Here is a 72,089-nt window from a genome sequence, read left to right on the forward strand (position 1 = left end):
GCTTTTACGAAATCGAAATGATATTTACCACAAACGAAATTATGTGTTCATTGCATAAATGTCGATACAATAGCAATGTATCACGCCAACGTAAAATATAATAAAACATCAGGCGTGAAATGTTGACCATAGCGCCGACCTTATTGCACGCGCAATAAGATTCATTTTCCAGTATAAATGTTACTCTTGATATGCCGTAGATGTACGTCACTGTGATTACGGCCCATATTTCGCAGTAATAAATTGATGTCATTTTATTGTCGATGTTTCAATACAGAATTTATTTCTTTTCACACATTACATTTTATTTTGCTTAAAAGCTATTTTATTAAACTTAATTTACACGCAAACTTTCTCAAGTCTTCACGTAAGGTTACTTTAGTAATTAGTAAGTAAAGATTAATTATAAGTCTTAAGTCTCAGGTGTAAATTAATCCTATACCTACATTTCAAAATGAAGCTCAAGGATGATCGGTCTAAATATTGAATTTCAACTGAGAAGGCTAGAATTAATACTTGAGATGGAATGGTACCTTTTGAGCGCCATTCCAGAATTTGAACCTTAACGGCAGCTACGGTAACGGTATTAAAATAATAGTTTTAGATGTTGTCACTGTCCCTCACGCTTGCATCTCGCTTTGTTTGTGAAGGACGTCAAACATCGAAACTTCGATTTCGATTATTGGTAGTACCCCTCTCTCTTATTCTGTATCAGTTTCCAAAACGATCTCTACATTATTTACGCTTCACGTGCTTATTGATTATTTTATTATAATGAATCAATCGTCGTCGAATCGTCAATAATACCAAATAATACCAGTGGCCTATTATTTAAACTGGTAAACAGATTAAACATCAAACAAGTACTCGAAAATCATTTATTTTATTTACCCGACTTTTGTCATTGCAAACGCAAACTAATTATGAGACCCGCTGCAACGTCAAAGATATGTGAAAACGGTAGGCCCGAAACAAACAGTATTTTTTTTTATCAATTACTGACTAACATTCGTACCCCAAGGGTTCCAAACCCGCAGACACAGGAGCTAGTTTGTGGTAAAATAGACCATTTTGATATTAACCCTAAGCAGAAAATGTTGTTTTGAAGCGTCAGAAACCTTTTTCGATCTGAATGGGGGTGGCCTTTACATGTTCCAGAAAAGTAGAGTATTAAATAGACCCATAAAAGGTCATCATCTGACCATTATCCCTACACGTGTAAACTAGATAATTAGAGAGGGTCTCCTGCATTGAAGACTTATAAACTTTGTGATGACAACCTTTCAAAATAGTTGGTGGTCCTACTACAAATAACTCCAATATTCCCCCGCTGTGATTAAACCTGCGGCTGAAATCATATCAATTGGCGGCTTGTTCATACAAATCCCGGGCGACTGATGATTGATATTAAATTTCATGCGGAACGGAGGGTAAATTGTTATTTATCTGTTTATTGGCGACGAACACACATTTAGATTAAATAAAACTATTTGTTTAATAGCAATTTAACTAACGAGTTTCCTGTAAACAATCCTAAACTGTTATTTCCATCATAAGCTGCTATTTTCAGATCCTGAGTAATAGTAGGATTACTTTATTTTTGTAACTTTCTGTATTACTTTATTATTATTTTTTATCCTAAACAAAACCACAACAATAACTTGAAAAATCAAACTAAGTAACTAAAACGCCTAAGGTGGGAATCGAACCCACGATCATCCAGTGTCTTAATAGCTCAGATAGAAGAGCAGTCGCCCGGCAAGCGAAAGGTCGTGGGTTCGATTCCTATCTTAGGCAGTTCGATTTTTTCAAGTTATTTTAAAAATATTTAGATCGAGAGGCGGCTCTTAACGCCAGAAAAAACTTTGATAACTACTTTTGGTAGTGTTGTCGATCGGGAAGCTCTCGCGATAAGGATTTTATGCGAAGACCGAATTTTAGTCGGGTAAAGCCACATTCAATAGCTAGTCTACCTATCTATTGCATTAAAGTTACGAGCGAGGATTTGCAACCGCAATCCTATATTTATTGTTATATCACTATCAACTCCCGGAACTCTTAAATCAGGGTGTAAACAAACCTTGGTAGAGTAACAAAACATGGCGTTTAAACTAGAGATGCACTGGGTCCTACTTTTGCCGGGTACCCGGCAACCGAGTACCCGGTGCAAGCTTAAAATTATGCCGGGTAGCCGGGTACATTCCACTTCCCTATTTGGGCGCGACAAGCGGTCAAATCATATTATTATAAATTCTTCTGCTGATCCATGTTTAATTAACCGCCTCTGTGGTCTAGTAGTAAGACCACCTGCTTCAGACGCAGAGGTCCCGGGTTCGATTCCCAGTGGGGGCAGATTTTTCTGTTCAGTTTGGTTGGTGGTAGGGCTTGTTCAAAGTCCGCCTGGCTAGCTACCACCATCTTACCTAAGTCTGTCGCCATGTTTTCCGGCAGTTAGAGGTAAGATAGCCAGTTCCTCCGTGGTTGAGGATTCCGAGTGAAGCTCGCTTCCACCTTCGGCCTGATCAGCACTTAAATTACCATCAGTTGAGATACAGGCCAAGAGCTTCCTCGTTGTGGATACAAAAAATTGAAATAAATGTCTGTTCAAAAAAATTTTTAAACTGTATCCTAGACCTAATTATTCGGCAGTGAACCGGATACCGGATGCACTCCGGGTACCGGATCCACACCAGGTACGTGGACCATCTCTAGTTTAAACTGCATTTCTGACAATCGACTGCAATGTAGGTGTCCAGTGGACGACCGTTATCTGCATTACGACTTGCACTTGCATTTTAATGCTTCCAATAAGGAATTGAGATTTGCCATCGTATTTTCAACTTTACGCTCTCAAAATTATATTGGGAACCTATTTGGAAACTATGGCCGCTTATAACCAATATTATTCAGGGAATTCCCCTACTTTCAGTAACTCAATAGGTAAGCATTTAACAAAACCTTATACAAGACTTGAGACAAGTGTTTTCTTACAAAAACTTTATTACTTAAAATGGCAAAGTAATATTGTCTAAACGTCTCTAGAAAATAGATTAAATCTCTTCTCGACTGATTTATTATAATTTAATTAAATTTGTGGTTGCTATACATACTGAGATATAATATTTACTAAGCAAAGAACAACCACTATGGCCAGAAAATAGTATTGGAGAGAATTTCTATTTTGGACCTTGCTACATCGACCTAAAACAATCACAAAAATCCTTTGGCTACGACAGAAGACTGACTAAAAGGTAAACAACATATCAGTGGCGAACGAACAAAGCATCGAAACACTGCTACCAAATCTTACACATAGAGTATATCGAGATCCTACGAATAAATGAGACACAAACTCTCTCATGTAAGCGAATTGGCTTTTGTTGTTTAATTGTATTGCTACACATATGCGAAAACATGTAAATGGTGTATAGTTTCTTAAGCAGTGGTTATTAATCGGTTATTGTTTCTCTGTATGTTTTCCAAACAAAATAAAATAAATAAATAAACAAATAAATTAGACGTCCCAGCATTAAGTACGATGTGTGAACGTTCGTTTCATACTGAATTTTTCACCGAAACACCACGCTCTTTGCTACAAATTTTGTTGCAAAAGCAGCTACTACTTAGGCCTGGTTTCCACCAAGGCAGAGCGGAGCGAAGAAGTGTTTTTATAACCAATCAATTTTAATTATTTCCACATCACTCCGTTCCGCACAGTTCTACTCCGAACCGCGCCGCCGCCGCTGGCAAATTCTATTGAATAAGAATTTGAGTTCGCCCGACACATTTCTTTTCTTCTCCGCTCCACCTTAGTAGAAAACGATTCCTTAGAACCCTTAGATTCCCCAGCATTTAGTCGACGGTGCATCCACATTTGTAACAACAGAGATTTTAACTTAAACATCCCGTTCTCCGCTTTTTCCATTCACCCCTTCCGGGTTGTTTTTTCTAATCGGCTGGGTGCAATAAGCCTTGCCTTTCGCAACTTGAACCCAACCACACAAAGGCAGCGTGGGGACTGTTAGCAGTCCTTTGCCGAATTAGGGGAGGTTTTTGTGTCTTTTTGGTTCCGTAGAGAGCAGATGGTACATCAGTGATGGAAGTTGCAAGTTGCAATACGTTTTTAGAAGAGAAACATTAGATTTGAAAATGAACGCGTGGTCCAGTCTGAAGGTTTTGGATTTGATTCCCAAGATGGACACGTTGTCTTACTTCAGTTTTGTTTCCAAATGTGCTGGATGTAGAACATTTCAGATTGAAATCTATTCCTGAATGTATAATCATACTTGAGTACGTCTGAATCTCGTATTATTACCGTAGGATACGATTTAAACTAATTTAAACTAGTGACCGGTTCAAATATTGGAACTCGGGTTAACGCTGTAATCCAAGCTCAAAACTTGATTCAATCTCAAGGATAGATTGCCTTAAGATTACTTGTCTTTAATTGATTTAATTTAAATATTGACAAATAACAGGGTTGAGTCAACTGTTTAGTTGAGCGCTGTTTAGACTACAATCCCGAACTCACGGTAATAAAACAAAAGTCAGCGAGTTTAATATTCGGCAGCTTCTGCTTCGTGTTGGCAACGAGTTATTCCAACAATGATGTTGTCTTAAACAGCTGAGCTGGCAAATAAACCTTTTCTGTTCATTAAGGTTCCAAACGAGCGTCGAGTTGATGAGTCGCGTTTTTTGAGCCGTAATTATGTGCGTGAAATTCCAGACTTATTTTGCGTTGTCGTTAGCTCATACCGGATTTATGTATGTAACAGATTTGTGAGTGAGAGAAAATAGGTATGATACGAAAACTACTAAGCTTCATTATAGTGAAATATATTATGTACCTTGTAGATCTTTTTAACTGCCCAGTATAATCAAGAAGCACAGCAAATAACGCGTTGGGCGCCAACTTTAGCTAAAGCAGATAAATCTGAACAATCCCAAATCAACCGTTTAAATGTTGTTCAAAACCTTAGCTCACGCTATGTGAATTTGGATATTTAGTATATTAGTAGCGTTCCGTAGTGCAAATAGTATAACTAATAAGTTACTAAAAGTAAAATAACTAACATTTGATTCGTAAATTCCAGAAAATTAATTATCGCTGCGCATATTATTATCCCAAAATGATTAAAATTTTCGGCAAACTATGCACAGTGCCCAAAACAGAGTTCGAAAATTTGCTAGTTTATAGAAATTTTAATAAGCTACGTTATGTGTCAAGAAATCTTTTAAATTCAACTCTATTTTTAAATTGTATAAGCTGCGAATACGCTAACTACCAGAACTATTACAGGCAAGCGCAGCAAAACAACGCGTTGGGCGCCAACTCCAGCTTCCCTTTGGTCAGTCAATTAGGCGCGAGTTTTTGCGCCTCCACTCAAAACTTCGGCCGCCATTTTTAGCCCGAGGCGTTTTGGGCTGACGATAGTTTTAATGGATGGAGTGAGAAAGTTGGGAATAACTCTCAAGAGTCGCTTTTGAAATGAAATGCTAAAAAAATGATTAAAAAATAATTTGTCGAAGAATATTTTTGACTTGAAACATCGAATTCTAAGAACTTGAACCGATGACCTTTCCTTTCATTTGAAAATCAATGTTTGAGATTTTAGCATTCTAAATACAATGTACAAAAATTAAAATAAAACTGATTTTTTTTTGCATAATACTTACTACTCATATTAATTACTCAACTTTTTACAAGTTTCTTCGTTCTCATTAACACGAGAACATTTGTTAAATATTGTAAATACATTCGTTTCAGTCTGTTGCCTTGGTTAATACAGCTTTTATCTATTTTTTATCTCAATCGTAAAATGCTGTAAGTTACTAGTCTGCTTAGCAAATAATAAACGTAGAACATTATTTAAAACCTCCGAGCTAAGTACACATTTATTCATCATTTATGTACCAAAAGAAAACTTAAATAATGTTGCTACAACAGTGAATAGGTAATGATGACAACCCTTCAGTGTCTGAATTCATTTAATAGCTCAATTAGAAAAGGCTTCAAAATACTTATCAAACCGGTCACTTTTCAGTCTATTTTTTCCGTGTCACATTAAAGAATCAAACCCAGAACTCCTGAGTTTTGAGTGCAGCTTTCTAACCACTGACCACGGGTGCGTTTTTTCAGCAAAATTAATATTCGTCATCCGCAGAATACTTAATTAAGAGGCATAATTAGCACCGCGAATATGCTTACTCACATCTCTCAGATATGTAGCAAAAACGCCTAACGAGTAACAAAAACTCAGACGATTTCTTTTGGTTTATATTTCAGCTAAGTACTTAGTAAGAAATAAAACAAACAGCTTGTCAGTTTTTTCCGGAATAAAATAAATTAAAAGATATAAGAAATACCCAACTAGAGATAGAGAAATAGAAGACACTAAGGACTAACCGTTCAATGTATCAACTAGGAATTTTGACAAAAAATCAATAGGATAAATAAGAGTCCAAAAACGATAAACAATAGCATAGAGTTTTAAGTACTTTAGGAACACATAGTTATGTTGATCAAAAGACTCATCTGGACTTTATAAGAGAGTTTGAAAACCATCTGTCCAAATCAAGTTACGATATGTAGGTAGGTACAGTCACCGCGTAATTTTTTCCGCTGTATTAAGGATTAAAATTCAATAAAAATGTATAAGCATATTATATTTTTGCACGTGACCTACTTAGTAACAAATATATTCGTAATTCGCCAAATCGCACCCTAATGATCTTCCTTGATCCAATTGTTCCGAAAATCATTAGCTATTTCCATCCACTTACTTCCGGGCAACACTAATGAGTATTGCTACTAAGAATCCCAATGCATTTTATCAAACAATAACGTCGAACTAAATATCAGCCTTATGAATACAAAGACAAAGTAGAGTTTAGGTTGCACGTGAAAATTGTACTGGGCATAAACGTTTTTGATCCTTGTTCCAAAGAATATAGGAAAGAAGTCCAATTAAATATCAATCTTATGAATACAATTACAAAGTAATGTTTAGGTTGCACATTGCACATGAACATTGTACTGGGCATAAACGTTTTTGATCCTTGTTTCAAACGATATAGAGAAGGATTATAACTTGCGGTTACACAGTCATACTGGTATTTGCACATTAATTTGCATTTCAAGTGCACTTTAGATACAACAAATATTGTATTAAATCTAAGGATGTGAACGTTGAAGGTCGACAACAACTCATCAAGCTATGGTTTTGTTAAAATCGCATCTATTACAAATTACATAAGACAGAACTTTGAAGTGTTTTTACGTGTCTACAAGTTCAAAGCGCTCTAATACAACACACCTCCAGTTTAATTGAAGCTATTTTTAGGAAACTATAAAGTTTATTACCGTTGTAATAAAATAGCTTGAGAAAAAACTTTTAGGCGTTTACTTCTTTTCATAACTCGTATTAACTAAGTAATAAAGATATACCGGATAAGTCAGTGTACTCTATCGTGTTGAGGTAGGCAATTAATGCTAATGTGGTACTTATATTTTTAGGCAAAATGTATGAGTAAACAACTTTTCTCTCTTTTTTTTACTAGGTATATTTTTGGATTCTGCTACTTCTAAATTAGAGTCCGTAACCTTCTATAAAATTATTTTATTCAAGTTAACGCGTATGGTTATTAAATCGTACGACCACAGGTACGACTTAAAAAACCAACATAGATTCACGCTTTAATAATAATAATACAAATTAATGCAATTATTTCATATTTTTTCTGCTTCTCCCTAAGGTTAAATGGCAGGGATACCTTTTGTTATTATAATTTAGCCTTATGTACTTAAGTATAAGGGGCATTAGAGATTAAAAAATTAAATTTACCCATGATAGTCGATGTAGTAACAACTAAATGCAATATAATCCATTTACGTATGTACTTGGGGGAGGCCTTTGTCCAGCAGTGGACGTCATTCGGCTGAAACGAACGAACGAACGTATGTACTAGCGAGACATCGATTAATGCTGATATCGTCCGAACTAGCTGTTATTGTGTGCAAATGCAGAGTTACGTCGTTTTATAATGCCGCATTTAGATTAATATCGAAGATAGTTTAAGTCGTGCTTGGACTTGAATCTTTTGGCAGTTTGGCCGTTTCTACTGTAAAAAAGTTACCTTACTTGTACACCCATAAATGACGACTGCGAAATGACCATGTCAAATATGTTGACTGAGGTGTAGAGTTAGAACCTTAAGACTAGGCGCGCAGATCACCGATTTTTAGTTGGCCGATAGTTGTGCCCAATTTTAAATTGTATGAAGAATCGGCCTAATCGAATCGGTGTAATGTGCGCACTTCCATACATGCCCATGCTGATCAACTGCCCGACTAAACTATCGGCCGACGAAAAATCGATGGTCTGCGCCTAGGAATTGGCTCTACATGAGATGAGTGAGCTTACCATGAGTTCACTTTAGATGTGCTCGCTAGCGAGAGCGTCAAAAAATCCATGAAGATTTTAGTTCTTGAAAGTAGCCTTTAGAGGCGATTTACAATTTGTCATACATTTAATGTCATTTTTTATGTAGTCGCTAACGTAATTATACTCATGGTTAAGTAACACTGATAACTTTTTCACAGTGAGAGCTGATAACTTTCACACAATTCTTCTCCTTTTTGGCAATAATTTTTACTTGAAAATGTTTTAGTGGGATGGAGTGTCCACTAAACGGAAGTAACCTTTACAAGTACTCTTAAATGCATAAAATCCACCAAAATTAAATGTGTTCCGCGGAACAGGTTTATGCAATTGTGAATTTCTATTAACCCTTATTACGTGTCTGCTTTGACAGCCATCTGTTATTACTTATTCTGTGTAACATGGCTCAGTTCTATTAATAGTCCCCAACCGTTATTCATTGTCTGGGCCCTGTCCATAATTTATAGGGCTGGTCCAGCGAGCGGTTAGCACGGAATCCTGAGTTTGATCCCTTACAATAACGTCGTCGACGTTAACCAACATAGGTACAGGCGTAATCAAGCTAAACAATATGGCATCTTATCTCGATGTAATACAGGCTCTTTCACAACAAAAATGTATGTATAATATAGCGTGAAATTTAAATCGTAGGCATCCTTTTAAAATAAGACTCTACTCATGATACATAGCACATTCCCCAAATATGAGACAAATACTATTTAAATATCTGACTTTTTAAAGATCTTTTGCTCATTCATAAGGCTTGTGACTTTATAACCTTGAAAATAACCTTGAACCAATATTGCTGACTTAAAAAGTATTATTTTTGTAAGAATCCTTGAAATAGTTAAGTACTGCCATTTAATAGAAATTATTTCTTCAATATATTTTTTTAAAAGCGTTTGTTCCAGAAAATTTGTAATCTGTAAACAAAAGGTTATTCTTAACTCAAAAGCTTTAAGGCCCAGTTTTTTGATTCATAGTTAAAATAACTAATTGTTAAATTTTGCTACTAATGGTTAAATATTAACAAAATGTAAACAATTAGTTAAAAATGTACTAAAAGTCAAGCTAACCACTGTTCGAAAAACATTTTTTTCTGATATTTAACCACTTGTCATTTGACATCTGTCAAATTTGACCATTGGTTAATTTAACTACGAATCAAAAAACCGGGCCTAAGTGACATCAATTTTTATAATAAAGAAGGTAAATACATAAATCATCCTACGTAAAATAAACTAACTTCATTTGTATTCGATATCCTATGCCTTGATATTTAACCACTAGATCGGAGGTAGCGATGTGATGCAATAGGTCAGAATCGCTTTATTTCAAACCGTTCAGGATCTAGGGCATCTTATTGTCTGTCTAGTCCACCTTATAGATTACATATTACCTGGCGATTATTGCGCCACCAAACAAAGAGTTGTTTAATGTATTGTTATTTTAGTCTAACAATCGAGTCGCCATAAATCTTAGATTAATATAGCCGATTGTCTTCATACTTGACAAACGCTTCGTCTAAAGTGAGGCAAAAATCTTATGTCATCAACTGCCAAACGTCTTAAAAGCCACGAGCGACTAGTAAGCTGTAGCAGACTGAGTGTCTTCTGTGTTGTGAGAAGAACAACATCCACATCTCTAATAGGGTCTTCTCACTAAAGAGCATTCGGAAACCAACATGTCTCTGCTGTCCTGGCACCGAAATCTGAATACATGGTATATCGACTTTGTTATGTATCAAGTTATTTTTCTTAAACTCCTATATTCCATATTGCAATTTGACACCGATAGCTTGCATCCCTTTAAAAATCGGTATTACCTTTTTGCCTTGTGAAATCAGGAAGCATGACTCAATTTTAGACAGGCACTGACCTTAAATTTTTTCAAGAAACTTTTTTTGAGTTGAACTCGAGCCTGTAAAATGTCATAAGTACTTTTTATTGTTATGTTGTTTATTTAGACTTGAAGACACAGAGACAGAGTTTATTTTGGAAATAATGTGCTTTTTTTTCTTTTTAGTTGTGTTACGCTCCTAATAAATACAACAACAGGAAAAAACAAAACAAATGACCACTGACCCAATGCGTCCGTTGGTGAACTCTGGCCTTGAAAGATGTATTTATTATGGCTATCACTTTTAACGATTTAATCATTGCTATTGTTTTTTTTAAGTTGTATCATCGAAGTCTAATCTAAAAGCTATACGCAGTTAGCTTGAATGGCCGTGACTTTTTGGTTTTTGTCAGCGGTTAACCAACTTTTACAAAAAGTATAAAGATGACCAGACCACACGCAAAAACTGGTAAAGATCTAAATAGCGGTTTGAAACTAGACTAATATTGGATAGTCATTGTAAAGTTAAACATCTTTTATTTTTAGGATTCCGTACTCAAATAGCACCTTGCTAATATGCCATCCATCTGTTTGTATCTTATGAACCAAAAGTAATACAAATGCTTTTTTTTGCATCTTCGTTGTTGCCACAATCAAAGTTATGTTCATTTGTTTGAAAGATTTTCAGCACGTGCGTCCAAATTCTCTTATCCATCTCCTTCAAGCATATCGGGATGACAGTATGAGGGACAGAGACAGACCAGAAATTACGAAAACGACATTACGATGGCTCCTACGTATACTGGCGTAAGTGAAAAAAGTAAATTTTACAGGAGAGCCATTTTAGTGGCCAGAACCATATTTTTGGGTCATATCTTCTGACCTACTAAAACGAATTTAATGAAATTTCACATTTAGCCTTAACATGTAATGCTTTTGCTACTGCTGTTATCAATTTTTATATTTTTCTTATATATTTTGAGATTTTACGCATTGCCCTTTTACGTCGGCATATTTCTATAATTTCATGTATATTGTTCAACGTAAAGAGACTTAAATGACAACGTAAATATAATATTTTAAGCGATTACTCTCTTTATTTATGCATGTAATTATTTTAATTGTTATCATGTGCTATATCAATAATAAATCAGTTAGAAAAAGTCGTTTAATGTANTTTATAATTTTCAAATTAGTTTGAGATGCGACTCTTAACGCTAAAAATTAAATAACTATACAATGTGTCATAATTTATAAATAAAACAATTTGCTAAATATTTTCATGGCTTTATTTAAGATTTGGATTATAAAAAATATATGTTTATGTAAGCAACTACTCGTATAGATTGACGAATTGTATGATTGGGCTTTATACGTGGCGTAATTTTGCACATACGCCTATTTGCCTAAAATTTTATTTTGTATCTAATGAAAAAAAAATTTTTTTTTCTTACTGATGTTATAGATTAGAGCAAAGTGAAATCATTGCTTAAATAATTGGAAAAAGGCGTAAGCGGCAGTTTCGCCCTTATACGTAATTTATTCGTAAGTTCGTAACGAACGATGCAAATGGAACAAAAGTTCTTGTAAGAACTTGGTCATTGCATATTTTAATAATAAAAGGAAAAACTCTTTTCCTTTTTACGGTAACTTTAACTTTATTACTATTTACCTTCTCGCTAATTTTAATTTAACTATCGCATAACTTTCTAAGTTAATAGGCATAACGTATAATAACAGGTTCCTTCCTAACTTCCTACGATAGTCGAGCGGTGTGGGCGGATTTATTTTTGTCAGTCATATAATATACCACACAGCACTTTATTACCACAAGAAGCTACTCGATTAAGCGCTATGCCTGTAGTATTGTATTATATCTGTGTTTAGAGGAGAAATAATAATTCAGAAAACTGTACTCAATCGCTCAATTAAAGTAAACAATCGGTACTCAACAATTTAACATAACCATCTTATCCAAGTATGCGACACGTCTCTACACTGGACAGATAGTAGTAATTCCGAAGTAGCCCGCTTGACTGATAGCGTTAAAACAGTATATTATACGAATCCGACATCCGACATACATAACTCTAGCGAACACAGCTTAATGTTTAATGCATAATTTAGCTCGCCGCGAACCTTCGGTCTACCAAGCAATCTCGGGCTGGACGCAAATTTGCTTTACGTACTACGTACATAGCACGCACTACTAACATATTATTATAAAGTGTGTGTTCACACAAACTTAGTTTTACCCGTAAATTTTACAGTTTTATAAAGTAAAGCATACCATCCTTGCACAGACGTTAGCGTTTCAAGCTATACACTGTAGCATCTTGTATATAGGCATAAGAGCTAAAGGCAATGAAAAGTTGTCATTGGAATTCGATGGCCATAAATGTCGGTTATCATTCATTAACTCTTTGAAGGGCAAAGGGAATATTGTACCACGTATTGTACCCACCCCACCATAAGTTGAAAGTACAATTTCCTTAAAATTTCCTCTCCTTCTAAACCTCATTTCACTTTCTGCAACTCCTATTCTTCATATGTTTTTGTAACTTTACACTTGATGGTATATAAATAAAACAAAAAAGTTACAGTGCGTGTAATATCACTCCTGTACGTATTGAAAATGATTTATTCCAATTGTATTTTTAATACATAGGCTAGCTAAAGTGCCAATCTACTGGCATTGAAGTGTCTATCAATGAATCCAAAGACCTACACGTGCTAGCCGTAGTAAATCCAGTAGCAATAAATCCTATTTATATTTATTACGTGCTAAAACGTCAGCTGATACATAAAAATGTCAACATTATGTAACGTAATATACATTTTATGAGTACAGTTAACTTGTGTACACAGTTCTACTACAAAATAGATAGTAACAGAATCACCTGTATGTACTTCATTTTGCTAGCGCACACGCGTGTCTCAAGCGGTATTCGCGCTCGCACTGGTTTAGACTGGTTTGCGATTATTGGCGATAATCTTGTCCGTGAGAGTCGTCTAGGTATGTGTGCGTTCCCGAGCGCACTTTGTATTTAGATTGTCTTCTGCTCCTATCTATTTTGTGGTTCTACTATGTAGTAGTCACATGATTAGGAAAACATTTTACGTTTCTTTGCAAGAAAAATGTGTTCTCTATGAATGTAAGTATATGAATTTCGCATTTCTGAGCTTGTTTGTAAAAAATGACAAGTAGCTATGATGCTGTAATTCAGTGGTAAGTAAAATGAATTATTTAACATTATTCACATTTTTCCTGCTTTAGAGCTATGCATCATAATTTTATTTTTCTCTGTTACTGTTTACTACAAGCATTTCTAAGAATAATCCTGAACAAACACAGTAGGTAGTCGCTTATAATAAGCGCCTTTCTCCGTAAAACTGTATTTTAATTAAGCTGCGTAGCTGCTTGTTAATTACATTTATTTTGTGGTTTAAAAATAGTAAAATAAAATATCTATCTTATACTTATCAGTGATATTTGATTGGAATGTTCCAGTACCTGTAACAAAAAAATTCATTAAATATTTGGTATTCATACATCATTTACGCCCGCATTCACAAACATTACTATGAGGTCTCACAGTGCGCGTGAATGCACAGGGTCACATACGAACTAAGCACAGAGCTCTATTCAACGTTGTGTTCGATTTTATGCTTCACTTAGGCAAGCATCGTTTGTAAATACGGGCGTAAGTCTATCTTATATTTAATATTATGTAACATTATGAACAAGTCTTTACAAAATACAAGACGACTAACAAGTTAAAGCCCTATGTACATAATGTAAGGTTCTCTACATAATAGATAGATTAGCAGCTATTTAGGTCTCAGGCGTATATACGGCAGGGGAACCTGAAGGGATTGAGTATGACATCATTAATGTTAGCTGTAATAATATTATACACCTTACCCACGTGTATGTCAGATTGCCAGTCTCCTTTTGAATTTAACGCTTTACCTTCATAGAATCCTACGTCCTTAAAGTGTCTAGAGTTATCACTCTACATTATTTCAAAGTAAGATCTCAATTATGGAAATGATATACAACGTGTCCCAAAATTCAAGGATAAGCCGGCGCCGCAGGGTGGACCTAGTCATGAGTGCTTTAGGAAAAATAAGAAAAAAAATCTATCTCAATTATATTTTAAGTTACACAATAAATTATGAAATTCGTCTAAAATTGACACCCCTTATGATATTTTACATTACCACGACTACATTTTTTCAAATACTTCAGTTTTTTTGTTTGTATCGGCAACTTAAGTAGTGCTGCTGTCCACCCCAATTCTTAAAACCCTCAGAATCCTTGCAGTTTTTACACAAAAGTTAATCAAAATATGATATTTCCTTAAAATTTTGAACGATTTTTACTTACACTCCACTTTGACTCGTCGTTTTGTAAAAAAACAGTATGAACACTACTGCGGCAAGTTTTTTATAAAGTTGACGCAACTATCCAAGATTCCGAAATGGTATAATACACTAAGAAAACTAGCCGCAAAAAAGATATGCGTACCATTATAACAAGCACTTCGCTTGTTAGTTAGTATGGGATAAATCTTGCAACTGAATTTAAAACCAGTTCTCCTTAACCAATTGAGCTGAAATTTGGTATACTTGTGTAAGTACGATGACAATGCAATATTATTGAATTTGATTATTGATGAATTATAAAATAAATCCTACTAGCTCGATTGATGGTTTCATTTAATTTATTTAAACCAGGTTACCTTTAATAATATTTTTCGTTAATTTATGAAAATATCAAATTAGCCCGTAATCCTGAATCCTGATACATAAATTTAGCCTATTAATTTAACACATGTACGACTGTACTCAGTGTTGCACTATCAAATGCAATTGAAGCGCCTCTATGCCAGGGTTTTTATGTTCCTGGTCAGGCTATAAAATATCATAAGGGGTGTCAATTTTCGACGAATTTCATAATTTATTGTGTAACTTAAAAAATAATTGAGATAGATTTTTTTTCTTATTTTTCCTAAAGCAGTCATGACTATGTCCACCCTGCGGCGCCGGCTTATCCTTGAATTTTGGGACACGTTGTATATTCCTTCCTGAAACAGATATCAGGTTAAAATCATGTTTGAAATATATTTAAAAATACACTAACTATAGATCAAGATCACTAAAACATAACAGTTAAATTATTTAACGTAAATAATTTTGTTACAATGTTTCATCTTAACCGATGGTTCAATATTGTAACAAAATTCTTCTGCTCGTACTACCTACTAGCTTACATTGATAAAACGCTTTTGCAACGTCATACATCTACTAATTAAAAAATATATAGATCTATAAAAAGGTGTGATTACATAGGATTTCTTAAAACTTTAAGTATGACTAGCGGCCGCCCGCGACTTCGTGTGCGTGGATCCCGTTTTACCCCTTTAGGGGTGGAGTTTCGTAAAATCCTTTCTTAGCGGATGCGTCATAATATCTACCTGCATGCCAAATTTCAGCCTGATCCGTCCAGTGGTTTGGGCTGTGCGTTGATAGATCACTATGTCAGTCAGTCAGTCAGTCACCTTTGAGTTATTATATTTAGATTTCGTATACGAATCACAATTTTAACATCGTAATTAAAAATTCGCCATCAATAAAAAAAATTGTTCACAAACATCTATGATATTGACAAACTTTTCTAGAAATTCAATCAGATTCCTAGCTGAATGGAGCACAGAAGACAAAGTATTTCATTAACTACTATTGGATCTAGGAGAAAATGTTGATCACAATCAATATTGCTTTGCGTAATGAAAATGAAAATAATTTCATAGGCTTAATAATATTTACCGAATCATTCAATGGTCTCGTAAAATATGTAAAAGGTATTTCATTTGATTTTCGTTTAAAGGAATAAATTAAGTAATCCGATTAACATGATTTATAGCGTTAATACAACGTCGCATATTCTACGTACCTAAAAACCCCGATATAATTCGTTCGTTTAATCCAAATGACATCCGCTGCTGAACAAAGGCCTCCTCCAAGGTTTTCTATAACGAACGGTCCTACGCTGCCCGCAACCAGGTTCTTCGCGCGACCTTCGCCAGATCGTCGGTGCACCTAGTGGGGTTGCTCACGTCTTCCGGGCAATGGTATACCGATATACCGGCGCACAAAGTCACGTGAAAACACTATCTATAGCACTTTAATAATAACTGCAAACCCAAATTCCTTTAGACAAGACAGCACGCAAATTCCCTCCAACAGCCGGTTTGCCGACAATAGCCTTAATTTAATATGTAATAGGATAGTAATGTAAGAACTTAGTTAATAATTCAGCGTTATTCAGACCATCCATCTGTTCTATAATAATAGTAAGAAAATTATGCCACAGCACAGAAGTAACAGCAAGGCCACAGCCCACAGGCAATCGTACTGCCCACGCTTTTGACTGAAGATTGATGTTAGTACTATAGGCGATACATTTAAGCGACAACAAGAAGCGACAGGCCATTCAATAATATAACCAGGAAATTTCAAATTTATACCTAATATTATAAATGCGAAAGGAACTCTGTCTGTCTGTCTGTCGGTCTGTCTTTTGATGAAATTTGGCATAGAGAGAAAGTTTGAGTCCCGGGAAAGGACATAGGATAGTTTTTATCTCGGTTTTTGAAACAGGGGCGCGCGCGATAAAGTTTTTCTTAGGTAAATAACTACAGTTTGTCTTATTCAGTCTAATGTCAAGTTATCAACAGTTCTATGGTGTCCGCGTCGAACAGTTGGACTGACGATTCTAGCGTAACTGTTCGATCCCCATAGATGACCGTACCTACTGCTGAACTCATTCCTAACATTTACATAATATGAAGTACTAGCTTTCCGCCCGCAGCTTCGCCCGCGTGGAATTTTGTCTGTCACAGAAAAACTTTATCGCGCGCGTCCCTGTTTCAAAAACCGGGATAAAAACTATCCTATGTTCTTTCCCGGGACTCAAACTATCTCTATGCCAAATTTCATCAAAATCGGTTGCGAGGTTTAAGCGGGAAAGCGTAACAGACAGACAGACAGACAGACAGACAGACATACAGAGTTACTTTCGCATTTATAATATTATAGTTGGGATATTGTTTGGCTTAATAGTTGGTGGGATAAACAGGAACACCGGGTAGAAACAAGATTAGTAATGATCTAATCACAAATTACTTACTAGTAAGTAGTCTAAGGCTGAGTTGCACCACCTAACTTTGACCGTAACTATGACGATAACCGGTACTTTTTGTATGGAGTTTGACAGACTTTTGACGTTTGTCAAAGTTAAAGTAAGATGGTGCACCCAGCATAAGTAAAAAGACTAACGTTCTTGTCAAGTTTGTAGTAATTCTCTGAAACTTATTTCAGTGGGCTGTCTGTTCTCCCCAAGCTGTGTCCGTAACATTACATCTGTTAATCCCAACTATCAGATTGTGGCGATGCGTCACATTAATGGCTCAAGTTAACCTATTAACACACAATATAGCAGTTAACGAGGCTTAGCATTAATATCAACTAGGAAATAACAGATTTCGGTTGTTAAACTCGGAACATGATCCGGGAGGAGCATTGTAAATCCTGATAATTACCTACAAATTAGAATTAAACATAAAACAGTTCATTTAATTTAAACAACTACCTAATGCTTAATTTAATGTAGTTACCATATTAAGCTTCTCCTTAACTAGTCGTAATACATAATTTTAACTACAAAATTCCTAGAAACGAATAGTTTAGGCAATTTGCCATTTAAATAAGATTCGTAACAACATAAACAATACGCGACGTGAATATTTAACGGTTACTTCATTTACATCATTATCTTTTTGATCAGATTGTATTGGAACGTAATATCAAGGACTTAGCCAGGATGTTATGCAGTCAAAAGCACAGCAGACAATTTTTTTTTTTTGCAATATAGCATTACAATTATTACAAGCACATAATGCCAGTATTTAGCTTGATGAGCCAGATCTCTTGCAGGGTTCCATACCAAAAAAAGTGCCAATAGATCCGCGTTTGATAAATTACAGAAGGTCGTGCTCAAGGCTCGAAGGTCAAGCTGCTGTTGTGTTATTTTTTATTTGCAATCTCTCATATTGAATGTAAAGTTAAATAATTTGTAAATTTCGAATAACTTTTAAGTGGGCTTTTAAACTAATGCAAATGGCTACTTTTATAGTTACAATACCTAAAGCTGCCCTTAATGTAATTAATAGTGGGTATTATTACTTTGCTCAAATAAATTATGCTCAAAGCAACTTATTCAGAACAAAAGCATAAATTGTCCGCTACAGATAATTTATGCTTCGAATCGTAATTATTAAGGATTAAAATGAAAATAATTTACATAATTTCCACTGAAATTTAACTAAAACAAACGACTAAGAGCAATAAATTACGATGGAACTGCCAAATCATGAATAACTTAAAACTTAAAATTCTTAGGCTGAGTTGCACAACTTTGACCGTAACTATAACAATAACCGGTGTATTTTGTATGGTATTTGACAGATTTTTGACGTTTGTTAAAGTTAAAGTAAGATGGTGCAACTCTGCATTTTCATTTTAACTTAACACGCATTAGGTAGGTAATTTGAATGGTTAAGTACTAATAGCAAAATCAAATCAAAATCAAAAACACCTGCTGCACCTTATCTCTTACTACCATGTTTATGAACGCGTAAATTAATTTTATCACTTAAATACTGGGAAGAATCACTGTTGTCAGCCACTAATCCTGTCTTCTTCTGTGTTGCCTTTTTCTATTTTTATTTCATTTCTCTCCTCAAATTGAATAATTTCGCTCGCATTACGTGTACAAAAAAAGCCCGTAGGTCCCTAAAAATAAGTGTAATTATTCCATGGACATATAAATATTAAATGAAATGCTTATTCAGGACTCTACCCGGAACTGCCCGCCAGGGCCGCATTAGACCGTAAAGCACCACCGGCTATTGACTATTCTTTTAATTAACTGCGCAAATGTATTTTGCGGAATTTAAATTCGCAAAATTGGGATGAACAACGCAGAATTCATTATGCAGGGACGCAGGGTCTGTAGGTGGAAGTTATTTTAGACTGAACCCATGGATCTTTCGGACTACGGAGCAAGGATGTTAAACAGTGTGCAGATATTTTTTTAGTTTCTAATTGAAGGCAGATTCATAAGTTTCAATATTGATGGTTTTTTTGCTGTTAGATAAATTTTCATGACACCGCGGTGTCATGAAAATTTATCTACCGGTGCACCGGTCAAAAAGTACTTACTGCTTAAAGCTCTGTGATTGGTTTGTGTGTCACCCTGTGCGTCCACGCGCACTGTGAGACCTCATAGTAATGTTTGTGAATACGGGCGTTAAATACTCGTCCATAATACATAAAAATACTCTATCAAATACAAATAAAGCCTCAACAGAAATAAGCTTTTAAATAAATAATTCACCTTACATCTGTATACTACCTGTTGCTGTATTATTACTTTGTAACTCAATAAAGTTGATGGAATATTAAAACCTTAAAATGCCGGCAGCAAACTTTTTTAATTCCATTGTACGTGACGTGCCGACCGAACTTTCAGTTATTTGTCACGAACTGGCCAATATTGTGTAAAAATGCTTTAATCAATTTTATTGTGCTCCTGCAGGTATGTTCATGTATACAGAGCTCGGTTTGGCTTGAAAAACATTCACGATGAGTGCGACAATCACATGACATTGCCCGAATATCTGACGTATCTTAAACCTTTATAAGGCAGAGGGAATATAGTTCCCACCAATGCCCACCATATTTTCAACCTTATTCGCTTGTCTTATGGTCCAAAAACAATGAAAAATTTAGTTTTTGCTGTTCGGTTCGTTTGTTTATTGTAATGTGTAGCACTACAATAATAATGATGATCAAGATCATACTCGAGGTGGGTCGGGTCTATGGTTGGTGCGCATAGATAAAATCTGTGCTCTAAATCGAATGGAGCCAGCGGGTGTGTGATTCTTCGGCTAACATTTGAGTGTTTTATTTAAAATACATTATTTAATTGAACCTGTACAATCATGATTATTTGTACTACATATAAGATCAATGGTAACAGAGAGTGAGGAAGGAAATTCGTTGCTGCTGATATCAACTTTTTTCAAATAACCCTGTATTTGAACTGCAGGGTTTAACGGGAATATAGTGATTTTAAAGACTTTTAAACCCTTTATTTTAATGTATTTACTCTAAAACCATCATTACTACCTGCGTATTATAATAATGTATCCTCTGAATAATGACTGGACCCCTTCGCGTTACGGAACACACCTAATGGGTAAATTATACTTAAGTAGACGCCTTATTCCGCCTTGAGTGGGCATTTGACAAACTTCCCCATTACTGGCCCAAAATTAAATTAAGGTACCGTTGAATCCTTCTACTTATTTTGTTTTTGGAAACAAGGTTGTTGTTTTTCCAGTTTTCTTATCTTTAGTCTTTAGCAATGTTGTTAAAAACGACAAGGTTGCTGTTTTTCCAGTTTTTGTTATCTTTGGTTTTTTTATACCTAAATCTGTTTTAACGGTTGTTGATTTTTGAAGTTTCCTTATCTTTTGTAATTTTTATTTATGTTTATCTAAATCTATCAACATTGTTAACGACATTGTTGTACTTCGGCAGTTGGAGTTAATAACCAGTTCCGCAGGATGCAGGACAAGAGTAAGAGTACGAGAGTTTCTTTTGTTATTAAAAAATAATCAGGCACTACAGGTATTATAAACAAGTCAATACCATTTATAACCATATTACAGAAACTTTAACATGTGACTCGTATAATCATAAAAAACTAACAAAATGTTGGCCAAACAAAAGAAAATCGTAAAATAAAATTTGAAGCTGACTATCGAAATAAGTTAGGAAAGGCAATTTTGTTTTGGATGTCGTGGATGTTTATGAGAAATAGTGGTTCAGTCACAAATTACATATTAGTATCCAGTGTCATCCAAAATCGGTTTCGTTTGACAGCTCGTGGTTGTTACTCTATTCCGAAGGAATATTAACTTTACATTTTAACCATGGCCCCAATGTCTAAACCTGAGCGTCTTGTTTACTTTCCTAGCACTTATGTACGTTGTTATCATCCAGTGTGGGTAGTAATGCATATTTTTCCTTATTTACTTACCAAGCACCCTTAATCCGATAGAAGCAGACGGCTTGTAAACAACTCTATATGCAGCATGAATAAGTTTAACGTTATGTGGATTCCTTGATGGTGGAAGATAGAAAATATTGTTAGTTTTTTATGTGTCCTTTTTACTGTTTAATGCCTTATTTGGGAACTAAGTAAACATGTTTAGAAGCCGTAAGACCTTCGAATTTTTTTTGCAGTTTTTTAACTAGGCGGAATATAAAGTCCGTTAGTTACAATGTGTTGTGTTATTGTGTACTTAGTAGCCGTCACTGTAGGTAGGTACACATATATTGCAAAATAGTATTTACGTACGTACAACTAACTCTATAAGATACTAATTTTTTTAGCTTGATGTTTCTTTCTTTGTCTATGACCACAAAAAATCTGCAAAATCATTGTAGAGACGAAACCATGAAAAATCAGATGAGCTGATGAGTTCTGTGAGTCTTAATCATATCCGTCCATCACAATCACCGTTGTTATTAGTGCTGTTCAATTGTACTAAGCACGCTTAGTTTTTTTAATTTGCAGTAAAGGAAAATGTACAGGAAAATCACAAAGACATAAAAAAGAGTACCTAACTGGAATCGTACTATTTTGTTTAATTTTCCTACACTAGCCTCTATAAAACCCGAGGCAAAACAGAAGGATTTAGCCTACACTCCCCTTCAACCATACAGGTTGGGGAGACCATGCACGATGTTCGCATATACGTTCCCTTAGTTGTCTCTTACGACAACCACGCGAAGAGTGGCGGCGATCCTATTCTATTTTGCCGAAACCACACGGCTAACAACATTAATTAATATTCGGCTAAACACTCTTTAGAAAACAAAACAAAATCGGCAACCACGGCTTCATACCTACTCCCGCGAAGAACCAGAAATCTTGTCGCGAAAAGCAAAAGGGCCGGCTTTATCAACACCATTCGAATGTGGTGTTAATCCGGGATTAACAAGGCGTCAGAAACGTATCAAACTAGGATGCTACGTCATCCGTCCGCAACAAGTTGTCGGAAACTCGGCTTTGTGGTTCAAGTGGCTCTAGATAAAACAAGAATACGTCATCTTTACGTTAAGTACGAAGAGGCAAAAGTTCTCTATTCGTTTATGTGACGTTAAGATATCTGTCTAAGGGTGGATTCGACCAAACAAGAGTAAATATTAATTTCAGAATAAACCGTCAGTTTTGATATAATATTTCCCATACTGAAACTGTCATTGTGCCAGTTATACCAGGAGTTATTCTAGGATAAAATTTTGGTCGAATCGGGCCTAAGAGTCTTAAGTATGGAGGAATAGGAGGGAAAACAGTGGAATCTGGTTGATTTTCGATGATACATACTTACTTATTCATTGATCATTGAAACTGGGACTACGTATATTTTAGGTAAGTAATGCCCGTTTTCACCATCAATCCCTACTTTTTAAGTGACCCCTTATGGTAACACATAACAGGAATTTTATTTTCATAGGGGTCACTTAAAATTAGGGATTGTGATGGTGAAAACGGACATAAGTCGGGCTGCATATTTACGGTGTCAATTTTCATTCTGAATAGCTTGTCTACTCATAGTAACTACTTACTACTTCCAAGTGGTTTAACAAGTAATTCGCGTGAGAATTAATTATTATCTATTAAGCGCTCGGCACCATTCCTTTAATCTTGAATTGTTGCTAACATTCATTTTGGAATATCATCCTTTTTTGGGAAGTAATTAATCATCGTATTGACGAAATTAAGTGCAATTGTTCATCAACACAAAAACTTAGCGCAAAAACTAAAAGTAAGCAAAAGATAAAACTGTTAGGCTGTGTTGTTTTATTTTAGCTTTAAAACGCGTCAAAAATCTGTCGCCACACTCCATACTAAACACACCGGTTATCGTAGTTACGGTTAAAGTTAGGTGGTGCAACTCAGCCTTAATATTGTCGCAGAAACCGCCATTCTTTTATAACGAAGATCAACGACATCCAAATAATAATACACTAGATATCTTTACAAATTGTTTGAGTACTTTTTGCACACCCACTTAACGTTGTTGCTCTTACTATAAATACAAATTAACCTCACTGTAGCAAAGCGAGCGGACAAACGCTTCTGTTCCGGTCCATACAATTTTAACCCTTAATTTGTTAAGCAAATGGGTTATTTTCCCTCAGAGTTGAAACACGAGTTTTCGGGGCCAATTCTCAAACGTGTGTGTAATTAAATAACACTAAATTGAGAGAGTAGACGTTGCCACCTGTGAGAATTAGAGAATACCTGGAACGTTTCTAATTGCTTGCCATTTAGTTATTTGTATGAAGTTGCAGTTAATTGGAATGGAAATCCTACGTGTACGTTTTTGTAATTACTCGTGAATTTTTTGAGAATACTACGCGGGAAAACTCGCAGCCAAATGTTAAATAAAGTAAAAAGTACCTAACTATGTAAGATAAAAGGTCAATATCTTACGTTGATTAATGTAAGATGGGGTGCCTTTTAAATAGGTACCTATTTAAGGGAATTAATTATACAGGAAAACTTACTTTCAATGGCTCATACAGAAATTAACAAATCTATACTAATATTGTAAAGAGGTAAAGTTTGTGTGTTAATATATTTGTTAAATTGTAAGATTATATAGTACCTACTCTATGGAGTAACTACAGAGGACACCATATATCTAAATATACAGTGTGAGTTACGTTAAAGTGTACATATGAAAATAGATGAAACTAAACCTATTTTTATCGACAAAAAAGAGGTCAAAATTTTTTTGAGATTTTTTTTTAATTTTTTATAGATTTCTTTTTCTTCCAATTACTTATTGTAAAGAAAACGTAATAACTTTTAAACTAAGCGGTATATCCTGATAAAATAAAAACAGTAATAATGCTGAATAACAGGCGATACTAAAAAAATACATAAAATAAACAAAAAATGCCAACAAATAATAAAAAATGATACTTTTTGAAAAAAATCTGCTTAAATTCGTGTTTTTTTTTGTTATTTGATAAATTTCTCCAAAAAATGCCCCTATAACAGGTGGTTTTTATTACTTTGTATTATTCTCTATCGTATTATCTTTGTAAAACCAAAAATCGCATGTCTCTATCCCTATCACAACATTTGCCATGATCGTTTGAACACAGGCCTGCCACAACATTATTCTCCGCTACAGGTAGAGACAATTTTAATTTTAACTAAAATGCTTATTTTACTTCGAAATCTTTTGTTTTTATTTGAAATCTAACTTGTCTTTATCAAAATTACAAATCTAGAGCCATTTTCAGTTTCGTTGTTAACAAAGCGTTGAATGGTGCGCCCGTAGAGGCTTTGTTCAAACGATCATTGCAAACGTTGTGATAGGGATAGAGACATGCGGTTTTTGGTTTTACAAAAGTAATACGATGGAGAATAATAAAAAGTAATAAAAACCACCTGTTAATGGGGCATTTTTTGGAGAAATTTATCAAATAACCAAAAAAATACGAATTTTTAAGCAGATTTTTTTCAAAAAGTATCTTTTATTTTTATTTGTTGGCATTTTGAGGGTATTTTATGTATTTTTTTAGTATCGCCTGTTATTTAGCATTATTACTGTTTTTATATTATCATGATATACCGCTTAGTTTAAAAGTTATTACGTTTTCTTTACAATAAGTAATTGGAAAAAAAAAAATCTATAAAAAATTTAAAAAAAATCTAAAAAAAATTTTGACCTTTTTTTTGTCGATAAAAATAGGTCTAGTTTCATCTATTTTCATATGAACACTTTAACGTGACTCACACTGTATTATAACTCAAAGGACACTCTGAGGTACTGACTGACTGACTGACTAACTGACTTAGTGATCTATCAACGCACAGCCCAAACCACTGGACGGATGGGGCTGAAATTTGGCATGCAGGTAGATGTTATGACGTAGGCATCCGCTAAGAAAGATTTTAACGAAACTCTACCCCTAAGGGGATAAAACGGGATCCACGCGTACGAAGTCGCGGGCGGCCGCTAGTTTAGCTATATTCTCCTTAGACCCACATGCCCTGTACTGGTGCTTGTTGAGAGGGGCTATGTGTGGTCAATTAAAGGCTGACTCCAAATTACAATGAACGGTCAGAGCGAGACAGAAGGAGAACAGTATGTCTATTTCACACTACACAAATATAAATAAGATGGTAGTCCAGTCAATGAATGCCTTAACGACGGTGTAGAGAGAAATCCGTGGAACACAATTTCTGACCTCGGGACTTTATTTAGCCTAGTTAGGTGGTGAACATAGCAAAAGTCCCCGCCCTTAGCTCTTGAGCCGGCGGGGAGAGGGGGGTTTAAAGGTACCACTTTTCGGTTTTTCGGTTAATCCTCGGACACTATGCGTCCTAGTGCCATGACTACTATGAACCAAAAAAAGCTTATTCAATTTGCTACAGGTGAGATCGTCAGGTTTTTCTATATCTTGTATAGTTTTTGCGGCATCTGCTCTAGAAGGTCTGTAAAATTGGAAATTTTATTGTTGTCTTACATGTTCATTTCAGGAGAAAATCGACTAAATCAACATTGAGCAAACACTATAGACATGAGTGTTTCGGTGTTTCTTTCATTGTTGATATCCGAGTTATTTCAGGAAATTCAGCTAATATATCGTGATATTTCTGACTGCTGTCGATGCTTCGAATTGTTGGTGTAGGGTAGTTTGAAATCTTTGTCTTCACTGATAAGTTTGTGACTTCATCTCTGAGGCTTCTACCCGCAATATCTACGAGTATCTTGTGATATTCTAAGAAATCAGCTCCAATTATCGGTTTGCTGACGGCGGCTATGATGAATTTCCATCTGAATGGACGACGTAGGCCAAGGTCCAACTCGAGCGTCTTCTCACCGTAGGTAGGTATTATAGTGTTGTTAGCTGCATACAAATTGAACGTTGTAGGTTTCATTTGCTGGCTACTTCTCTTGGGAATGACGGAGATGTTCGCACCGATGTCGATCAAAAACATCAGTTTTGTTTTCTTGTCGGTAACGAAAAGACGGTGTGATTGAACTCTAGCGCTGGTGCCCGTCTCTGCCAACGCTAATGCTAGTTTTCCGGCAAATTTTTCTTCATGAATGTACAATTGTCTGCACATTTTCTTGCGTTGTGGCCAAACTTGCGATGATAGTAGCAGTACGGCGAGTTGCTGGGCGTCTGGCTTCGGTTACGGCTGTTCGATCGAGATGTTTGCCGATTCTGTCTCCAGTTTCGATAGGGCGAACGTCCTCGTTGGTTATTGTGCGTCACTAGTTGCGTAATAGCTTCTGTAAGCTTGTCGATCTTGTCTTCTAACGCGTTGTATCTTGAAGATGATGAGTGCGGACGGTCGATGGCGAAAACTTCTTGTTGTTGCGCAGCAGGGGGTAGATGTTGACGATGATTAATGGCTGATATCTCTCGCTGTGTGTGTAGGTCCATCATTTTATCGGCCATTAATGCAATTTCACTGAGGCTGGTGTTTTCGCTGATAGCAATGATCGAACTCACATAGGCTGGCAGTTGATTGAGCCACATTGCACGAAGCGTGACTGCAGACAGGTGATCACCAGCGAGGTTTTGCATTCTTCGTAGCAGCTGCGATGGTTTCAAATCGCCGAGCTCCATACCGGCGATGACACGTTGCACGTTTTTTTGCTCGGAATCTTCATAAACTTGCAGTAAGCGTTGTTTGATGGCGTTGTATTTGTTTTCCTCTGGCGGACGTAGCAAAATGTCGTATATTTCGTCGACGTCTTGTCGCTCCAGCTGGCCTAGTACTAGTTCGTACATTGCTTGATCGCCTTTCTTCTGTGATTTCATTATGGCTTCGAAGTGCGCGAACCATCCTCTGAGTTTGTCTCTCCAAATTGGCGGGATTCTGAGGCCAACCGAAACTCCAGACAGCTCTGGTTTTTCTTGCAGCACCGAGATGACAGTAGGTGGTACAGCTGCAGGATCTTGTGGCAGCCGTCCCTCAGGGTTTGTGTTCATTTTGATGTATGATGTGTTCGGTAGGGGTCACCACTGTTGAGAGGGGCTATGTGTGGTCAATTAAAGGCTGACTCCAAATTACAATGAACATTTATTTTGAAAACGGNTGTGGTGTCGCCACAGTGCTTAGTGCCCGAATTGCCGAATATTAATCAAGCGACAGGCCTATCTGCGAGGTAATAGCCGCCCACATAACTGCTTAACTGGCAGTTAGCTGTCACCATCGATTGATAATACTGTACCTAATTATAATAGCGAGTGACGTCACGAGATAGCAGACTAAAGGATAATTCTGTTTTAGATACCTAATACTTAAACTTGATTTCTGTCATACTTTTAGATTTTCAAGTGATTTTCCCACTACAGTGAAGCTCTTGGCTTGCATCTCGAAACACTGAGAGACAATCCAGAACAGAAACATTGCTGCAACACATAGAATCTGGGTTAAAAGGAACATTTATCCCCCAAGTATATCCGTGGCTCCTAATGGAAAGTGATGATCACGCCAAAGAAGGTAGTGTTCAAATAATTATCAATTTACCACGCACTTAGACTTCTGAAATAACAAAATGATTTACATATTTCACATTACGTTGAAAGTTGCTTATTAAAAGTTCAGATAAACAAGGATGTTTACACTTTTGCATGTAAATATAATTTCAACGACTTAAATGACTGTTCAAAATTTCGCCATCTTTATATTCATTCGAATTCTCCTGAAACTTGATTATCATAATTAATTTCCACAAAAAGTCACAAACAAATGAAAATACCCGCGGTAATGAAAACAAAGGCAAGATAACGTAACTTCTAAACCATTGGTTCCCAAACTTATTCGAGACGCGCCCCCTTTAGACCATACAAAAAATTCCACGCCCCTCCACCTTCAGTCAAGATTATTTAATTTTATTGGTCGTATTGAGCAGTCTGGGATGCATTCTCTCAGTGGTCGCAGGTTTTTATACTTAAGTACACAGATGACCGACATAGCCCGCAGAATTGCTAAAATTAAGTGGCAGTGGGCGGGGCACACAGCTCGTAGAGACGATGGCCGTTGTGGCAGGAAACTCGAGTGGCGACCACGGGCTAGAAGACGTAGCGTGGGCAGGCCTCCTACTAGGTGGACCGACGATCTGGCAAAGGTGGCGGGAAGAGCCTGGATGCGGGCAGCGCAGGACCGTTCATTGTGGAAAACCTTGGGGGAGGCCTTTGTCCAGCAGTGGACATCATTTAGCTGAAACAAATGAACGAACACAGATGGCCCGCGCCCCCCTTTAAAGTTTTTTGCGCACCCCCCACTTTGGGAACCAATGTCCTAAACAAATAAGAGGGTTGGAACTGCTAATGGTGGTAATGGAAGAGCAATATTTATGCAAGAGGAGTACCTAAAGTTAGTTAGGAGCTCTAGTAAATACTCATCATGTCACCATATAACGTCCGTCTAGCTTTGTTTGTCTCTGTCACACATGTTCATCTGCTGGCGAGTGCGAGAGGAACAGCTATCGAGAGTTGGTACGAGATTGTAGAAACGTGCCTACTTTGAAGGCACTTTGTATGGTTTTTATACAATTATTTGTTACTTATTGGAATGTAAACTCCGTACTTAAAAATAGGCCATTTAAATCTCATTAAAACCAATTTTATTTCTGCATGTAGGCTTTCAAAAGCACTCACACGTCCCAGTAGCCCTACCACTGCTTCGGGACCATAAATGGGCCAGTGCTGACTTGAATCTGAGTAACTAAAAGATTCAGTACCACTTTAAAAGCAATTGTGAGTCATACCAGCTTATATTATTATTTTACTGAATGGTAGAATAAAATAAATGACTTATGTCCGTTTTCACCATCTATCCCTAATTTTTAAGTGACCCCTATGATAACAAATAACAGGAATTTTGTTTACATAGGGGTCACTTAAAAATTAGGGATTGATGGTGAAAACGGGCATTAGATTTTTAATAGTCGTAGCATGACAGATGTTTACATGCCATAGTTTTAAGCGTTATTTAACAAATTGCCTGGCGATACTAGACCATATTTAGGAAAGACACGAGTTTTAAATTAGGAGATGCCATTGAAAAATGGTATGACCAATTTATGCCTCGCTTATAATATTATACATGCAAAAAAATAAGAATGGAGTTACTTTATTATTCTATTGAGGAGATCCGCAGGAGCACCAAAGTAACCGACATAGCTCGCAGAATTGCTAAAATCAAGTGGCAGTGGAGAGACGATGGCCTTTGGGGCAGGAAAGTTCTCGAGTGGCGACCACGGGCTGGAAGACGTAGCGTGGGCAGGCCTCCTACTAGGTGGACCGACGATCTGGTAAAGGTCGCGGGAAGAGCCTGGACGCGAGCAGTGCAGGACCGTTCATTATGGAAAACCTTGGGGGAGGCCTTTTTCCAGCAGTGGACGTCATAATTTGGCTGAAACAACAACAACCAATAAAGATAACTTAAGAATAGAACAGCAAGTAAATTTTAATTAATTATTTCTGTTTATTTATGTTGTCTCTCTCATTAAGACATGGTTAAATAAAGAAGTAGTAAAGCAAAATCATTAATACCACATTTCGTTTGTTTGTATTCATATTAAATTGTAAATGTTCGATAATTTCACTAGGAGGCTCCTAGTAGGAGCCGAAATTTTAATCTAGGTAATATTTATCTGTGAAATTAATTGACGTTTCGACACATTTTCTGTACAATAACTGTCAATTTGTCAAAAATATAATATTCTATCGGACGTTATTATAAAAATGCCCCAAGCAAAAAAAAATTATAACGTACTTTTTGATTTAATTATTACAGCCCAGACAGTCTCCACTCCCAACTCAAATAATTATTAACAAAAACAAAAAGCTTTTGTAACACAATAAAATTGTTGCTGACTTAAGAATCGCTGTGTAATTGAATTTTCATAATTTTCCTTCGCTGAAACAATTATTACGAAGACAATTACATCTAAGGATATTTTCTTTAAGTGTCGTTTGTTTCGCGTGCCTTTATTTCACTTTCGGCTGTGTCAAAAAAATAAGAAAACATTAATTCGTATGGGTGACCTTTTCAGAAATAGAAATCGAAATGCCTTACAAAACAATCACGACTCTCCATTTTGACTGCTCATAAAATTTAGATGATGACAATAAACTGGTGGTTTTTGAAATGGATGATGATGTGATTTTCCTTCTATTTGGTTTTCCAATACAGCAAACGTTGGTTTAGCAGAATTTTCGTAGAAGTTGTGAATTCAACAACCGTTGGTACGCCGCGCGTGTCCTCCGCCCTCCTTGATTGGTATTTTCCGAGAATCTTCGGATTTTCGAGCTGGACGCTGGACTACACGGCCAAATAAGACTCCATCATGAGAAAATGCGTCTTCATAAGGGTCACCAAATGATTCTGCATAATAATTCGTATTAGAAGAGAGCAAATGAAACCATATTTTTCTTCGGTTGACGGAAAAGGTGACGTTTTATTCTTTTATTTTAAATTACTTTTTTCTGTCCTTGACATGATGATGAAATGAAGAATTTGGCTCTAACACCAAAATTGTAGGCCTAGATTGATTGCAACTCCCACGCTTGAAAAACTCATAACACTCATTTATTTAAGCAAGTAGGCTTTTAAAAATCACTTTTACACGTCCCAGTATTAACCCTACCACTGCTTTGGGACAATAAATGGGCCAGTGCTGAAAAGACGCAGCGCCAGAAACTCACTCTTGTCTAGCTCACTATTGTCAGCCTTTTAAGGGTATTTAGTCTTGCCAAACGGGTTTCGTTATGTGTAATATGCATAAAATATCTGTATACTATTATATGTATACTCGTACTAAGTATAGAGTGAGTAGGACTGGTACTGCACCAGGAGATAATTGGATTCCTGAATTTTTCATCCAGAATGGGAAAGCATTTGCTCGTGGATTGCAGTTTCCAGAAGTCGAATTCAAATCTTTTTATTCAGATTGGATTTCTTTTGAACTTCCTTAATAAACGTCGGGCGGTGCATGTTATAAATATGTACCTTGATCAAAGTTTTAGATTCAAGAAAATTCAAAAATCTTAGTCCAAGTACCTATTTGGACTAAGATTTTACTGTAGGGACTGATATGTGCTGAAGTTAGCTACAATTTTCACATAATATGTTACCCACTTACCTTTTCTAGCCTTTTCTATTCATACATAAATTAAGGAAAATATAAGTGCAGACGACGGCTCGTCAAGGTAAGCATATTTAAAATGGGTAGGTAAGTATTTAATATTTTTCATTTATTTTATAGTTAGAGCTTTTAAGTAATTTTAAGTTAATGTATTATTATAAAATTATTATAAAAATGAATAAATTAGTTACAGCTCATGAAATATTATAATGAATTTCACCATTACTGTCAACTGAATGTGAAAGAAATTTCCCTCTACGAAAAACTGCTGAATTTTTTCAAGATAGTTTTATTTAATGTAATACCCAATAGCATTTTCTGCTTGTGTTACTTAAGCCCCACTAAAGCCCCATTTTTATCAGCTATTGATGTGTGGTGGACCGCAACTTTTCCCTTGGGTTCCTTAATCTTTTCCGAGAAAAAGGTTATTTGATCAAAGTTTCTTGAATAGAACTTGGTCGCGATGTATTTGTTCCTCTGCCTCGGTCGCTAATGAGCCAAGTTGCGAGTGCTCGGATACAAAGTTTCTTCGTTTTGCAATAACGTGTCCTTTTGTTTCGCCCCGATTAAGTAATGGGATGCGTGCTCCGAATTCAGATGGTAATGTACAGGTGTACGTGAAAATACAATAAGAATGGGTGTGGCATTATTTTAGGGACAAGACAACCAATACGCTCTATAAATACCTACGACTACGAGTCATCATAAATATTTAGATCAAAATACGCTCTAGTAAAATTATATTTAGCGTCTCTCTGAAAGTTGTTCCAAAAATAATTGAGACGGATATCTATTATCTAAATAGTGCTACAATTTAATTTTGCACCGGAAATCCGTAGACATTTTTAACTTGGCTATATTTTTTTCATTTTTATGAGGTGTTTAATCAATTTACGTCATGTCCACTCAACCGGACTCGCGGGAATATTATTCCTGCAATTTTATTCTTCCAGAGACAGCTAGTGTATTATTATGAGAATTGTTTAAGAAATGTTTGCAGCGTTGTCTAGTTTTGCTTGAGTTGGAAACTTTTCAAATACGTAATGCGATGTGTCCATTAATTTTAAATATTTTTAGTTACCCTTTCAGAATTCATCGTTACAGTAAAACATAAGCCAGAACATTCGTGTTTATTTTGTTTTACACCTTACGTACGCATCATAACTTACGCATGCACATGCTACACGATAAACGAACGTATTTGAAATTATCTCCTATCTAGGCTAAACGGATGTAACTTACTTTCTTGTAAAATAAAACATTCGTACATAGAAAAACACAATTACTTAATTGATTTATTTGTGATATTGTGCGAGGATAGAACCCACGACCTCTCGCTAATCGTTACGCTAACCACTACGCCAGGTATACAGCTCTAGATACGTAGTAGTTACTTTGCCTAAGGCCCAGAACAGACGGTGAAACGCAACTGCAACGAAACTGCAACTGCTAGTTACTTTTGAGTTGCATCTAAGTTTCTGCCATATCGTCCGTTGAGAGACCACACATAACGCGACTTATATTACATCAATACACTTGGCAGTTTGCAGTTGACACAAATAACTGACGATTGACTTTTATTTTTCAACGTGCTGTTTCGATGACGTGAAATATAATATATTTTCCGAATATTTTTTATGCATTTTTTATTTCCAAAAAAGGTAATTTCTGCTGATCTAAAGAACAGCGTATATGAAACAAGCTGTATCTGAAGATTACTCATATGCCAGACTTTGGCCTGGCTTATGAGTTGTACTTAATACATCGTAAAAAATGTAGTCTTAAGTCCATAAGTAACATAGTTACAAAATTATGTACGTACGTACGTACGTAGGTGTACAAAAAACAATTCATACAGATGCTATATTTTTGGACAATCGCGACGACCTCTTAACAGTGACAATCTCCGATTTTTAAGATTTACAAGTATCCTTAGAAAAAAAATTCAGTCTCAAGCGAAAAATGATTCTATTTTAGGACAGGCCTGAAACTTAATTTTGTTAAAACAATTTTTACGCTTAACAATTTCATAAATTTCCCCTTATTGTTCTCTCCTGATTTTAGCCGTTCTTTCACAAGTTACTTACGTAACCATAAAAACGTCAACAATATAAATAGCGTCAAAAATGATCTAATAACGGGAACTCCAGAGTGAAGGGTTAAATTTTGGAACAATTAAATAAGAAAGCGGCGAAATTCGCAAACAACGTAATTAACCGAGATGAACAGTTTTCGGAGTAAACTCTACGCCATTGTTTCTCAAACATTGGGGCGAGATCACAATGAGGCGTTTCTACCTCTAGATACGAAGAGTAAAAGAAGAAATTACTATAAGAGTAGGCGCACACCGTTGATTTTTAGTTGGCCGATAGTTGTGCCCGATTTCAAATTGTATGAAGAATCGGCCAAATCGAATCGGCGTAGTGTGCGCACTCCCATACATGCCCATACTGATCAACAGCCCGACTAAACTATCGGCCGACGAAAAATCAACGGTGTGCGCCTACTCTAAGATGGAACTGCATCAATTATATTATGTGCCGAGCTGCAATGTTACTTACGTGAACGAATATGGTGGTAATTAAGATTATTTGATCAACTGAAATTCGGCTCTCAGCGGGGATACCATATTGAGATTTTGTATAATAAATACAGTAATACCTTGCTTTACGCGACCCCGTTATACGCGGTTTCGCTATAACGCGTAATTAATTTTAATAATTTCAAATATCTCACATTACGCGAAAGAATGTGTATAAATATAATGTAGAATCATTAACTACTATTTTAGTCGCGGAAACCCGCATTTCCTCTGAACATTCTGGTTGAAGAATTGGATCTTCTCCGTCCTACGACTCTGTTCTGCGGAGATTCCCTCATTAATTTCAGTTAACGCGATTTTTTCCGGAACGTATCCTTCGCGTAAAGCGGGGTATTACTGTATATAGATTTCAGACCAGGTAGCGTAAGTACAGCGACAGCATAATAATATGACATCAGACATACATTATGCCCACACACACAATATGCCTGCTGTGAGATAAGATTCCAAATTGAACGAGTGAACACAAAAGTTTGGTAATCCTTGCTCTACACGACTCCAGGAACTTTCAAGGCTCGCGAGTGACATCTCCCATTTGTACTTTACATCTTGCTTTGTCTCGTTGTGGAGTTATTATTGTTTAACAGATACGAACGTACGCTGCCTTCGCGAACATCGTGTCTGGTTCGATTTCTCCTTCTCTTCAGTCTTGAGTGTTTTGTCAATAATTTAGAACAAGCTAGGTCGAAATAACTAGCTTTATGCCTGCTGATGGTTTCCCAGAACAATTTCAAATGGGCCTTTTTTGAGTTAATTATAACAGGTAGTACGCATTTGCTAGACAAGAATGCACGTACGTAAACCACCCTAATTCACAAGCGAGACTGCTGTAATAATAAATTTCACAAAAATAAAACAGAACAGCATGGAAAATATTTGTCATGACAACCTTCTGCCTTCAAAGATTATTTATAAACAATAAAAATACCGACGACCTGATAAAGGTAACAGGAAGGCGCTCTGGCTGCAGGCCGCTACCTGCTCTGCGATGGAAGTCATTGGGAGAGCCTATATTCAGCAGTGGACGTCCTGTGGCTGAAATCATGATTACGATGAAAAGCTTGCAAAATTTGCTGAACCAAACCCGTTTTTGAACAAAATCATGATACTAAAAACCATAGGTTTACTTTGTACACTGTCCACTACCATTGTGTTGTGTACTAAAACAATATTACTCCACCGAATTATATTTTCATAACTAACAATGTGCAGTGTCACACAAATAGGTCACGTACACGATGCCTAATGTCTTAATACTGGTACTGCATTGCGCACATTCGTAAGAAACGAATGGCAGCCTGCTTTGGTCAAGCTCATAGCATAGTAACGGGGAATACGTGAACTTCTTACTGGCACGTCGATTTTGCTATTATAGAAACGTCTATGTAGTCAAATAGGAAGCTGCTAGGCAGATCTGATGGTGAGAGATTTTTTACTATCGTATCAAAAGTTTGTTCGATTTTGCTCGTGGCAATCATCTCGGTTGCCTTGCAAATGCCTTCTTGTCTTGGGTAGGTATATCAGTGTCATTTGTATGTAGGTAGGTGCATACTATGTAAATGAAATGTTTGTAACTATCTTTGTAGATCACCACTTGACTACGACTATTTCTGTATTTAACTTTATTCTTATTCACAAAATCAGCTGAACCTCACAAAACTATGAGGATGAGCTGATATTAAATTACTTTTGTCTTTCGTCTGACCCATGGCCGCGGGGAAAAACTAGTCTACAATGAATAACTTACTAAGTATTTGAAATAATCCTATTTCAACACGAAATCAAAAATAGATTTCGTTGTTCTGTTAAAATTCTGTAAACCAATCTTATTGTTATTTTTAAATCTAATTGAGTGAAGCTCTAAATCTTATTTCTTTTTCTAATTGAAAATCTTAGAATTGTACTTAATTATCTTTTTTCGACATTTCCACTTGAAACGATTCAATCTCAAGGGAAGACCCAAAAGTTTTCGTTAACCCTACGCCATTTTTCTCCGTTAAATTATTGATCTGTGCTCGAGACAAGTGTTTTGTCCTTTTAATTACTTAGTAAATAAAGTAGGACGGGACACTTTAAAACAAAGAGCTTTCAAAGCGTCTGAACAAATTTTCTTTGCCAACAACTTTCGAGTGCCCTTCATGAAACGTTATTAAAAGAGAAATCTATCCTAAGGAAAAGATAAAAGAAAGAGTAAACAATTTCCGTGTGGTTTCCACTTTTTCCTTAGATATTGTAAAATACAGCTAAAGGACAAATAAGCGAACATCAGGACTCCCCAAGCCGTCTGGCTAACGTGGAGATTCGGGGAGTTTAGGCCAAACACTCCACTTGGTTCGTTCGTTTCAGCCAAATGACGTCCACTACTGAACAAAGACTAAAACCAGACCTTAAAGAGCACTTGTAATTCCCAAATTAAAAGGACCACATTATGGGCTACGACCTGCGAGGGTCAAACGTCTAGTTTTTCATATACACATAACTAGAACTACCCAAAAATGACCATTAAAATACAAGGTGTAGAGTTTATAAAGCAAAACAAGCAATAAAGAACAAGGCCAGCAACGTCATTAATGTGACTGAGAAACCTAATTTGGCCAAAGGTACGTACCTTAAATGTTCTTATTTTTAACAAATAACAAACAAAAGTTAACAAAGACACATTACAGTGTAAATTGACTGAGACGTAACAAAAACATGTTTTGTAAATACATGTAATTTACGTAGAAAAAACCGTAACCAATACAATATTAACTACATATTATGTTAATGCATATAAAGGTTCCTCAGCCTGTGACCCTGACCACCGGTAGCCTGGGCCCTGCTCCGCTGCCAGCGGGTTAACTATTTTTAAGATTTTTGTTTTTATAATGTATTTTTATTTTTTGATAATAATAATTACATTGTAAAAGGAAAAAATTAAAAATAAGAAAGTAAGATGAATAAAGAAATAATAATAAAAAACGTTTATTTGGTACAACACAATACAAATTACAAATTAAAACTTAAAATTAAAATAAAATTGTGCCAAACAGGTCCTCGCTCAGCGTAAGCCAAGGCACATAGTACCTCGACGCTGATATTCAGCGAGCATCGTTTATAGGTAGAGAGGGCGTCTAGCCTTACAAAAACAAAAACAAACTTATAAAATTTTAGAAAATAATATAAAAACAGAACACCTACGTAAACACAAAGTATTTTCGAAAATATATACCATAGATACTATATTAAACGAACATCTTTCTAATTATTTACAATTATTATTTATTATTAGTTACAATTGCACATTATATACGTAATAAATATACCTATAAATCATTATTTTATTCGGACTTTTGCGTCTCCACCAGATGTCTTTTGTATTTAATTTTGAATGATCCAATGTGCGTGCATTCTCTGATGGGTGGAGGGATATTATTCCAACACATTGATGCTGAATATTTAAAACTGCCCCTAAACGCCGCTGTGTTGTACGTTGGGCACATTAGTCTATCTAAATATATAAAAGGAGAAACTGACTGACTGACTGACATATCAACGCACAGCCTAAACGGCTAAACGTAGGCACTTGAAATTTGGAAGGGACGTAGCTTAGGTACCGTAGAGGTGCACTAAGAAAGGAATTCCCGAAATTCCCACGGGAACGGGAATTAGCGGGAAAGTCCTTTTGTATGAAAAATCTAAACCGCTTAAGTTAGACGCTTAAAATTTGGCATGCAGGTTTACACCTTAGTAAACTTAAAGCTTAGTCACAGCAGGATATTGCCAAATTCCCACGGGAACGGGAGTTAGCGGGAAAAAACATTTGTATGAAAAAATCTAAACCGCGTAAGATAAATGAAGAGGGTAAAACGGGATCCACGCGTACGAAGTCGCGGGCGGCCGCTAGTCATTTATGCGAGATTTCCGTTTAGTGAATTGTAATTTTTTAAACAAACATGATAACGTAAAATTGTGAACTCTGTCAGTTTATAATATAACGCGTTAGATTGTAAACTAACAGTGGGTTAGGTTAAGGTTAGATTGTAATTTAACTATGTCAGATTACTGACGGAATTCACAATTTTACGGTGACACATACAAATGTTTGTATTGTCAGGGGATCGAACCCGCGATCTCTGGCTTAGAAGACTGCCGTAGACCGGTACGCGAACCACTACATCAAATGGCCGTCAAAATATAAATCGATGAATTCGTCGGGCAAGAGACTGAATTAATTATGAGCAAAACATAGCCTAGAGTCTAGACTACATTTTTATTCTGAACAATAGTCCGTAACTTATTAAAAATCCTGTCCATTGTAAAGTTCTCTCACGACAGCTTAATCACGATCAGATTAAAAAAGTTCCAATATAGTACGATATTAAGGCACCATTTTAAATAAAATCTGATATTAAAAATAGCTTTTCAATCACGTAGTCCTTAGAGGATCGCTAACTTGAAATCGATTGAACAGCGTACAATTATAAATTCATATTTACAGGAGAAGCGTGTCCCAGGCGAATGCTGCTGTTAGTGAGAGGTCATAAGCGGAGACTAGCGGAGCGGGGAGCAGAGCTTAAGCGGATAAATGAAACGAAGGTCACAATGTTAGTGAACACCACCAACTAATTAATCAAAGAAGTCATGCAATCCAACTGAGAACTTCTTTTTTTTATGTCGGATATTGTCTACCTAAACTCGTTCGGATATAAATGCCGTATCCATGCTTTTGTCGTTGTCTACGAATGAAAAAAATAAAGCAGCATAAGGTTACTAATTGCAACATATGTTTGCCCTTTCCAGTTCTTTGTAGCCACCTTTTGTTTTTCGCGTATGTAAATAAAAGCTTTGCAAGACGTAACGAAGCCTTCGACTCGAAAACAAAGGATAAATGTGTAAGCGTACCTGCTTTTGAACTCATTCTCGAGTAGGTGAGCATCTTTAATCAAGTTACATTTGAATGTGCTTTATTCGTATACAGGGTGTTAGGTAAATGGGTATATGAGCCGACACTTGCCCATGTTAACATGGTCATATAAATGGTATGGTGAAGTCAGAAAATTGATATCTTCATTTTAATTATTTTATTTTTCATACAAATCGTATTTTATAAAATTTATTTTGTATCTACATCTACAGGAGATGTGAATAGACATAGTTCAAAAAAATTAATAAGTTCTAGTGACAGTAATGGCCATATTATTATGTGCGGAGAGAGGACGATAGCTTGAGTTGACAGTACCTAAATGTTCTCGAACCGACAAACTTAGCGCCTAAGTTAGATAAAAATCTTGTTTGTATTTGTGGATGTTAGTCCACTGCGATCTCAAGAAATCATCTAGCAGGACCATGGATACAAAAGCAGGAGATCGTGCTTGTAGCGTTACTTCAGGAAGTATAAATTAAATTGATAAAATGAATCTACGTCCAGCAGTTGACTGCCTTTGGCTGAAATTATGATGATTGTGTGATTTTGTATGTCATATTCTATTCGCTGTAGCGTGTGTTGATATTTAATTTTTACCTTCTAGTTTGTGAAGTCTCTTTAATACAAGTGCACAAATATGTAATACGATCGACGCTAGATCTAGCTAAGCACTTTGCCATCTTCCGTAGATGTAATAAGCGCTATTTTGCCACAAATTTATTCTCTGTCTACAACACTACAGCTATAAGTCGTAAAAATGAGTTCCAAAGAACAATTTACATGAAACTCTTAAAGTCGACCGGAGCAGCAGATAATGGTCCCCGCGAAGAGCGCTGTTTCCGCATCGGCGGGAATCTTTATTTTGTTTCGTTCCTGATGGCAGTGACTATCTCACTCTTATTATTTATACAGGGTGGTCCTTTTATAGTTATTATTATTTTCAACTGGAGGGCATCTAACATCACAATACATCGTAATATAAGTTTGATTCGTGTCATGCAACGATACTATAACCATCTCTATCTTTAATTTGTTTCGTTCACTTTTGGCTGCGACTATCTCACTCTTATTACTTATACAGGGTGGCCCTTTCATAGCTATTATTATTTTCTACTGGAGGGCATCTAGCATCACAAGACATCGTACCATAGTTTGATTCGTGTTATGCAACGGTACTATAACCATCTCTATCTTTAATTTGTTTCTTTCGCTGATGGTGACTATCTCACTCTTATTACTTATACAGGGTGGCCCTTTTATAGCTATTATTATTTTCAAGTTTCAACTAGAGCATGATAACCATCTCTAGCTTTAATTTGTTTCGTACGCTGATGGCTGTGACATCTCATTCTTATTACACAGGGTGCCCCTTTTATAGCTATTAATTATTAGCTAAAGGTCGACTTTCGCGGTTTGTGACAGTGCTATAACCACGGTGTACTTGAAAAATCAATGACATAAGTACACGTAAAATGTATGCAGGATCTCTTTACTTATACTTAGGTATTGTGTTTGTCTTGTCGGTTGTCCTAAACAAATAAAGTAAAAAACTTAACTCCAAACACGATCAAGAGCACAAGGACACAAAGATAGAGGCTAAACCAACTAACAAAACAATTTTAAGTTTATTCTAGGCTTTTCGATATTCTAAGCTCAATATTATTTATCTTCTAATGTGTGTGCGTACGCAAATTTTGTGGTTTACAGCATAATATAAACTTATAATGATGCGAGATCACGTCTCCACTGAAAGCCCCTAGAATTTAAGGAGTGAGATCCGTCAATATACTTAGATCTGAAGAAAAAGCTAACCTAACTTTACATTTTTCTGACAGATTTTTCTGTTCGGTTTGGTTGGTGGTAGGGCTTGTTCTAAGTCCGCCTGGCGAGCTACCACCATCTTACCTAAGTCTGTCGCCATAACAACAATGTTAACAGCATTATTGTGTTCCAGCAGTTAGAAGTAAGATAGCCAGTTCCTCCGTGGTTGAGGATTCCGGGTGAAGCTCGCTTGCACCTTCGACCTGATCGTCACTTACCATCAGGTGAGATACAGGCCAAGAGTTTCCTCGTTGTGGATAAAAAAAAAATATTATTATACACTCAGGATGATTATTCTTGAAGCACGATATCCCAGACACAAGACATTTTTAGTCTTCACTTTTAGAGTGGATTCGAACAAACGAGTAAATATTAATCTCAGAATAAATCGTCAGTTTTAACACATTTCCCAAACTGAAATTGTCAATGTGTCAGTTATATCAGGAGTTATTCTCGGATAAAAGTTTGGTCGAATCGAGCCTTAGTCACTTAGTGGAGTAATCAATGTAATCAATGTTAATCCACTGACAGCGAAGAAAGAAAGACATAAAACAGTTTTTTTTAATACAAAAAAGTTGATGCCGCTTCAACCAAAATATCTTTAAAGTTTGCCTAATAAAAATTACCTACTTTTTACGAAAAAACAACAGTTTAATACCCTCACCAACAAAGCATCGTTCAAATGTGATATCAGTCAATTTTGAACCTATTGGTTCCTAAATCCAAAGTGGACCAACGACCTCATAAAGGTAAAAGTAAGGCGCTGGATTCAGGCCGTTTACCAACCGGTCATTATGGAAATCGTTAGAGGAGGCCTATGTTTAGCAGATGATGTCCTATGGCTGAAATGATGATAATGTATCTCCAACTACATCATCATCATCATCATCAACAGCCCTTTACAGTCCACTGCTCGACTATGAGCCTCCTCCACTATAGTGGAGGGTTTTGCCATAATCTCCACGCTTGGCAGGCTTCGGCGTCTTATCTCCAACTACATCGTCATAAAAATCCACTAAAAAATTTATTTTTTTTTCAATGGTTCACCTCCTCTAGAAGTCAAAAGGTAAGTGGGTAAGCTATCCCTTAGACCCAGTAATAGACATTAATCTATCTGCCGCTAAACCTGGCTAACGGAGCGCTCCTTAGGGATCTGTTAGGTAAGTAACAACCTTGGTACACGACAACCAACAAGCTAAACACATCGGCGTCTTATCTCGTTGTAATACAGGCTATTTTGTAGCAAGAATGTTAAGTTTATTGTGCTGTCGACGTAGATAATATGATAACCAAAAACTTGAAGATGGGCACACTCAATTAAGACCTTGAAACTGTCGCTATGTGATGTATAGTTTGGTTATGGTGTAGTGTTTCAGGGACACAACTCGTCACTGAGAAATAATGAGTAAGTAGCGCCATCTCTTGTTGATAAAAATAAAGCATTTTAATTTACTTGTTTGTTATAGCTTTGTTTCTTTTGCATAAATAAATAAATTAATATATCTTCCAGTAAAATGAAGACGTTACATATTCCAGAACCAATGAAGATTTTATAATATGCCTTTGACTTCAGAATCATAACGAATAAAAAGAAGCATACCTGAACAAATACGCAAAAGAAATGCGACACTAATGTACGTACACCTACATTATACATTTACATAATTTTACAATATTAGCAAGTTAATAAGATATTAAATATTCCTTTTACTCTCTCATTATATTATTACTGCCTTGAAACCGTATAACTAAGCACACATTTCATGTCGAACAGCACAGCCCTATTATCCAGCACCTGTAGATGAAAAGTCTGTAAAAAATAAAAAATAATTGCGTTTCTCTCGCGAATATCTCCGCAGTTAACAAACGAGGGCAAAGGGGAATTGCCAACAATACTGACAAAGCAGGTGGCACTTCTATTCACTTTGCAGTAAAAAATAAAAACTGTTGCAGATTTGCAGCCTTTGCTTAATACTGGCCGCCAAAATGTTTACTGGAGAGCGTCATTTGTTTCACTTTTCGAATTTGAAATTGGAATGTATAGTGATAAGTAATTTGTTTTATATTTTCATTAATGGCTTTTTCTATTCGACTTCATTAGGAGGAGGTTATAATTTGGTTGTTTTTTTTATCAAGTGTACTAAGCTGTGAAGGCTTGTTAAAGAATAAATCTTAAATTAAAATTTGTCGGTGCCGGACACAGATGCTGCAAATTATTATTGATGATTAATAGTACCAATCTTAATATTATGTTATCTGTATAAATCTGTAGAGCGGACGGTTTGTGATTCCTAAACGTAACACCCGACTAATGCGCAGAAAAAGGTAACTGTCAATCAGTTTTGTGATGTCAAGTGTGAGCAAGCGGCTACGAGGCTATCTTTGAAAGCGTATTGAGTTTGGTGGAACGTTAAATTGTAGGGAAAGTGATTGTCAACCATCCAACATAATTATCTCCTTGCCCGCTAACCCACGCCAATGGAGATTCCACCTCTAGAGTTCCTTCTGATAGAGACCCCGTGCCTTTAAATTAATTTCCGATATCTCTTAAAAGGAAAGAGTGATGGTTAATAGTAAGTAAAGTGCTCGTAATTTTACAATAAGTATTTTCCGGTGAGTTTTCTCCTTCTATTTTGTAACTAAGGTTATAATGACCATCTGACATAACAATCGCCCAATAGGAAAAACTGCGTATCGTACCCTACATCAATCAAATTTTTTCTTTAATCTTCAGCAGAGAATCGAACCTTGGCCCTCTAGCTATAGCGAGAAAGTTTTAGGTCTTTCTCACTGGGATTAAAGATATCACAGCTTAACAGAAGGAACTTTAGAAAACGTAGGAAGATCATTGCTCCCAAGCGTTTAGAATTGGTTCTGCTATTGCCGCTGCCGTTACAGAACTTCGTTTTAATTAAACTTCCCAAGACTTTTACAAACCTTACCGTAAATGAGAAAAATCATTTTTGTAACGTAATAAACGTTGAAATTGCTAAATTAAAAGCTGCCTTGTGTGTCGAAGTTTTGATTAAAATTGTTAAGAGTGATGTACCTATGTGCAAAATAAAAGCCAAAAGAGAACTTTAAATGTTTTAAACTCACCTGAGTTTGTGCAAAAATCGTATCATATTGCAGCATAAAATACTATATTAGCGAGAAAAACTTTACGTTAAACTAGTCTGTTAAAAATTCCGCCAGTTCGTTATTTTTTAGTAAAACGATTTTCATTTAGTTAAGAATTCATGTACCTACATTTTTGTCTATGTTGACTTTCACCTACTGGTTACTTAGTTGCTTTACAATTATTAGGGTTCATATTCGTTCATGAAATTAAGTTACACAATCCTATCACACCAATATTCACACGCTAGTTAAATCAAACCAAGATGTTTTTTTCAGAAAGACGCGTCATTACTCGAATGAGATCAGATACAAATGGAGAAAAGTCTATTAACACTGGAAAATTCGTAAAAATAACACTAGATGCATCATATGGCACTACCATAGTCCAGTGACCGACTCAATGCCAGCGGCTGATTATGCAATACTTGCAAGTCATGGTCGACCCACAGTGTAGCAGAGATACAGAATTACCAGCAACAGAATGTACAAAAGGTAAGTTTGCTTTACTAGGCATTTTATCAGCTACAATCAAGGTTAATGTAGGTAGGTGTACTACGTCAGTAGATCAAGTAGTATCTTAGTATTTTGCGCTGCATTATCGCAGTTTTGTGATAAGTAACGACGTAGAAGCATCGTATTGTGTGTCGCAGATATAAATAAAACCATTTTACGCAGCCTTTTACATACTGTGTATCGCACTAAGTTCAGCAATCTTGCAAACATGAAATACTTTTTTTTCTTAATCGTCACGATAAAAGTAGAAGGAAACTAAGGACGCTCAAGTGGCTGATACCATGTCCTATGATTGGTATATGCTTTAACTGAAATGTATAAAATACTTTTTAGGATCATACACCGGCAAACATCAATAATGGCAGGTCCTTCCATACTTCTCAAAACGTTTTCTTGCTGCCTTCCCCTCATTTGTGGGCTAGGAGGATGGGAGTACGTCAGCATTATCCAGACGCGCAAAAAGGATCTACTTGACAGATCAGTACATTCCAGCCGCAGTCCATTAACTGCGCAGTCACTCAGGCATCCAACGTATAGGGTTACCACAATACCACCACATGTGTTTGGCAAATGTTCCTTAGGAAGAACATAATATTGTACAATTTACAAATGCCAAACTGTCACTCGTCTGACAAGTGCTAATTGCACAGACAACAGAATAATGTGCGAAACCCTATGGTAATATTTATAGTTCTAACTATCTTTCCCGTTTTTCCAACATTTTTCTTTACTGCTCCGCTCTTATAGCTATAGGATGTTGGTATATAGCCTAAAAGCCTTTCTCGATAAAGATTCAGCACAAAAAGATTTTTTCAAATCGAACCAGTAATTCTTGAGATTAGCGCGTTAAAACAAACAAACTCTTCAGCATATAATATTAGTATAGATTAACATAGTTAATTGCGGGGAACAAAGTCATAGTATAGTCACAGAATAGCTTGATATAGTACGATGTGCTGCCAACTGTAAACAACTTTTTTGCGCCTTTTATCATGACGTCATATCTTATGATGGTTTACTTACAATTATGTTAAGTTATTAGTTAAAACCAACAAGCTTAGAAAAGAAAAAGTTCTGTAAAAAACATCTAAAGAGCTCGTTAAAGTACCTACTATATTAACGCCAGTATGACTAATACACGTGCCAAATTTTTTGTCCCGTAATACATGTAACGATTAGTCGTTGGTATATTCGTATTTTTATTTTACTATCTCATAGAAAGTTTTGAAGTTGTTTAATTAGTTACCACGCTCGACTGCGGGCGATATTCTTTAGAAGATTCTGTAAGAAGGCTTAGAACAGTTCGTAACGTCTTACGTGTGTTTGGCACTTGTTTTACATGATACGCCCCACATAACTGGGTCGCCGTGTTGTGAAAATACAGTCTGTTTAAAACTCCAAGCAATCCTATAATAATAAAGGTAATTTTTGTCCAGCTGCTTCATTAATGAAGCCATTGCTCTCGATCATCCACTGAATTGAGACTCTACCAACGCCAAGTCAGCCACGCCAGTTCGATTCCCGTCTTAGGCAGTTCGATTTTTTTCAAGTTTTTTTTTTTTTGATAAAAAGTATTTTTAATCAATGACAATTTACTCCGATAGTATATCAACCCTGCCGTACTAATATTTACTTAATGCACACATTGTTATCCATACTCACCGAGTGGAACTATCATAGTTCAAACATAAGTACCTACGTAATGACTAAGTATATCCTAATCAACATTTACCATAAGCAAGGTAATGTTTTACATCTCCAAGTGTAAAGGTTTAAGAGCGACAGCACGTCAAGGTAAATACTGTAACATCGTATGATAGTTCTAATAGGTGCGAAATTGCAACAGAAAATGTGTAATCTGTTGTGCTGTCGACTGTACATCTAGAATACAGGATGAGAAAAAGGAACTAGCTGAAATAAATAAAGGTTCATACCAGGTTTTTTAATACTAATCAAACTTATGGAGTTTATTTACCTACCTATCAATTTCCAAAATAATAAAACACGTAATTTACCGTGAAATTGTGATATTCAATAGTCATATAAGTCATAACTAATTATGGCTAGAAAATGATATTATTTTATTTTATCAATATCGGCGAACTTGTGTGATACTTCACCAACAGCACTTTTTAAAACTATTTTTTCCACAACAGACTTTTCATAAATATACTGTCTTCGTTACAAAGTAAAAAACTATTGATAGAGCACCCTGTATAATGCTAATGCCCACGAACGCGGATGATTGAACACTCGTGCGATCGGTCGCTACGGCGTAAACAAGTGCATTATACATTTTATACATATAATGCACATATTTATACATTACATGCATACACGATAACAAAAACAAGTTTTATTATAGGCTCGCTTATTACATTGTACCTACGTTTCTTTCAGTCGAGAGTACCTATGTAGTTTCTTAAGCTGAGTTGCACCACCTTATTTTAACCGTAACAATAACAATAACCGGTGCTTTTTGTATGGAGTTTGACAGATTTTTGACGTTTGTCATAGTTAAAGTGAGATGGTGCAACCCAACCTAAATGTGTCACTTGTGTGACATGCGTTAACTTGAAAAACCTCTTTTACCTATCTAGTGGATACAGAAGTTTAGTCTCTTAAACTGAAAGCCCTAGATTGGCTCATAAGGCGAATTTATTGTCTTAATAAGGCATTCTCTATCAGCTAACCTTCAACCTGATTGTTCTGAAAAATTATTTCGTATTTCAGAGGGCGTCTTAACTCGTCACATGTCAGTCCAACAAAGCCATGTCGATTACATGATATGCATTCTGGCACCACTACACGTATTAAGAAATCAATTGTCGTCACATAAACGATACTAAGGCTGAATTGCACCACCTAATTTTAACCGTAACAATATCAGCTATCCGGTGCTTTTTGTATGGAGTTTGACAGATTTTTGACGTTTGTCAAAGTTAAAGTAAGATGGTGCAACCCAGCCTAAGATTTAAATAGCTAAAAGTGTGTCTATAATATGGACACAGACTGGTGATAGACTTTTTTGAGACACATAAGTTTTAACATTTACATACAATAGGTCAGTAGGCACTGTCCCAGATTAGATAATATTGTGTGACCTTCAAACACTTTTAAATAAAGATAAGTCAGTTCTTCTGCTGTCATGGATGTGGGCGTGGCACAGAAATAACCACAGGGTTTTTATTAGACGTCAATTCTATTCAAGCCCATAATCTTAACACATTATAAAGCTCAAAATGGCGTGAAGAAAAAATAATGTTAAGTATAGCTTCATTTAAAGAGAGAGATAGAGAGAGATAGATTTAAAGAGAAATGGATAGCGCAGGAAAAAATCTGACAACATCTAAGTGTACCTGGGTAGTTCTACTCACGGTGGAATTTAGGACCATAAAATGAATCTCCAGTTTTTGTTAGTAATCAGTATAAACAGTGACTAAAGACCGAGAATATACTACAACGTATCCAATTTTTAACGGGCCAGACAAAATTATGATAAATATTGATTTTATAGCGGTTTTTCTATTTTCGATGGACAGGGAAGTGAGAACATATACAGGATAGTGAAAATTTAACTGAAAGATGCATTTGAGTTTATAGTATTTATTCTAAAAATAATAAAATATACTTTTATGTTCATCATAAAGGTCCACTATCAATTGAACATGGAACTCATTTAGGTTGCTTCTTTTTCCGTCACCTGTAGGCCTAAGATGCGCGCCGCGATAAGCGGTTATCACGCCGTTTTATCGATTTTGTCCATACATTTTGACGTCGATAAAAGTTATCACGGCGCGCATCTTAGGCCTGCTGATCTCTTTGACTTTTCCCTACTATTCGTATCTCCTTCTATTATCTTCCTCTTCTTTCCTCGACGCTTTTCTTCGACTGGAAACAATTCGTTAGTCTATTTTCGGCATCTCCAGCAATCCATCAGGATCATCAATGTTCATTCAGTCCCAGTACACTCGTAAGGTCAACCAAGTCTGATGAATCAAAATACTGGTGTTGCAGGCATTACTGGTCTCAGTTTCAGATTCAGTTTAAGCGTCATCAACATTTGCTTTCATGGAAGAATATTTTACGATGCCTATTTGGAAGTGCGAGCACTTTACTGCAAAAACAGCTAAAAGTTTGTATAGAGTCAAGCAAGTCAAAATGGAGTATCCAGTTTCAATGGAGTGTATGCATTTGCCTGCACTTAGTGTATTTATAAAATTTTTCCTTTATATGGCAGTAAGTTTTGCTGGTTAGTCGATATTATCTTTTCCATTTTCTTTGTAAACCCAGGGAAATGATACACAGGGAAGTGAGATTTTTGATGTATTTTGCCAAAATCATGAATTATATAAACTTCATATCAAATTTAATATTATCAGTCAATAGACGCAAGCGAGTTTGACAATATTGTTTCATAACTGCCCTAAAATAATATAAAATACTTTTATAAATACGTAACAGATGAGTGAGAAGTTGTCTAGCCCAGACACGACAGACGATGATAACAGCGTAGCTGCGTCTAACTGACTGGCGATTTGGGCGAAATAAACGTTTCACTAGGCGAACTTAACTGCATACTTAAATACATAAGAACGACAACGTGGCTTACCCTTTGTTTTGTTACAGATTTGAACGTGTTTATAGATGGCAGGGAAGTGATACTTAATTCGTGTCGCCTTTGTTCAGCAATCAAAAAATTATGTAAATAGGGAATTCAAACATAATCCATGTAGGTTAAATGAAAGATACACTAATGGTAACTTTCAATACAATGTTATTTTTGACTAATTATATTTATATATATTTTTTATTGTGATTTACATCATGAATTCTGGAATGTCACCCCACAGGGAAATGAGAATTTTTCCCATTTGAAGCCATTTTTGTCTGGGATGTTTTTATTAAAACGTGTTGAAATTCAGTGACCAAGTACTATGTGAGTTAAACTTTATTAGTACCCTAAAACGAGAATTATTAATTGGTAATTTAAGGAGCTGCAAGTTGAGCCCTGTAAAATTCCCTGATTTGTAGAACTACCCACCTACTCTAGCGCATCTTCCTACGTTGCTGGTTCATTGTGTTACTTAAAATTGCGCCGTGGTAAAGCGAAATAGAACGGTATTTCTTATGAATGTCACTTCTTCCATGATTCCACTTTTCATAATAATAGTATTTCTATTACAAAAGTTGCGGTCTTGCTGTGCGCCCACACATTTTAACAGCAGCCATTGTAAGAAAATAATAATCATCGAATATTTGTATCTTGATTGGTTCAATTACTAACAAAAGGTATCTACATTATTATCCATCTCTCCAACAATACAGAGAACAAAAAGTGGATAATAATGTACCATTATTGCTTGCTAATAGATGCTATATTATAGCTATTGCCTACGAGTTGATGTAAACAACAGCATTTATGGCCAAAGTACAGTGAGCATCGAAAATGGAATACAATTTTTGACAGCTATTTCTTTGTTTTATTTAATGGACAGTACGCTTTGTACCTAGCTTGAATGAGGTTTTATGTCTTTAGGAATAAGGTATAAAAACAATCGAATGTGTTCAAAACAAAAGAAGAGGAAGAAAATGGGCCTCTATACAAGTTCGTGACAGATTCGATATCGTGATCTTCACAGTGACCGTGAGTGAGGTACGAAACAGCAATATTGTCTATGATTACTATTTTGTGTTATTGAACATTTATGCTATTGAAGAAGCGATATGTGTATGTTCTTTTATATTTGCTGCTGACCGTATATTTCTAGGAAACAACACGATTCACACATAATGTGTACATTGAACATAAAGTATACATAATTATAACATACATGCATTTAAAATACACATCAAACGTCATTCCTTAGTAAAAATAAAAGATTAATTAGTAATAAATTTAATCTTTTTGGATAATAAAATGAAATGGTTTAATATTTGCAATTATGTCAAGCATAGGAGGCAGTCTGTAGCAAAACAGTACCTAGGTACTAAGATCAACCTAATATTAAGTAACTAAGAAGTTAAGACGGAATGATAGCAATAAAATAATAATCATTTTGTTTTTCTTAATTTCTTACGCTTGGCCACAAATGCAGTAGGGTAGCCAAGTCTTTATCGAAAAGCCGAAAGACTTCAAGTTAAGACGACGTCGGACATCCTTAACAAAATCCTGCCAATTTTAACAACGTTGAAGGGAGATTATCAGCAAATTAGGTCGAATAGATAGCATCTAATTTGGCCAGCGAAGCGATGAAAAAGCTTGAGCATTGCTGGACTTATCTGAAATATCAAGCATAGATGCAATCATTGGACAAAATAGACAGCTAGAATCGAAAAGTCGAAAATTATTTCGCACAGTCATGACTTCGAATCGGCATTTTGACAGATTGGTCCCGACTGACCCGCAAAAAAGTTGACGGAAATTACAAAAAATATTTTTATTTCTAATCTGACATAATTCACCAGTACATAAGCCGGCGCGGAATGAATTTGACCGCGTATGAGTGACATGAAAGTAAAAAAGGAGAGTAGTCTATTCACACAGGCATGAGTCAGCGCGCTTGCTCACAATATGATATGATCAGTTCCGACGTTACTGCAAATTCAACGTAAAGGCACATCCGCACTAGTCGAGTAATTTAGTAGAATAAGTAAACTACACGCTATTGACCAAAAAACCGTTCGCACTTTGATAGAGTACAGTTTACAAGTAATTACATTACAAGTAACCACTCGGTTCGGACTCGTTTAGTTGGTGAGTGAGTGAGCAGGGACGCGTGGTTTGTGGCGTGGTGGTGCTACTGGCCTGTCAGAATAGAACAAAATTTATTAGCTCTAACTAATCGATTTAGTAACCTACTCGACTAAATATTTGGTGTTCGAACACGTTTAGCTACTAAATTCCTACACGCCACTCGACTAAATTACTCGACTACTCTGAACAAGGCTTTACTCACAATAATAATATGATACAATCAAGTTACTGCAAAATCAACGTAACAGACGTTGAGTTTAAAACATTGTCTATTCCATTAAATGTTTAGCAATAGCAATTAGATTAAACAATAAATTGATATGCGATTGGAACTTCGATTGGTACTCCATTACTAAGCTCCGCCTTTTTCTTGTTCTAAATGTGAATTTAATGAGTTACTCAAGCCAAAAAGTTTCATTTTACTATATTTTTTTATCTAAAACCTTCAAACACACGTTAGTCAATGTTATCTATGTCCAGGAAAAAGAAATGTAATATTTTTAAAAACCTTGTGCTTAATATCAAATATTCGTAATCATAAAATCCTTCATAAATCTAAACCTACTTTTCCTAATGACGGCTATAAAAATATCTTAATATCTTTTTCATACGAACATTCTGAAACAAAATTAAAAAAGTTTCGTCTACTTATAGAATCGTTTAAGAGCCTGAAGTGGGTACGTCGCCTTTGGCAAGCTGAAACCGGCCAAGTTAAATATCGTCAAACAATTTCAGTTTAGTAAGTACAAGTAGATTTATTTGTGGTAATTTATTTTCAGATACGTCCTTGAGACTATAATCACATTTATTTATTATTCTGTGGTACATATAATGAAATATAAGTTTTGCTCGCGGCTTTATCCGCACTGGAAAAATTGTTTGGTTACTAGTTACACAAAAAAGTGACCTGCAAACTCGCAAACGCAAACTGAGTGTTAACCTGTAACTAAACCAGGTTTAGCTCACTACAATAGTTTCTTTAATTTACACAACATTTTGTTCCTAGCTTAAAAATCACTCTGACAGGAGCTAAAACAGAGTTCCTTTATAATAACGTTACGAAATTAACTTAAAATAACATCTGCTATTTGTTGATATTTTATGTATGACTTTTCTAATTTTAGGGTTCCGTGCACCAAGATAACAGATATGTTGATTATTTTACCAGAAGTGATCACAGTTGAAAAGTTAACTCTATCTTATAGACTCTATAACAACGTTTCCAATATTCAGTTTCCAACTATAGGTACCGTGACAAAGAAAACTCACAAAATAGGAGAAAACTGTTGTCAAAGATTTTTCATTAATTAATTTACATAAACAGAATGTGGAATTGTGAATTAATCATTTTAGTTCCCAGTTCACTGGCTCGCATGTGAAGATTAAACGAACAATGGCGGCGGGAGAAATGCACGTACCTAAATGTGAGGAAAGTTGTATTGAAAACAAGCAAGCAATGTATTTGTTTGTAGGATCTTATGTATAACTAGCGGCCGCCCGCGACTTCGTATGTGGACCCGTTTTACCCCCGTTTTAGGGGTTAAATTTTGCAAAATACCTTCTTAGTGAGCACCTACGTTCTAAAAGGAAGCCCCATGCTAAATTTGAGACTTGAGTTTCTGATATTTCGTGATGAGTCAGTCAATCCTTTCCTTTCGCTTTTATAGATATAGATTAAGACTGAGTTTAGTTTATTGTTTAGTTCCTTTTATTGTCAGGTGTAGCTGGAGAATATTGGACATCGTGATACGAATTGCAGAAATGTAAACCATATTACGAGTAAGTATGCTATAAAGTTTTCGGTGCACCAGTTGATCACTTTAATCACTTTATTTGTTATGTTCGAAAACAAAGAAAAGTTTAGTAAAGTTTTCCCGCGGTTTTGAGCGCAAATGCATTGCTTTTTTTTCCTCGGTATTGGGTAGTTGACATCAAAAAACACTTTTCCCTAGCCCTGAAAAAGATTAGCTTTTTCAACGTTCCATAAAATTAATTTTTTTTGTGCTTTGAAATAAATATAAGAACCCATAAATAAAGTAGTCAATTGAGTTCGCAAACTAGTGATGTTTTTGCTTCCGTTTGCCATACAATCTACGGAGAGTCGCGTTGATTGAGGGCCTATAAAAAGATGTCAATTGGCTAAATGATTTTATCAACTACTCTATTTCCTTTGCCTACAGAAAAATACGGATGCCTTCGGAGAATTCCGACAATGTGAGTTATATGAGCCTATGTATAAACCTTTGAATTGCCCAATTAAGGAAGTAGTAATGACTATAAGATATCTATCTATATATATATATCTATATATATATCTATATATATAAAAGAAAGTCGTGTTAGTTACTTCGCTTATAAGTTATAACTCAAGAACGGCTGAACCGATTTAGCTGAAAATTGTCAGGGAGGTAGTTTAGAGCCAGGAGAAGGACGTAGGATACATTTTTTCCCGTTCGAAATTAAAAAAAAGTCTGCTTATTTATTGTCATTAAGGCGGAACAAAGTTCGCCGGGTCAGCTAGTTATGGCTAAAAACCAGTGCGTGTGGAATCTTCCGCTGTTGGGTGACTGCTCTAAAATCACCATATAAATATTCATTACCCAAGTAAGTAAACAGTTGCTTTTTCGTCAAGCAAAACTAATTACTATCATTAAGCAAAGGACTGCTGAACTGCTGATAGAAAGAACAGTAGTTCTCATTGGCCTCTAAATTATTAAGAAGAACAAATATAAATGCATAGCTTGCCCCTGTATGTTATAAATAAAAGAAATTACCGCCACATTTTTAGGGTTCCCTACCTCAAAAGGAAAAAACGGAACCCTTATAGGATCACTTTGTTGTCCGTCTGTCCGTCTGTCTGTCAAGACCCTTTTTCTCAGGAACGCGTGGAGGTATGAAGCTGAAATTAATATCAATTACTCAGGTCTACTGTCCCTTGAAGCTGTGAAAAAATCAAACTTCTAAGCCAACGCAATCAAAAGATACAGCCGTTTATGCCGCAAATTTTCGACACTTGCAAGGGAATCAAAACCTACAGGGTGCTTCCCGTGAACTCAGAATCTTGAAATTTGGTACGAAGCAACGTCTTATAGCATAGATAAAGGAAAAATTACGAAAACCATAAATTTTTAGTTACATCACATAATATTTTTTTTTTAATAATTTTAAACTTACTACCCATTTCCTCATAAACGCGTAGAGGTATTAAATTGAAATTCATACCAAATACTCAGGTCTATAATACCTTTAAGCTGTAACAAAATCAAACTTCTATGTCAACGCAATCAAAAGAAACAGCAATTTAAGCTGCATATTTTGAAACTCGCAAGTACTCGCAAGGGAATCAAAACCTAAAGGGTACTTCCAGTCGACCTAGAATCCTGAAATTTGGCATAAAGCAATGTTTTATAGCACACATAAAGGAAAAATTCCAAAATCCTTAAATTTTTAGTTACATTACAAAATATATATTTTTTAATAAATATAAACTTATTACTTTTTTCCTCATGAACGCCTAGAGCTATCAAGTTGAAATTCATATCAAATACTATAAAATAAAGGATTACTTAAACGATAAAGAGATCTTTGTCTTAAATTTATGCTCCTCCATCTTTCCCCATTGTAATGTTATGAATAAAAATACCATAGTAATGACTCGATTGTCGTAATGGACGAACTTTGTAAACCTTGCAGGTTTGTACGGAACCCTCGGTGCGCGAGTCCGACTCGCACTTGGCCGGTTTTTTTATGTAGGTAAGCAAATGCAACTTCTCCGGCTGGGCAGAAATGGAAATGATGAATTTTAATTTCTGTGACGGGTCTGGGTGTTACTATGTATAATATGTATGTATTTAAAAAAAAAATATGTATAAGTAGTTTATCCGTTAAGCTAGCACCCATAACACAAGCATTAAGTTGCTTACTTTGGGGCTAGCTGGCGATGTGTGAAATTGTCTAAAGATTTATTATTATATTATTTATTTATAGATCGTTTCATCCACGAAGACGCGTCCCACCAATTTTTTTCTCCAAAATAAAATACGAAACTGGAACTTTTAGCTCCCAGCTTTTGATCTATCCAATAAAAATATACCCACTTTAATGGCTTCGATTGTGTGATATAGTCAGTCAAATAGCTCTTGACACCCAAAGTGACCAAAAAGTTGATCCTAATAACAACCTTATTCCAAGTGTAACAAAGACGTGTTGCGAACTTTTTGGCTACTTTTGGTGTCACGAACTATTTGACGCTGACTGTACATACAACGCGTGTCGTCTGTCGACTAATCAGAGCATACAGTTAACTATTCTTTGACAAGCTGTTTATTTTTATCAGCGAGCTCTGAAAGGAAGTCAAGTGTGTTTATCTGCTAGTCTTCATACAGGGTGAACAAGAATACAACTGATGTTATATTTAGTTTAAATAGTAATATGAGTAGGTAAATAAAATACAGATCCTTAATTTCTTGGTTTTCATAATAATACCTACTATCTACGCCGACGCGGTCTCAAAGATGTTACATGCTTTTTTACGATTTCTTTGTTACCATTATAAAACATAGTGGGTATGACTACCTAATAGATTGTTTTTTTCACCAGGAAGACCTTGAGACCTCGGTTCTGAGGACTTCCCCACCAGAAGAGCGGTGCCTGAACATCGTGCAGAATTTCTGTTGAGGTTGAGGACAGGTTTTAAGCCCAGTATCCAGCTGAAATAACTTGGTATGTTAGTCTAAAATAAATTACTTATAATGCATGTTTTGCTGCAAAATGTATCAGAAGTGTGCATTATACAACCCAAACACCTTGTAGAGTTTCGTCTAGTTTAGATCATTAGACTCGTATGAGCGATGATTCGCAAAAAAGGAACCAAGCATAGCAAATTAGGTAGGATTGCAATAAATGTCCGTGCAAAATTAACTACAGGGTGAACGGAATGACTTGATGCCAATGATCTGATTGACTATTCAAAGACTGTCGAAAAAACTGTCGGTAAATCAATCACTAAAAACTGTCAATAATATTTGTACGTAGGTAACGAAAAAAATATGTATAAAAGAGTTTTACATATTATGCAGTTATTTGCATATTGGTTTGAGATTGTCTTTATTTAGGACTCTACACACCAAGCCCACCGACAGACCGGCGGCTTGGTGTCGGCGGCTTTATCTCAAAAGAATCATGTCGTTGTTTATAACTTTTCACAACATCTCAAAAGTCGAAGACTCATATCGGCGGGCTTAGTGTGTAGAGTAGACTGCATTAGGATTTCTACTTCAGACACCCTGTATATTAAAGCCGACGGGTCATAGTACGCAAAATCGTTGACCACTAAAACAAAAACTCAACGGCATTTTTAAATAAAATTGGATCAATAATCGACCCATCAAGCACAGTAAACGACCATGAAATATTGCAATCTTGAAGCCTACCTTGCCGGAGTAGTTGACCTTAAAGTATAACTGGACTTGTATAGTCGGCCACACAATTAATGGCAGTAAAAGTATGCCAAAACGTAATTATTGTAATTGTAAACAAACTTCGTAAAAAGTATATTGCATAACGGTAGCGCCTTTTTAGGTAACCCTCGAGGATGCTAACGAAGTATAATTTAGTCTTAATTTAACTTTAACAAACGTCAAAATTCTGACAAACTCCATACAGCACCGGATATTGTTATAGTTTATGTTATAGTAAGTTGGAGAAACTCAGCCAGTCTAACTACCTACAAAAAATCTGAAACTCAAAAATAGCTAGTTAGAAAGTTCATGTCTATACATAAGAAAAAGGTAGGTATAAAAATATCTAAAAAAAGACGATCGTGAGGTGACTAAAATTATAAGATATTTCTTCGCCTTTTTTGGCGGTGCGCGGTAGCTGGTCATATTAAACTTAAGAAAAAACATACCAACCGAATAGAGAACCTCCTCCTTTTGTTGTGACGGTAAAAAAAATCAAAACTGGCAACATCATGTGTGTCTAGACTACATTAAGAACCTGTCTTTTCCATGCGCAGTCAGTTCTACGAGACGTGCTACCTTTTGACAGCTCTTCCAACCGTAAAATTACAGCCAGCTGCTTTTGGTCTTTGGAAAAAGTAGTTAACTTATAAATTAGATAATTAGATCCAGTTTAAAATTGCCAGTAATATCTTAACTAGATTTTTACCAAGTATCATTTTGAGCTTGCTTTTAGAAATAATGTCAATAGTTTTTGTTGAGCATAAAACTATTTTAAAGACAAATCAGCCATGCGCAACCTACGCAGTTTATTGTCCCCAAGTAGGTACGCTATGAGGTGTGATTGTGTGAACTACTTACAAACAATCACATTTTTACAATACAATCCTTTAAATTATCATTCTGCCCAAATATCGTGGAACATTAAAAATAAACACATAGTAATTAGGTTTAGTACGTATTTCTGTTTATCGCAATTGCACTATGACCGAATACAAGTTTTAATTTAGCCATGACCACAGTTGCTGCCACCCCACACAAAAAAATATAAATTCTAGGAATACTTATTACAATAAAACTAAAAATAATACCAAATTTTTGGCAGCGTAATTCAAAGTTTTAATTGCTGCTGCACAGGATTTTAAAAATATTCCACAATTTCTAAACGATTTAACTCATTTCTAAATGTAACAAGTTTTTACAATAGATTTCGAATTTAAAAGCACATGACATGCATTAAAAGTAATTGCGGTATTCATCTTGGCGCATTAAAAACAGCTTCACTCTTTTCTAATACAATATGCTAAGAAATAATGTACAGTGAATGCAGTAGGTGCATTTTTAACATGGTGTGTTAGTAAAACTAGTGAGCAAAACCATACTGTAGGTGTAAATGCTTAAAGATTGCCCATTTAAAGATGTGCAATCCTCTTAGCCTTATGGGCCTCATAAGAAGGCTCAAGGTCACCCAAAGGTCGATGGAGCGGGCTATGCTCGGAGTCTCCCTGCGTGATCGAATCAGAAATGAGGAGATCCGCAGGAGAACCAAAGTAACCGACATAGCTCGCAGAATTGCTAAAATCAAGTGGCAGTGGGCGGGGCACATAGCTCGTAGAGACGATGGCCGTTGGGGCAGGAAAGTTCTCGAGTGGCGACCACGGGCTGGAAGACGTAGCGTGGGCAGGCCTCCTACTAGGTGGACCGACGATCTGGTAAAGGTCGCGGGAAGAGCCTGGATGCGGGCAGCGCAGGACCGTTCATTGTGGAAAACCTTGGGGGAGGCCTTTGTCCAGCAGTGGACGTCATTTGGCTGAAACGAAGACGAAGACGAATCCTCTTAGAAGATAACACACCTATCAAATAATAGATTCTGTACCTTATATTTACTATCGTTGAATAAATAGGTAGAAAGGATCGACATCTGTTCATGGTGTGTTTATTAAACTTTCCTCTCCAATTTTATCGCTATGGGAGATAAAGTATACTTACTGGTGTGAAACAAAAAGGAGAACCTCAGGCCTCGGACCAATCAAGAAAGAAGGCTCTAGGTGAGCTTGCCGGGGAGAGGCGTTTGGTGTATCCGTTGGGACCAACATCCAAATGTGTGCACCAACTCTACTCTCGTAAAGTTGGCGTTGCGATAGTAGATCATTTAAAGTAGGGCAAAGGATGCGAGAATGATCGTACAAGGCCTGGGTACAACGTACAGAGGAAAGCTTGTGATAGTAATCATAGAAACACTGCCAGAAGTTTAAAAATATTTTCTTCAGGATCCCAGTTAAGGATACAGCGCATCGGAAGTCGCCCATCATGGTCGCTGCCCAAACACGCTATAGGTGCACCATCCAGGTAATAATCACTAACGTAGAGTAGTAGTCTTTATTTCTGAATGTTGTAGTATCGTCACTATAGATCGTTTTATCCACGAAGACGCGCCCCACCATTCTTCCGCTAATGTTTGAGTGTTATCGGTACTCGCTAAATTATCCATGAGTGCACACGCACACTACAATAATGACGCTCGGATTGCTCGGATCAAACTCCCCGCACCCCACGCTTCCCTCGACCAAAAATTGGTGGGGCATGTCTTCGTGGATGAAACGATCTATGTATACCATAGATAGAGGCTACTGTACCTGTAGTTGTTTTGGCTATTGCATAAACATAAAAGTTTCATCGCCCACTAATTGAATGGACAAACGGTAAACCTCGTACGTCATGATTTACTAGTGCTGTTTGCCAAATAGTTGCCAAATTAATTTAAAATAACAAGATTCCCGAATTTCGCATGAGACCATTAATTAACAGAGTCCATTAACGCCCGATTTACAAAAATTAGATCTAATTTTATTATAACTGTGTGCAGTTATATTTTATGATTAAAATTGTTTAACGTGTAACAAATTAGCAAATACTGACCCTGGGAAAGATTGATGGAGTGATAAGTGAAAGATGTAAACCTGGACCAAACAACAAGCCGGGTTAGAATTACACCATAATAATATATAATGTTACCTGACGACCACCAGTAGAATAACTAACTATAAATCGGAAAAAATAACGGAAAAAAAGAAAAAAAGTCAATCAGGGATATAAAAATAAAATCAATCAAGACAGGCAAAATCAGGAACTACCTCGATCTCCCTTTCCGTACCCCAATTAGTAATCTTTCTCAGGGACAACACTTCACATAAAAAGACTTGATTACATAAAAATAGGATTCTACAAATGTTGACGACCCATTGAATATTGTCTTCAATTGCTCTATTAACATGACGTATGCGTATTATAGTTACCTACCTACAGAGTAACACACAATAAAATATTAAAGTCTTAGCCATGTGTGCCTTAGTACATTATCAATGAAAACAATCAGTATCTAATACATAACACACTATCACATAAATTTTCCATTTACTAGATCGATTGTTCGTATATCAACAATCAGTCGGTCTAGACATGCCAATACGTCTTTAATTTTATCAAGGGCGTATCTAATAGCTTCAATCGCCCCAATCGACCAGAATAGATGCCTACAAATGTAGTAAACATAGTATTATGATAAAACAGCTCTCCAGTTGCTAAGAGGTGATAGCACATACATCGCCTATCTTGATCGGGAAATGCAGGATTGCATGCATTGTTATCACGCAATGAATGGGTGACACAGAGAAGTGTAGATGTAAGGAGTTGCCAACATTGTAATGCGTAGTATACAAAGTTGCAGCGTGACTTTAGTATTTATTTATAAGTATACGTAAACAGTTGCGATTTGTTTCACACGTGCAAGCCGTTCCGACGTTTAATTGGACAATGATTGTCTTCGGTTTGTATATTGTGTGTCCGCGAAGCATTTACGTAGCGTAATTAAAATTCGTACGCACGCTTCAACGTCGATTACTTGTTTACATTGTGTGTAAGTATTAGTATATTTAGTATAGATGGAAAAAATATTGTCTTTACCCAGCGAGGGGAACTATCGCAAAGGCATTATGCAGTACACATACTCGTACAAAGAAAAATCAACCTTAAAATCTATTTAAGGCTGCGGCTACACGATCCGATCTAAGGACAGCATCAACCTACATAAAGTGGCAACTTATGCAGTTGTAATATAAGCGCTATTTTGCAATAAAAATCGATATATTATTCTAATGTGCTGCCGAAATGTAAATCGGTATTATAGTCCTTGCCTATTTCCCAGTAAATTCCCAGAAAAAATAACAAGGCAGAAAACGCAGCAGAAAACTAGGTTAAAAAATCAAAGAAACTCTCAGCAGAATACCAGCTTCATTTAATGAATGCCACTGACGCGCTACTCTTGTAGCGGATTTTTGAGCTGACACTGATAGGTTTGTTGTCGACACGACAAGAAGAAGAGCATCAGGCTACACCATTTTTATCACAAAATTGTCCCTATTACAACTGACATAAGATACCACAGTGTTCAGCTTAAACAGCTGTCATCTGTTATATTGGATTTTGTTACGTAGAGTCAGCCAAGAGTGACAATCGTCGTTGATAATGATACCTTCTTAGTTAGCTACAAACGCCACCGCGGTTAACTCAATTGTTCTTCTGTTTTACGTAATTATGCACAATTAGAGTGTAATTAATACGTATGTCGACAATTTGAGTGTTTTTCCACAAGGCTTCGCGTGGCTTTACCGATACCATAAGATTTGTTAGGCCGTTTGTAGACATCCGTTCTTTCACCGGACGACGGGCCGTGAAAAAACGTATGTACCTATATCCTTTCTTTGCTGACAATTTTCTCGCCGGACCTACTATATCCGATGCATGTGCACAATGTTCATTATAAACCATACACCACCGCTAAATCCGGCAAAAATCGGGCCGTTGTCCGGTCAAAAAATGGATGTTTACGCGGCCTTAAATTATTGGTTCATATTAGACCAAATGTAAATGAAAGAATGACTGAGTTCATAATTTGAAATTAAAAATTTGCATAAATGACTAAATTCATAAATTGCTATTGGTGTCATATCTGTCAGAAGTTATTTTTTGGTTCTACGCTAAAATCCAGGAATGCGAGTTAGCGATAAAGGTAATGTATATTTTATGAGTTTGTTTATAGGAAGTTAATCTCTGTTCCAAGCTATATTATTTCTGAGTGACATTAAACGTCTCTATCTTTATATCACAGGCCGTAAACAGCAAAAAAAAGGTTAAATATAGGTAAGTACGTTGAGAAAAATCGTTGTAGCGGATGCAGCGGCCATGTCCACAAATATGTATTTACATGCACTATGTCTACTTAACCTTGTGTAGATGATAGATACTCGTACCTAATATCATAACATCTTCAGGGCATGCTATTCTACTATTATCTATTAGAAAATAATTACTATCTCAAAAGAAAGACGCCTAATTGAACAGGATTTACGTGCACGCAATGCGTTAGACACAAACCAACACAATTACCTATATTACGAGACAAAATGGAGCCTAAACTGGCTCATTAGGCAATAGCTATTAAACGCAATCTCATTAATTAATTAAATGCTCATAATATGTCAGACATCACGTCAATCTATCACAGTCTGCTACGTGTTACACAGACGATATGTATCTGATAACGTTAGGTAAGGTTAGTTATGTCCTGATGGCGCAGTTACACTGCGGGAAATTGATCCAGATATATAAGTAGTGTAAACACGTAATTCAGTTAGTTTCGCCGTGGGTCGCCCATACTTCGGTGTGCGTGCTCGCACTTCTATTCGATCAATTTCTCGGATAGTGTAACTGCGCCATAACAGTATTCAGTAATATTTATTTTATAGGTGTTCGGTCTGGTTTTTGTCCTACCAGACTAAATTAAGACCAGCTGTGGCTACACAGTGCACACTAAACACTATTGTTTTGTGGTTGTTTTTAACAAAAATGTTACAGTCTTATGTAGTGTTGACGTTTCTTACGAGTAATTAATGTAGTTAATACATTATTAGTTGCTAATAACTCTCAAATGCGTTTACGCACAAATATGTGTTTTGAAAACAAAACGATACCTATTGAATTTCCCGAGCTGCACTGTCAGAATAAATTATAGCACTTGCGAACAATAAAAATTTAAATTCTTCGCATGTTACATTTTATTGCACTGCATAAAACATTTGCATGTAAACATCTTGACCTCTGTATATTAAATGTGATGATTCAATAAAGCGTCAACAAGTTAGAACAGAAATAGATTCGGCTGCATATTTCACTCGTCAGAGCGATGTAAAGCAAACAAGATGCCGATGTTACTGTGAACCGAACTCTATGTGACAGCAGTTCATCAAGCTTGTGGTATATGTCGTTGTTATTGATGCGATTTTGCGATTTATCGATAGTTTTTGTCACTATACTTATATAAGTTTATCTATACTAATACATTTGTAAGCTGAATAGTTTGTATGTTTGGTTGAACTCGCTTATCTCATAAACTGAAGCGATGGCTGGTTCACTCGTCATGTCTGTGAACAGGCGCTGCTTTCGGGGACTGGTCAATCCAAGTTATTCAAATTTATGTATGCGAGTCATTTCTACTAGTATCTTAATATGTAAGTCTAGATATTAGCACGTCACTACCTTGTTTAATATACCACGCAATCTTGTATACCCATTCTTATAAGATACACCATACAAGAATGCATGGTAAATTCAGTGAACTGCTCCTGAATCGAATGTACCTACTACTACTATTTATATTTATTTATATTAACCGGCAGACAGTGGTGACTGAGTTTGTTGCGGCGCTTCTTCTCAGCACTTGCCAAATGTTGGTCTCGAAGCGCTGATAGGGTAAAAAGATTATGAGACATGTAGAGGCTCCTTAAGAGCAAAATGACGATTTGTAAGAACTATTTATTAGTCTAAACAAATAAAGAAATTTTGACTTTGACTTCGACTTTGACTTTGAACTACTGGTCCGATTTGAAAAATTAGTTTTGTGTAGGACAGCCCATTTATCGAGGAAGGCTTTAGGCTAATAACAACACCTACAGCCAATAGGGGCGGAGCAGTAAAGAAAAATGTTGCAAAAACGGGAAATATTATTCAAACAATTTTCACGCGTACGAAGTCGCGTTTTTTTTTTATGTGATACGAGGCAAACGAGCAGACGGAAATCCATTGATCTTGACAAATCATCAATGTACTGTACAGTTAGATTGTATGATACAGTCGGTTACGAGTACCTAGGTGATTCCCCAGCCTGTGAGGTCATTGGGGAGCGTAGGTCAAATCCTCTAGTTGCCTCTGACCTATTATTGAGAGTGCCATGCTCCGGCCTGTTGATAGTATTATGTCGTCAACTTCTAATTCTTTTGTCTAATTTTCTGGTTAGCTGGAAGAGAATGCCACATGTCATTAAGCTCGCCTGTTGTACCACTGTTTTTATGTGTGCAATAAAGATTTTAAATAAATAAATAAATAAACTTCCACAACCATGATATCAGGGAATCTTTCAAGTAGTATAGTTCCAAAATACTGGACTGTCCTGTCGATGACATTGACAGTGGGGCGCCACCGTCAATACCGGATCGCTGTTTCAGATTTTTGCCATGTTGGAAACCATATAGTTGAACGATGGTATTGAGTTTGGCGGGACAGTTCAGCGTGGGTCATCTATAGTAACCTTTGTTTGTCACCTGTCAACCGCTTTGCAATTGAGGGAAGTCGAACCTTAAATTTCGAACTCCTCCTATGTTCTTCTGATTAATTTCGTTGCGGGTCCAATGACAGTTTAACTTTCCCCCGGGACAAACTTGATCTTCTTTGGTTGGGTTTTTATGGCGGTCGGTTAAGCTGTAGATCCTGGCTACACAGGAGTTGCAGTGGTGGGAACGAGAGGTGGGAATAGTCCCGTAATCTTGCAAGTAGTCTTGTAAAACCTAATTTCTATTTGCTAATTACGACATTATTCATCTCCTTCACGGTTGTAATATTTCAGATTGTCACTTCTTGAGATAAATGTGTCTGTCAATTGTTTTGAAAATGTCTCCGAGTGACATGCCTATGACACTTTCATTAATGTGGGCACTTTTCCAGCGGACACTTGTACAAGTGTTTATAAATTGGTAACCACGCGGAAAAAAATCTATTCGAAAATGTTTTAGAATTATGTAAGAGGCAATTTCGAGGTAACTGAACTTTTTTAAATTTGTTTGTAACGAGCAATAAAGTAATATCTTATTTCTATACAATAATATAAAAAACTAAGTTTCACGACCGAATAAACTCCACATTAAATTAAAACCTTGTAAGACCTCTTTATAGCTTATATCAAATTCGTTGATAAGAAGCACCTGTAAGCTCATTCAATAAAAAATATCACTAGTAAACCGATACAGCCCATTATTAAATTATTGACCTTTCTTTCCATTTTCCAACATTTCACAATAATAAAAGAAGACCTACTACTGTCAGACCTTAGATTAATAAAACCTAGATGGATAGTCTTCATACAAACGCTTCGTCAAGAGTGAGGCAAAAATCTTATGTCATTAGTGTCAATTTTGTTGGGGAGTGTAGACAGTGAAGGCGATTTTCCCGAAAGTAGGGAAATTTTTAATACGTTTTTGAATATTTTATAACTAACAAAAACAAAACGCATCATGTACTTACCTATTTATTGAATTCAAAGTACCTACCTAATAACAATAAGAAAAATCGACTTAAAAGTCTCGATTTCATAAACAAGGAAGTGTATTTGTACGGCGAACAATTGGGAAATAAATTTTCTTGTTACTGGTATCATTCCCGTATTTAATTTTTGAAAGCCAAATTCAAGCAAAATACGCGTCGAATCGTAGTACTTACTTATGAAATGTAACACTGGTCACTTTCTTATGTTTTTCTGATGTATTTTAGACACCCTTTCACAGCACAAACCGTTTTAATAATTAAAATTCGTCGGACGTGTTAACCAATTTTTCACTTTGACAGTTCATGTGACGTTTACGGGTAAGCCGTGCCGGCTCCCTAAAAACTGCCTCACCTTTCGTGCACTGACTATCTATCTAGGTTTTATTAATCTAAGTGTCAGACATAAAATCTCAAAATTACGCGAGTGTCAACTGGTGTCAACAGACTATAGGTGACCTAAACTGAACTGTCCCACCAAACTCATTGACAGAGGGGTGCCACCATCGTTCAACTGATAGTTTCCTACATGGCAAAAATCGGAACCAGCGATCCGGTTGACGATGGCGCCCCGCTGTCAGTGTCACGGATCGGACAGTTCAGTATATTGGATGTAGTTATTTATGCCAAAGCGGGTCAATGTCACCGAACAATACATAGTGTTGTCACTTGTCACACTACCTACGCTTCCGTGCAAACTGTGAAATGACATTTCATCGTTAATCTTTGAACCTTTCTTAGGGTGCGCGTAGCGATGCGCCAAGCGTTAAGCGAATTGTTACCGAATATCATGACGCTATGGTACATTATAGGATATTAATGGAGCCGGTTAACTTGACCCGAATAGTGTTGTCCCACGACAGTAAAATGTATCCATAATCTAGGGCATACCATTTTTATCAACTGACCTTCAGAATACCTAACGTGATGTACACAAATAAAACATTCACAGTAAATGCAATAAGCTTCATTGACGTGTGCATACAATCATTGGCATTTGTCAATCTGTAATATCGATAGTGTCGATGCTATCTACACATAAAGTTAATATTCCTTCGGAATAGAGCAACAAAGAATGAGCGAGCGAGATGTCACTATCTGCAACCCTGTGTGACAAAAAGAGATGTGTGATGCTATCATCGTCACGTCAATAGAACCATTTTTGCAAAAGATTTGACAGGCAGTGACACATAGAGGCACAAAGCAGAATTTCAAATCACAGTTTTTTCTAAAAATTTCGTAAAATCCTGTATAGTTTTGGAATTTTTTTATTGTAATACAATGGTGACCTGTTCCGTCCTTGATTGTGATGTAAACCAGAGAAATAATCCCGCAAAATATTAATTTCACAGGTAAATTTATTGAAATCGACACCTCCAAACTTTAGCTTTATTTTTGTGAATGCGCTTAGAATTTTAAGCACTAAGTGTGATAATTATGTTCTTTAAACATTAATTTAAGTTGTAAGCAAAGATTTCATGCACATAATCCAGAATTTATGAATATTTTGTGTAAAGAAATAATTTTCGTTTTACACTAGGGCTGTACCACAATCGATAAATATATTTTGTGCACTGTCTATCACAGTCACCTGGGAATGTAATAATATGAGTTTCTGACTATTATAATAGGTACTAATTAGTAAAGTATCTTTCAGATTTCCGACTAACGAAGATGTAAGAAAAACATGGCTCAAATTAATTAATCGTCCAAATTGGATTCCAACTAAATATGCCACTTTATGTAGCAAACATTTTGATAGTAAATGTTTTCGAAAAATTGGAGCCAGAATCACGTTGAAAAAATGTGCAATCCCTACAGAGTTTGTTCCGGTAAGTTTAATTAAAATAATACTATTTCTGGCAATAAATATTTTCATTTTCTTCTGATGATGTTTCGTTGGTTAGTAATGTCAATTTATTACCTTGATCTGGTTGTTTTCATTGTTTTGATAAAAAATGTTTAACTATAAGTTATAATTAAACTATGATTTCTATGAAATAGTCAAACACGGGACTTAACGCGACGTTTATTAATGAGTTACATTATGTACTCACGGCTTGACGTTTCGGCTGCGATGCTGCAGCCGTGGTCACAAGTAGACTGGCGGTTCGCGGCGTCGTCCGTTTGCGTGGGCATGAAGATTTTCAACTACCCTCATAATAATATAAAATCTTATATGATTTCTATAGTCAATTCTTTCTTTATTTTTCACAGGTGAAAGTAAAGCCTACACGCACAGTTATATGATTTCTATAGTCAATTCTTTCTTTATTTTTCACAGATGAAAGTAAAGCCTACACGCACAATGTCGTCGTACGTGAACAGAGATATTTTACCAGAGGGATCTACATTATCGTCTAGATCTCCGCCGCCGACACCACAGCTTCAGAATGTATGGATGTCTTGATGTTTGTTGCTCTTTCAATTAAATCAGTTAAATCATTTTAATCTTCTGAGTTTTATTTTTATTTTCCACTCTCCCATATACGGATTGTATATGGACATTCTATCCTATTTTAGTTCCATTAATATTACTACTGTTAGGTGTTAATTAATATAAATCGATATCGATATTCATGTGAAAAGTAACGACATACATCACTAGCATGCACACATATTTATATTTACACACACAAATGACATCTCATTTTTGGTTTCGTTTGACAGCTCGTGATTGTTGCTCTATTCCGAAGGAATATTAACTTTATGTATCTACAGCACTATAAATACAGATAAAGTGTTAATCCTCGTGATGAAATGAACAATGTATTTTTTTATTTCACTCGACTGAAGGTTTTTTGGCTATAAAACGACACCGCGTTTTAGAAAACTTAATAATTATAGCAACGCCATCTAGTGGTCAAATGTATATGACTTAAAATATTAACCTCTCGATATCCGTACATCTCTACCGGTATGCAGTATGCATGCACCCAAAGGCATTTCAGACTTTATTTACTTTTGCAACTCGCTGCACTCCTCACTGCCAGTATTGCAGCATACGCGCGCCCTAACCGTTTGTTGTTGGTTACAAGTTCTGTATTTAGTTTTATTTAACACTTTCACTGTCCAAGGCGTTTGTAATTCGATCGTATACGAACGAGTTCACCCGCTTGAATTTCGACAATAAACACTATTAAACAATATTTATAACCATTATTCAAATAATGGGTTTTCATTCGTACAACTATTTCGAAATTCCTATTTAAATTTTTTTGCAACCCCTACTTGGTTTACGAACTTTTCCGAAGCTGTCCACAACAAAATTCATCAAAATTGATCCAGCTGGTCAAACATGAAAGCGTTTACTTTCGCATTTATGTGAACTATACTATAGCTTCCGCCAACGGCCTCGCTCGGATGAATTTCAGCTATTCATTGTCACCAAGGTCCAGCCGGTCTCTAATGGGTTAAAAAAATCTCAATTCAGTGGTTTAGATGAGAAAGACAGACAGACAGTTGCTTTATATTAGTAGGTATGCATTCAATAGGTATCTAGTCTAGAGCTCGTGCACGAACCGAACAGTGTAACCTATTTATTTAAAACAATGAGAAGGTCCTTTTAATTTTGACTCAAGACTTGTAATTTTGACACTAGCGATCCGCCCCGGTTTCGTACGACTTCAACACCTACCTACATACATATAAACCTTCCTCTTGAAATGACTATCTATAGCTGAAAACTGCATTATAATCCATTGCGTTATTCAAAAGATTTAAGCGCACAGACAGACAGCGGGAGCTACTTTGTTTTTATTTATACTACCAGTTGACCTTGATATAATTTATATGTATAATATGGATTTACTCGTACAGTTTACGCTTTCCATACATCAACATAAATGTCTTTGTACAGTGTACCAGCCTTTGTTATCAACCGTATCATATTTACGAGGTAAATTAATACATTCATAATTACGAAAAACATGTTTTTAAAAGGGAATATTGATATTTAAATACAAATACCTATCCATACACTTTAAAGACCAATGTGTAACCCACCTTATTTTAGCGGTATGTTACTTTAATAAAGATGAACTAAATAAAAATAAATAAAAAAAACAAAATACTTAGTTGTACCAGTTATACCTATGGAACAGGTCTTTTTTACATACTGAAATCAATTTTACATAACTGACTGATCGACTGATTTAGGACTGATTAGGTACAGTCAGCGTCAAATAGTTCGTGACACCCAAGGTGGTTAAAAAGTTGACAACACAACCTTATTCCAATAGTAAGAAGACGTGTTGCGATTGCGAACTTTTTGGCTACTTTGGGTGTCACGCACTATTTGACGCTGACTGTACTATGGACAGTAATCAGAATATATTTTCTATGCAAAATAGATCCTATAAAAACTCCAGTAGAACGCCGATTAACCGAATCGCCTATTATCCGCATCGGTCCTAAAGTAATTTTTGATTTGTTTTGTTGGAACTCAGTTATATTTCAACTGCGCGTTATTGTAGCAGTTCTACAATAACGCTCGGTAGAAATATATTCTGTGTGAAAGTTCGTTTTTCTCTATTACCAGTCTATGTCCGATTATCCGAATTTTCAATTAGCCGAATCGACCCCAGTCCCAATTAATTAGGATAATCGGCGTTCTACTGAACATAAAATCCTACAAAATCGTACCTTCAGGTCACAGTCAGAGGTTAATCAACAACATGACAAATAACCTTATCTCTAACTCTAATGCCGATGCAATGCGAATAACAATCGTTATCTAATTGCAGGAGTGTTAATGTGATTCATTTTACGCTCAATAAAATGTTGCTATGTAAATATTTACATTTTATCACTAACAATGATAACAACTTTACTTTTACGATTTACGATACAAACGCCCATCAGTCCCATCACACTTTTACGCTACTCATTTTTACAGAACTTCTCCCAATTATTTTCACCTTTAATGTATTTTAGGTATCATGATTTCCCCTACTTCAATCTCTCTTTATTTATGAATTCTTTCACGGCCTGTATTCTTATTTTCAGAAGAACGCGCAAATGAAATAACCAAAGATCAAGCCTAAAAATGTCAATATTAGACCATTACATAGTACTAACGTACTTTCAAATTACCGAATCTTAAAACTTAAAAAGACTAATTAATAAAATATTTCAAGGTTTGTTTTTCACATTTCATAATTGTTTTAATCATTTTGTCCTACTAGCGCCCCGACTAACATTCAGCAAGTGCTGCGAGGAAGTGCCACTACAAATTCAGTCATCATTAATTTAATGATTTCTACGATTTTTACAATTATTATAATAATAAGTTTTTGCATAAAAAGGAATCGTATTATTATAATACACGTAATAATAAACACTATTTCACGAAAAGACTCCGGCAGATACGTACTTTTTATGGGTTAGTAAAAGTTCACAACTTAACTTAATATCCTCGTTTGGATTTTTCTTTGATGCTAGTCTTTCTTGTGTTTTCAACACACAGAATAATTAGTCGGGAAAACTTCATAAAGTTAATTAACAAAATGAATTGAAGGTCTAGTAAAAAAAGTTATACCAATACTAATATTTATTAGTATAAAAATAAAAAGACGAAATTAAAAATGCAAATAAAGGACGACGATTCCTGTCTTCATTCGTATGTCTCTGACTTTCATTAAAAAGTAGAAAGGTATGTAGGTAAGTATGTAATATTACGTCTAGACTGGAATATGAATTTTCTGTCCGTTTATCAGTAATTCTCGGTACTGCAATAATAAAGATAACTGGGAAAGATTAAATAAAAAATGGCCTAACGTTTGCTTCAATGATAAAAGGAAGTATTGCTTAGGTTCAATATTGACATTGAGATTGATAGTAAGTAAATGCAAAGTAAACGCTACATTATATTCTAAGGTAGTTTCCTGTTAACTTTGTGCTAGCTTTGAACTATGTTATTAGATAATCATCGAACATGTTATTTTTAGTTGAAAAAATATCAATATAACTAGATATTAAGGAAAACAAACAAGATTATGCTCTCTCTATTTCACGTCATATCGAATTTTCATTTATCAACAATAGCTTACCTTCAAAAAGGCAATTGATTGTAATAAATTACTTTAACACAGATATCTGGGTCACTATCGCATTTCCTCCAGCAAGGTTGTAATGGAATATCATAGAGATGCCTCTACATTTGTTATGTTCCAGGAATTGAATTTTCCATATTTCTATTTTGTAGGTCAAAACAAAATAGAAATATGGAAAATCGTCTCGCTCAAAAGGTATGTCGAATATTTTTTCTATAGGAGGTAAGTCAATTTATATTGAACTTATGCTATCAGGTATAAATAACTAAACCCCTTGTTAAAAAGCCATCAATGACCAACAATTATAAGAAATAGTAAATGTAAATCAAATTCAAATGATTTCAACACATGTGTATAAATCATTATTTATAATAACCTGTTTGTGTAGAGATACATAATCGCAATCAATCATTGTTAACATTGACAATGGAATGCAATAAATACTAGTAGAGGAATAACTGTCATTAAAAGTGTATCAAGAGCATACAAAAAATAACAACCATTGGCACTAAAGTCCTTTTAAAAACAATTAACGTCTTAAATGAGTGTGTAAGTATTTTTTTGCACTGAATTATCTCACGCAACCGCAGCTTT

General features: G+C 35.9%; 2 protein-coding genes and 1 long non-coding RNA gene across 3 annotated transcripts; 1 reads left to right on the plus strand and 2 right to left on the minus strand.

Annotated features, from left to right (window-relative positions):
* Nucleotides 1-26,016: 26,016 nt before the first annotated feature.
* LOC114353365 (uncharacterized) lies at nt 26,017-26,445 on the minus strand. The gene has a single exon (XM_028305334.1). The coding sequence runs from the start codon at nt 26,443-26,445 to the stop codon at nt 26,017-26,019; it is 429 nt and encodes a 142-aa protein (XP_028161135.1).
* An 80-nt stretch (nt 26,446-26,525) lies between these two features.
* Nucleotides 26,526-27,449, minus strand: LOC114353367 (uncharacterized). Its single transcript, XM_028305338.1, has one exon. The coding sequence runs from the start codon at nt 27,447-27,449 to the stop codon at nt 26,526-26,528; it is 924 nt and encodes a 307-aa protein (XP_028161139.1).
* Nucleotides 27,450-66,484: 39,035 nt separating this feature from the next.
* Nucleotides 66,485-68,024, plus strand: LOC114353372 (uncharacterized). Its single transcript, XR_003655933.1, has 3 exons — nt 66,485-66,794; nt 67,100-67,274; nt 67,727-68,024. It is a non-coding gene; the product is annotated as an uncharacterized LOC114353372 (long non-coding RNA).
* The last annotated feature ends 4,065 nt before the right edge of the window (nt 68,025-72,089 follow it).

The sequence above is a fragment of the Ostrinia furnacalis genome, unplaced genomic scaffold, assembly GCF_004193835.3.
Source record: "Ostrinia furnacalis isolate ACB-3 unplaced genomic scaffold, ASM419383v2 OfSCF1654, whole genome shotgun sequence".
In the NCBI taxonomy this organism is placed as follows: domain Eukaryota; kingdom Metazoa; phylum Arthropoda; class Insecta; order Lepidoptera; family Crambidae; genus Ostrinia; species Ostrinia furnacalis.

What these genes read in the sequence shown, in the direction of transcription:
- LOC114353365 (XM_028305334.1), bottom strand. Translation starts at nt 26,445, where the DNA reads ATGTTTTTGATCGACATCGGTGCGAACATCTCCGTCATTCCCAAGAGA.
- LOC114353367 (XM_028305338.1), bottom strand. Translation starts at nt 27,449, where the DNA reads ATGAACACAAACCCTGAGGGACGGCTGCCACAAGATCCTGCAGCTGTA.